The sequence below is a fragment of the Macrotis lagotis genome, chromosome 3 (assembly GCF_037893015.1).
Source record: "Macrotis lagotis isolate mMagLag1 chromosome 3, bilby.v1.9.chrom.fasta, whole genome shotgun sequence".
In the NCBI taxonomy this organism is placed as follows: domain Eukaryota; kingdom Metazoa; phylum Chordata; class Mammalia; order Peramelemorphia; family Peramelidae; genus Macrotis; species Macrotis lagotis.
The window spans coordinates 301599718-301671806 of record NC_133660.1 but is presented as its reverse complement, the minus strand read 5'-3'; the positions used below and the strand labels follow the sequence as shown (position 1 = coordinate 301671806).

General features: G+C 32.9%; 2 protein-coding genes across 2 annotated transcripts; both read left to right on the top strand.

Moving 5' to 3' along the window:
• The first annotated feature begins 31865 nt into the window (after positions 1 to 31865).
• Positions 31866 to 32795, top strand: LOC141517004 (olfactory receptor 4P4-like). Its single transcript, XM_074227946.1, has one exon. It carries the CDS (start codon positions 31869 to 31871, stop codon positions 32793 to 32795), a length of 927 nt encoding a protein of 308 aa, XP_074084047.1. The 5' UTR covers positions 31866 to 31868.
• A 25610-nt stretch (positions 32796 to 58405) lies between these two features.
• Positions 58406 to 59332, top strand: LOC141517003 (olfactory receptor 4P4-like). Its single transcript, XM_074227945.1, has one exon. The coding sequence runs from the start codon at positions 58406 to 58408 to the stop codon at positions 59330 to 59332; it is 927 nt and encodes a 308-aa protein (XP_074084046.1).
• Positions 59333 to 72089: the final 12757 nt, after the last annotated feature.

The window sequence follows — 72089 nt, the reverse complement described above, 5'->3', positions numbered from 1 at the left end:
TCCCCTGGTTTGTTCTCTTTTTATTTGTTTTTCTCTTGCTATATATTTCTATCTGTGCATTTCTTTCTCTTTTTTTTTGGCCTGCTATCAGTTTCTGTTTCTCTCTGCATCTGCATCTTTCATTTTCTAGATATGTGCTTCTCTTCTTCCTTCTCTTTCTCTTTGTTTCTATGCCTGTTTTTTTTTTTTCTGTCTATATCTATGTCTCTGTCTATTTTATCACTGACTATACTTTTCTCTCTCTGTCTCTGCCACTCTCTGGTTCTCTGTATTTTCCTATCCTATTTCTCTCCTAGAAGGATCATCAGTTAAAAAACAAAAACAAAAAACCATAAGGATCATAGCTTTAGTGCTGGAAGGAATCTTAGGAAAACAGGAGCTAGAGTCCTGCCTCCAACACTTACTAAATGTTCTTATCTGTTCAATGACAAGAAATTCGACAACATGAATTAAAGGTTTCTTCCGGCACTAAATCTATGATCTACATGATTAAACATGAACAAGGAATTTTTTTAAAGTTTTGAGAAATTGTCCACTGCCACGAGAAGATGGAGGGCAGGGAGGCTACTAGACAAATCAACTTGCAAATGAATGAATTTTGAAACCTGCCTTTCCTTGCAATTGGGAAAAATTAAATTAAATTTAAAAAATAAAATGAAATGTTCTGAGAGAGAATCATAAATCTAGAACTAGAATAAACCTCATAACCTCATGTTTTCTTTTTTAATATTCCAATCATTTTATTGCTAAAGAAACTAAGATCTAGAGCTAAGGAGAGACTTTCCCAAAGTTAAAGCAACAGTAGTCAACTTGACTGGAATATGAAATAAGAATATTTGACACCAAATCAAATGTTTATTCCAATGTATCAAATAGTTTTTCTTTCACTTGTTTAAGCAGATAAGAGGGACCTTGAGGATATGGAAGTCAGTACAGGAATCCAGGTGTTCCAGGGGAAGAAAATTTTGTACCAATCAACCCAAAACAGCAGCAAGGAGAAAGAACTTGATCCCGCAAAAAAATAATCCTTATCTAGAAGGAGGAATCTAGAGAGATGAATTACCAAATACAATGATGACAAGAGTCCAAAATTGTTGTAAATCTATAGACACTTCATCTTCACCAAAAAAAAAGAGAAAAAATATAGTAACTCTACCACTTTAAACAGAAACAAAAGGAAGAATGAATTTTGAATAAGAATTCCATTAATACTTATGACAATAATTAGCATTTATATAGTGTTTACTATGTATTATTATGCTAAAGAATATACAAATATTATGTCATTTGATCCTCATATTAACTTTAGGAGGTAGGTGTTATTAATTTCCTAAACTGATAGACAGCTGAGGTCATATGATGAAGTCACTTGACTCAGACCACACAGCTTAGTAAATACCTAAGGTCAGATTGTAAGTTAAATCTTGCTGGCTCCATGTCCAGGGTTCTGGCCGCTTAGCCACCTAGCTGGATTACCTAGAAAATAATTAGACGTGAATTAAAATAAATGAAATGAAAGCTCTGAAAAGAAGAAATATGTAAGTAACAGAATGTCTGAAAATTAGATTAGACTAGGATGGTTAAACACACACACACACACACAAACACAAACACATGCACAGTTGTTATAAAAACACAGCGAAATACTTAAGGAAAGAGAAAAGAGCTGGGGTGGAAAAGTAGAAGTAGAAAAGATGGCATGAGGAGGATTTAGTTAGATGCAAAACGAACTCTAACACTGAAAAAATGAGTATGATAGTAGACTTTACTTCCCAATTTTCCAAAAATTCTCTTATTTCTGGGCTATCTCCCTATATTAATATATAGAAGTTCTTTTTTTAAGGTTTTTTTTTTTTCCAAGGCAATGGGATTAAGTGGTTTGCCCAAGGTCATACAGCTAGGTAATTATTAAGTGTCCAAGGTCATATTTGAACTCAGGTCCTCCTGATTTCAGGGCCAGTGCTCTGTCCACTGCTCCACAGAGCAGCCCTTATCTCCCTATATTATTCCTCCCTTTTGTGACTGAGCTAATGTAGAAATGCATCCAGTGCTTTCATTTATCTTACTTTCCTTTATAGCTTGGCTTCTGATCACATCATTAAATGGCAACTTGGGGGTGGGGTGGGGGTGAGTTGATAGGTTATTGAATTTGACATCAGGAAGATCTGAATACAAATTCTGACCTAGTCATTTATAAATTGTGTGATACTTAATAAGTCACTGAATTTCTCTTGGTCTCAGTTTCCTCTCCTGAAAAATAGAGATAATAATATTTTTTTATCACAGAGATGTAAGAAACAGCTTTGCAAACTTAAAACTATTAAATCAAAAATTACAACTTGAGGCACCTCATATAAAAGCTAGCTAGCTAGCTATCATTCAAATGGAAATTCTTCTTCCAAATTTGCCATTATCTCTTAATTGACAAATAAACTTTTCTCAAATAACAACTTTATATCTCTGCAGTCTTTCATTATATTAATCATGCCTTTCTCCTTGATATTTTCTTTTCACTTTTCATGAAAATCCTCTCCCCCTATTTATTCATACCTGTCTGAACAAATATATTCTCTCTCTTTTATGGGTTATTTCTTCATGTTGTAACATGTTCCCCAAACAGCTTCCAATTCTCTCTCTTTTTTTTCTTATCTTTGTATTACTTTGCTTAGTGGCCTCATCAGACCCTGAGGATGTTATTCTATCTTTATGTATATGAATCTCAAATATTTTTTGTCCAATTCTAACCCTTTCTTAACCTCCAGTCTCATGTCAAATGTCTATTGATTATCTTAAAATGAACATTGGCAAGACATTCAACTCATGGGCCAGCTAGGTGGCTCAGTGGTTAAAGCACTGGCCCTGAAGTCAGGAGTACCTGGGATCAAATCAGGTCTCAGACACTTAATAATTACCTAGCTGTGTGGCCTTGGGCAAGTCACTTAACCCCATTTGCCTTGCAAAAACAAAACAAAACAAAAAAAGACATTCAACTCAATATGGATTCAAGTTAATTAGACAAATTTTAATTAGTCAAACTTAATTAGTCAACTTAATTAGTCAAATCTTTCTCTTTTCCTAACTTTGCTCTATCAAGGGCACAATGGATTTCCCATAACTTATGAAAATCAATATATTACTTCTTTCATCTCTGTCCATATCTAATATGTAATGAAATATTGTCACTTCTATCTTTGCAAGTTACTATGTGTGTGGGTATGTGTACACATACATATATAATATATATTTATATATATACATATATATATATATATATATATATATCATATGTTTTATCTATCTATGCATACACACCTGCTCACACACAGACACAGACACTATTCTTCTTATTAACCCTGTAATCATTCTGGTGTTGGCTCTCATTACTACTCTCATAGACTATTATAATAACCATTTGATTATTTTCCCATCTTCTAATTATCACAATCTCATTCCATTTTCCCATACTTAACTATCAAAATTATCTTTCTTATTCAAAAGTCAGAGCAAGACACCTCTTCCCCAATTCAATTTCTATAATGCCCTGTTACCTCAATGATCAAATATAAAATCCTCTGTATTTAAAGTTAATCACAATCTGCCTGTTTCCTATTTTTCCAGGCTTATTAAGTATTACTCTGGTCCACAATGTGATTCTAGTGAAATTGATCTTGCTATTCCTTACGCCAAACAATTTAATTATTATCTGCCTGTGTGAATGGACTTCCATGAGATCTCATTGTCCTTCAAGGTCTCATCAATCCAAATACATGAGTTTCAATATTCCCTATTACTCCCTGCTCCTGTTAACCTTCAATTCATTTGTTGTTAGAGCAAAGTCCCACTTAATCATGAAGTTCAAAATCAAGAAATAAACTGGGGAAATGACCAAACAACAACAAAAAAAAGAATAGATTATAAAAGTCTATTATGGTGACAGGAAAGATTGAGAAACATTTCAGAAGGAAAACAATTTGTGAAACAGCTACTAGCAAATGCAAAAACTTTAAAAATGCAAATATATGCAATTCAAATAAGAATTCCCTGAAGAGTGTTTTTGAAGGGATATATGTGTAAAAAACCAAAAACTTGGGGAAAGGAATGAGAGGCGTACAGGAAAATTACGAAAAGAGAGCTGATCAATCAAAGAAAACCACAAGCACAAATTAACATAATAACACCTTGAGAAACAAATTTGATCGCTGGTAAAAAAGCCAGGAAATTGAATGAAGAAAAGAACTCCCTCAAATGTAAATTCAGTCAAATGGTAAAAAACACTGAAGAAATTAATGACTTAGATATTAGCATTGGGTGAGCAGAATAATAACTATATGAGGCATCAAGAAACCATAAAACAAAATCAACAATGAAAAAATAGAATAAAATATGCAACATTTCATTTAAAACATTCAACCTGCAAATAATATTAATGATAGATAAAATTTAAGAATTTTAAAAAGATACTAGACATAATGGTTCAAGAAATTATAAAAGAACTGATATTTGCTTTGATCCAGATAGCTAAATAAAATTAGAAATAATCCACTGATCAATTTCTGAAAGAAATCTCCAAAGGAAAATTCCCAGAAATATTGCTCCCAAATTCCAGAGCTCCTATGTAAAGGACAAAATCTCCCAAATATCCAGGAAGGAACAATTCAAATTTCTTGAAGTCTCACTCAGAAAGTCTCAAGATTTTGTAGTTTCTATATTAAAGAAGCAGAGGTCTAGAATTATGATATTCTGGAAGGCAAAAAGATAGGATTATAATCAAGAATGATTTACCCAGAAAAACTGCATTTAATTCTTTAAAGGAAAAAACAATCACTGAACATTTAGTGAAACAGAGGAATTTCAAGCATTCATTATGAAAAGTTCAGAACAATGGAAAATTCAGCATTCAACCACAGGACCTAAGAAAACTTTAGCAACGATAAATGTGAAACATAAATCATAAGGAACTCATAGGAAACTGCCTTTTTATATAAAAAAGAAATAATGCATTTTATATTAAAATAGATATATAAGAAAGGAAATAAAACTTTATCATTAGGAGTTGAGTTAGAAGGATTCTAAATAGAAAGTGATTGAGTCAATTATGTTGGAATTACCTCAAAAAAGGAAAGCAAAAGAATAGGGAATGCACAGGGAAAAGGGAGAGGAAGAATGAGCAAAATTATCACACATAGCAGAGGTACAAGGGAGAGCTTTTATAATGTAGCAGAAAATGAATGGAGTCATGGACACTGAACTTCACTCTCCTCTGATTCTTTCCAAGAAAGTACAATACATAAAGACACTTAATTGGATAGAGCAATCTATCTTACCCAAGTAGGAGGGGAAAGAGACTAGAGAAGTAGGGGTGGGGATAAAAGAGAGAACAGGCAGTAGTCAGAAGCAAAACCTATTTTGAGGAAGGAGAAATGTTAAAGGTTAAAAAGAAAGAGGATAAATAGAAGAAAATATTTTAAAGGAAAATATAATTACAAATCATAGTTGTAAATGTAAATGAGATAAATTCAATGATAAAAAATAAACAGATTGCAGAATGGATTAAAACCCAGAACTCAATAATCTCCCCCACCCAAGGCAATAAGTAATTCCCCTATGGTCACACAACTAGGTAATTATTAAGTGAATGAGACTGGTTTTGAATTCAGGTCCTCCTACTCCAAGGCCAGTACTCTGCCCCCAAACAATCCTTTTTTTTTTTATTTTTTACAAGAAGCAGACTTGAAACAGACATACAGAGACAATTAAAATATGGTGCTATAGCAGAATCTCATATACATAGATTTAAATTTAAAAAGTCAGGGATAACAACCATGAGTTCATCCAGAATACAAGGCGGGGGGGGGGGAGTTGCTATTTGAAAGAGGTGAACAGGGGAATGATATCTTGCTAAAAGTAAAGAGTCCTTAGACAATGAAACAATAAAAATACCCACAAGTTCAAAATAACTGAGTCAAATTTGCAAAAGGTGAGGGCAGTTTTCAAGGCTCTCTATAATCAAATAAAAAAAAATCTCTAAATCACTATTGATTAGAGAAATACAAATGAAAAGAAGTTTGAGATATTACCTCACATTATAATATTGGTTTACTTGAAAGATAAGAAAAATAATCTTGGAATCAATTCAAAACCTGTAAAAAATGAGTGCAGCCCAATTCTACAGTTTGGAATTTGCTAAGTATCTCCTTCATACTTCTCCACAAAATAAAGACTAAATATATTTTCTCATGAAATGAGTTAATTTAGTCTCCTCTCTCCCCTGCCCCTCCAATTCTCAGGCATCAGAAATAATGGTTTCTAAAGGATGTACTATAAATGCCCAAATCCTCAGAATATTCAGAGAATGATTTTAATCATATTCCTAAATGAAGCAAGAATTGAATTCTAATTAGAACTTTTAGCCTCTTTTGCTTGTAATTTCCACAGATTCTCCAAGAAATTTATAGATCAAAATTTATTTCTTCCTCCACACACATTTCTGATTCCATAAAGTAATGCACCTCATAGAAAGATAGTCACAAGTATTATTCCATATTGACAATCCAGGTTGTCTTCTCTATAATATTCCATCTGGCCAGTAGTGAAATAACTATTACACAGTAGTTATATCTGATATACTTCACATGAATCATGGGAGAAAGACAGAGATGTATATTATTGACTATGATGAATCTGATACCAAAAGATGAAATTACTTCTTTATAGACAAAAAATGGCAGGAATAGAATTTTCATCTTCCTCTTTAAATCTCAGATCAAGGATCTTTAATTACAGTTAGATCATACCTGTAGATGATTAAATCTAATATTTAGTCACTGATAGGATTAACTATTATACTTTGAATAAATATGACAGTTTAATGTTAAAAGCATTAAGATCAAAATGTTAGGGAGATACATCCTAACTTGACAAGTCTACTCAAATTTTGGATACCAAGTAAAAATAATATGGTAGCTAATAAAGAATTGAGATTATGTTTTTCAGGAATTTGACATCTAAGTTTTTTTGAGAATTCAAGAAAAGAAAGTTTACAAGTTACTACACAAGGTTCACAGATTAAGTTCTTTGGAGAATCAGCAAGACAGCTTCAAAAGAAGTAAGAATAGGGTACGGGAGTTTGGGAAGTTTATTTAAATTTATTTTTCTCATGAAATGAGTTACATTAGTCTCCCCCCCCCCAATTCTCAGGCATTAGAAATAATGAATCGTAAATGAGCAATTCCTCAAAATATTAATAGAATTAACTTAATCACTTATAGATTAAATGGCTTCCTACAAGAAAGAAGGGGATAAGTAGTGAAAAAGAACAAAGGATGGGGGGGGGGATTACACTCATGCAGAAAAGGCAATTTCACCCCAGACAAGAAGCATAAGTATTGGATATGTAGAAGAGAAAGGAATAGGGATAGGAAAGCTTAGCGGATGATGCTCCCCCTCAAAGCATGCTGCTCTCCAAAAGAAAGCTAGCAGAATTTTCTAATATGTATTTTAAACTTAAATAAAAAATAAGGAAAGAAAAACAAAACATTCCCATTTACAATCTTGGAGAGAATTCAATATAAAGCAATAGTACAAGAAAACCTATGTAATAAATAGTACTGATTTTATCAAAAATATCTATCTTTTCTTTGATAACTTGTAGGTTTTCTTTTGCTCTTTGGTGTGGGATTTTAATTTAACTTTCCCACATTACTCCCTTCCCCCTAGAAAACTACAATTAATCACAGATATATAGTCACTCTAATATATATTCATATACATATATACTATACATGTACAAATATTCATTATATATAGTATGCATATAAAACTTTATATTTCTTACTCATATGCAAATATATATTTGTATGCACGTATATAAGGCATACTATGCTTCTTTCTACTTGCCATGTTTTTCAGAAGTTGAATAGCATCTTCCTTCATAAGACATTCTTTTCATTTGTTTTTCTAAGTCTACCAATTCACCATTTCCTACATCACAGCAATATTCCTACCTTATACTTTGTAGTTATTCCAAATAGTCTAAAACAATATTGATTAATATCATAAAAATATAGCATCATTTTCCCTATTTTTATCTTTTGATTAATTATGTTTCTGCTTTATCTCAGAATACCTTTTTTTACATAATTCTACTCATGAACTTTATTTTATTTTTGTGTGTCTCACTTAATGGCATACCCTGAAAGCAAAATGTTTGGAAATTCAATTTTCAAATCAGGAATCGATTTCTGTTTTATTTATTTAAATTTATATTCTGAACAATAATTACTTGCTTATTTTCTCCATTGCTATTTTCCTCTCTGTCCTTCACCCCCATTAGTATACTCCAATACTCCTCTGCTTTACTTCTACCTTTGTGCCTCTGATCACACCACTTGATGTTTCAGTTTTCTAAATTTCTCTTTAAAGTATAACAATGAAGGTACTGACCTATAGGTGTTTCTTTTATGAAGTAACTCAAAGATATAGTGTGTACTTCCCATAAAAGTAATATAATGTTCATAGAATAGCATGGTCAAAAAGTATCACATTTGATCTTTAATTTACTTTTTTAATGGGGTCAGTGGTAGTTTATTTTTTATTTTTATTTTTTTAGGTTTTTATAAGGAAAATGAGGTTAAGTGACTTGCCCAAGGCCACACAGCTAGCTAATTATTAAGGGTCTGATATTGGATTTGAACTCAGGTACTCCTGACTCTGGGGTCAGTGCTCTATCCACTGTGCCACATAGCTGCATTTTTAGTATATTTTTAAAATTTTTTTCCATTTATTTTTATATTTTCAACATTTGAAAATTCATAAATTATACACTTTTCTATAACCCTCCCTTTCCTCCCCATGGTGGGGAATATTCTGGTAAAAGTTTTACATATACATTTGTATTTAATAAATTTACATATTAGAAGCTTTTTGTAAGAGAAATTAGATTAATCAGAAAGAAAGAAAACCATAAGATAGGAAGAAAAAACAGAAGAGGAGTTTTTAAAAAATAAACATAGCATATTTTCAGATTCCCTGATTTGTTGTACCTTTGGATTTGGAAGATATGGTCCATAATTAGTTCTTCCAGCATTTTCCTTGATCTCAGAACTGCTGAGAGGAGCTTTATCCAACATAACTGAACAACTCACTGTGTTGTTGTTAATGTGTACAATGATCTTTTGATTCTGCTCTCTGTGTTCAGCAACAGTTCTTTCCATGTTTCTCTAAAATCCAACCACTCATGGTTTCTTATAGAACAATAGTACTTCATAGCCCTAAAAACTGTAACTTTTTCAGACATTCCCCAATTGTTGTGTATCCTCTAAACTTCCAATTCCTTATCTTTACAAAAAGTATTGCTAAAAAATCCTTGATTATGTGGGACTCTTCCCATTTTGTATGATTTCTTCTGAATACAAACCTAGAATTGCTATTACTGGATGAAAGGGTATGGTCACTTTTATTGATCTAATGTTCTTAGGGTATAATTCCAGATTGTTCTGGAGAATGGCTGGATCAGTTCACAACTCCACCAACATTAATACTCCAATTTTCCCACATCCTCTCCAACATTAATGATTTTCATTTTTTATCATCTTAGTCAATCTGTTAGATGTGAAATGCTATGTCATAGTTCTTTTAGTTTGCATTTATCTAATCAAAAATATTATATATGACTATATAGAGCTTTAATTTCTTCATCGTCATCCTTTGACCATTAGTCAGTTCACTTGTAATCATATAAATGTGATTGAATTCTCTAAATATTTTAGAAATGTATCTCATTTGATCTTCATCAACCTTGTGAAGTGGGTGCTATTATTATCCCCATTTTACATGTGAGGAAACTAAGTCTCAAAAAGATTTAATGACTAATTGTTCATTGTCTCAGGTAAGGTTTAAACTCAGATCTTCAAACTTATTTACTTAAGTGTCCATTTTTACATTCACTTGGCTTTCTTATATTTCACATGTTTCAAAAATAATTTCTATCCCTGGAAGGATGAACATGTGAAAAGTTTTGAATTTAACTTTGAAGACTCAATTCCTGAGACTACCTATGAAGGATCATATCTACCTAGAATGAATATGTTAGCCTACTTGTGTGGTGGAGGGGAAAGGTGGAATTGGAAGTGTGAAATAATTTCCTAGAACTTCCTTGCAAATATTCATTGCTCATTATAAGTTAGTCATTATTTCTTCTTGGCAAAGATCTGACTGACCCTGTGTCATTGTGAGTTGTACATTGTTCATTTACATTTTTCCTGGACTTTTAAATAGGATGGGTCACTTTGAAGCAAAAATTGACTGTATGACAGCTTTTATTCCGTCCTTCACAATTTTAATCCACTTAAGGAATGTTACTGGTCACAGAACACAACTTTGTTCTCTCCCAGTGTAGTAGTGGTGACATTCCCTTCTCCTTTATCTCTTGCAAACCCTCACATCTTTTGTTAGAACTTCACAGTATGTTCACTTTAACCTCTTGAATAAAGTTCAGCAAAGAATCTATTTGCATGAAGGTAAAATGGTCCCTAGTCCCCTTGTTAATCTATCTCTGCTACTGGAAAACATATATATGTTATTTTTAAAAAATAAAAATATGAAATTTATCAGTTTGCTTTTTTTAGAATGTTTGGTGGAGCTTCTCTCAGGAGTTCAGTGAACAAGGACAATCCTGAGAAACCAGTCATGGAAAATGATATCCTCATCCATATAAAAAAAAAAGAAAAAAAATTTATGAGTATGAATGTAGAGCAGGGACAGGTGGGGTGCATGACTGGTTAGTCACAATTAATAGAGGTAGCACACCCATGTCCATGTCCACTTCAGTAAGGTGAGACTGCCTCATCAGTGATTGGATGACTAAATCTAGAACAGCAATACTCAAAATCTCATAAAAATACTTGAAATACATTAGGTAGAGTAAGAAAAATGAGTATGTATAATAAAAGGGTGTGCAAACATTACACTGAAGATATACAGAGGAATAGCAATTGGCATGAGTTTCCTGTATGCATTCAATCCAGTTTGGGAGAAATTGTGCAATCCAAGATGAGACATAGCTATTCACTTCCCCACCTTATGTTTTTCCCCATGAAAGAGGCTAAAATAGAATTGGTTTTTTTGTCCATTACAATGACTGAAATCATAGAGAAACTATATACATATATATATATATATATACACACATATATATATATAAATATATATATATATATATATATATACATCAGTGAGCAAGCATTCAAAATTATTTTATTTTATCATTATTTTTATTTTATTTTTTGTGATGTCAGGCGGGGCTCTGCCTCCTCTACCTTCCTTGACTGACTGCAAGTACTTGATCAAGACTAAAGCATATTATGTTCACTTTTTAATTTGTTTTCTCATGTTTTCCCCTTAGTTCTAATTCCTCCTTCGAACATGAATAATATGGAAATATGTTAAACAGGACTGTGCATGTGCAATTTATATCAGATTACTCATTGTATTACAGAGAGGGGAGGTAGAAAAATTTCTAATATAAGTGCACAACAAAAACAATAATAATTAAAGAATGTTTAGCACCATGTAGATATGAATAACAATTTGATCTAATTGTATATATATATATTACATACATAAATATATATATATATATATCACAAAATAACTACATCAGTAAATGAAAACAAAATAAAGGAAGAGCAGAAAAAAATGTAGAAATATGTATTGAAGATTATCAATGAGGAAGGATGTGTCTTTATTTTCCTTGGGTTGATTCCAAAGGAGTTGACACTATTGACTTTACAAGACCTTTTTTAGCCAGCACCATCCCCAATTCCACTAAGTTCCGACTTTGTAAGTGTAGATGTGTAAAAGTATGTTGCAAAATATTGCAACATTTGGAGTTTAGTTTCTCTTTTCATTAACCATAACTACCATCTTTCTTTTCTGTTATCATCTAGAGGTCTTGATGTCCAGTCTTTGTAAGACTGGTAGCCTTGTAATTTTCTTTTCTAAAGCATAAATTAAATGTCTCACTGAAAACCCTGGGCTTTTCTTCCCTTTTCCAATCTTTCTTATGGTGCTGCAATTCAAGATATTTTCTTGCACAGGACAGAAAGAAAAACACTTAAAGACTTAACCCTTCTTTATTTTGAGATACATAATTAGTGACCACAAAAAATGTCAGTGTTTTATCTGTCTTATGGTTTTTCTGCATGAGTTTAATGGCATTAAATTGTCTAAAATTTTACTCTCCAGTGAATTTGTTAATGAGGTTTGATTCAGATTCTATTACCTGTTCTAGTTTTAGTTCATTCAGAATGCACATCTTCTTTAAAAGATGTCAATTTACTTCTCAGATGATGACAAAATAGCTGTTGGAAATGGTTCACAATAACACCTTTAATATGCTGGTAAAATTCTGACCACCTCTTTTTCTATCATGAGATTTGAGTAAATGTATTATGTAAAATCTTTTTGTCTAAAAGAATTATTCTACAGAGTCTCCAAACATAGATTTGAAATCAGGAAGACCTCATTTCATTTCAAATCTGTTTCAGGAAGCTTAGTAATTGTAGTACTCTTCATAAGCTATTTTTACTTACTATGTCTATTTCCTCAAGGACAAATTGGAAATAATTAATTGAAAAAAAGAGTAGCAATTCAAATGATTTGTTGAAGAATGAGGAACCTGGGATCTTTCAATATTAATGACTGCTTAAATTGATGGAGAAAAATGACAGAGTGGATAAAGGGCTGATTACATATATAGGAATATCTCCATTCAAGTCCCACATCCGACATAAATTTGTTTTGCAATGTTTGATATGTCACAAATCCTCTTAGATTTCTATTGTTGAGTTCTTGATTTGTATCTGACTCTTCATGATTTCATTTGATCCTTTGTTTTGGCAAAAATACTTGGTTTGTCATTTCTTTTCTAGGTCATTTTGCAGGTAAGGAAACTGAGGCAAATGAGATTACCTGACTTTGTCAGGGTCACAGAACAGTAAGTGTCTGAAACTGAATTTCACCTTGGTGAAATATGTTTTTCTGACTTGAGGTCTAGCACTGCATCCATTGTATTACCTAGTTTCCTCCCCAGGAAAGACATTAGGACAAGACAATAAGTGTTAGAAAAATTGCTGACCTGCCTTTCTAAAGAAAGTTTTATCTTAGGAAAGGTGCTTTAGAAATGTAAGCACAGAAACATTATCTTCACATGAAAGATATTATCCACATTTAGGGCAAACTAACACATGATATTTAGAACTACTGCTTGACGGTGCTGAAAGAATGTCTTTGCTGTCCATGTAAGAATGGAGATATATATATATATATATACATATATATATATATATATATATATATGTATATATATATATATATATATATATATATATATATAGTATAATTTCATGATTTTTAATGGCAGTTGATCCTTTCACTGAGGGATTTTTGACTAAGGCAGCACAACAATTTGAAGTATCTTTGCAAATACTAATCGTTTTCTGAGCTACATTAATACATAGTTAACAAACTGTCCAGAAAAAAGAAAGATGAGAACTCTTCCATAAGTTGACCTATGCAGAGCAATTGTGCACAATTTATGGGTCATAGGAACCTAAGTGACTTATCAAACAGCATTTTTATGTAAAATGTGAACAAAACTATTTGCACGCATCAGGATACCACACCTAACAAATATGGCTTCTGGAAAATTTGAATATGAGATACCTTTCCCATGAACATTTATATTTTGTTATACCAGTACTCACAAAATGAATTAAGGAAACTTTATAGCATATCAGATTATTGATCATAATAATATCAGTGATGAAACAATGAAGAAATTAGTGACAGTCATTATGGTCTTTAAACAAAATGATACTTTCTTTCTAGTTGTTCATGTTTTTATTTTAAAAACAACCAGAAATTTATACCTATATACAAGTACAAATAAAAAGGTGAATAAAAATATGATAGTTATATGTGGATTTGTTTAAGAGAGAGCTGTAGTACCAAGAGGAATCCAGGAAAGTTTCATGCAGAAAGTGATGCTTGTTCTGTCTTTAAGGAAGTGAAGGAGTATTTTAGGCAGATGTGAAGAGGAAAAGCATTTGAGTAAGAGTTTAGGCTAGAATTGTAAATTGCCAATAGAAGCATGGAGTTAGTCGATATATTAATATCCCAGCAATAAGAGTGAATCTCACTTCCATCAAATTTGTATCAAAAAGGGAATAGCATTCACACTCAATTGAGTATAGAAATTTATCTTACCATACAGGAAAGAAGAAGGGGAAGGGATTGGGAGAAGTGAGGTAATAGAAGGGAAGGCAGAATGGGGAAAAGTAAAGCATTTTTGAGTGGAGACAGGATGAAACGAGAGTGAAAATAGAATAAGCAGGGGGAGAAAGAGGATGGAGGGAAATAGTAATACTAACTGGAGAAAAATTTGAATTGTTTCTCTTACAAATGCCTCGTTTCTCAAACATATAGAATACTACTGAGTCAAATTTTCAAAAATAAGAATCATTACCCAAGTGATTAATGATCAAATGGTATCAACTATTTTCAGATGAAGTAATCAAAGCTATCTATAGCCATATTAAAAAAATTATCTAATTCACTAATTTTGAAGGTAGAAATGTTGGAGAAAATGTTAGAGAATGGAAATGTTAGAGAAAATGGGACATTGATACATTGTTGGTGGAGTTGTGAACTGATCTAACCATTCTGTAGAGGAATTTGGAACTATGCACAAAGTGTAAAAGAACCATAGATATCCGTTGATTAAGCAATATCACTAATAGGTCTCTATTTTCACCACCATTACTATTGTGTTAAAAAAATGCTGTCATACTCTGCAACTTCAGAAGCCAATGGTTTGTGTATTGTGTCCAAGTGTCACATTTAAATGTCTTTCAGGAAGAAATGTAAAAGGTGAAGTAGGTCCAAAGGATATGATCACAGTCATTAGTATAATGAGAGCATTATCATATAGTTAGACTGATGAAAACAATAAGAGAAGAAAAGATCCCAATGGATTTAATTCTTTTCTTCTCATATTTGAAGGAATGTCAAGTGAAAGAGGGAATCAATCAGTATTGGCTGACTCTACAAAACTAGAACATGAAAGTATATACTATTGCAACTTTTATTTCATTACAAAGAATGAAAATCCTAATTATTAGAGCTATTCATAATCAAAATGTGCATTCTCAAAATATAATGGTAGAAGTCATTTCTATGGTGCTTTCAAGTTTTCAAATGCTTTACATTCATTAACGCAAGCTATTTGATATAGTTGAGAAATGTAGACATGAAAACATTATCAGAATACTGATAATATAAATTTCCCCAAAAAGACAAAACTCAAGAAAAAATACAGTTAAAAAAAGTATGTATCAATCTGTTTTCAGATACCATCAGTCAGTTGAACTATGGAAAGGATAGTTTTCCAGATCAGTTGTTCTTCCAATGAGATGTTTCATGTTTTATTTCCCTTTGCTCCATTCTATATTTTCAGGAATTATTTTCTTCAGTGAGCTTTTGTATCTCCTTATCTATTTGTCCAATTCTGCTTTTTAGGTCATTCTTCTCTTCATTATTTTTTTTAAATGTCCTTTCACATTACATCCAGTCTGATTTAAGATGTTATTTTCTTTAGTATTTTTGTATCTCCTTCACCAAGCTGCTGACTCAAGTGTCATATTTTTTTCTGCCTCATTCTCATTTCTCTTCCCAATATTTTCTTTACTTCCCTTAATTGATTTTCAAAAATCCTTTTTGAGTTGTTTCATGACCTGAGACCAAATAATATTTCTCTTGGAGACGTTGGGTATAGAAACTTCCATTTTGTTATTTTCTTCTGAATTTTTGCTTTCATCTTCTTTGTGATGATAGTTACTTTATATGGTTAGCTTTTTTCCTTCTAGCGCTCGCTCATTATTCCAGTCTATGACTTGATTTTAAATCTTTTTTAAAGTGTTTTTTAAAGTGTGTTTCCAGGGTTGGAGGAATAATGTCCCAAGCTTTTTATTTGGGGTGGGGGCGCACATGTAACAGCTGTTTTCAGAGATTCTTTTAGGGACCTGCAAGTTTTCAATTCTTCCAAGGTCTCATGAGAGGTCATGACAACTCTCCTGGCTCCTGGCCTCTGTTCTGGTCTGAAGACAAGCACACCTTTCTTCCCTGGAGCCATGAGGAGGATCCCTGCTCTGCTGCAGCAGTAAATTCTGTTTTGCTTCATTTCCTCTTCCTGTGACTAGAACCCCCAGACTGTGACCTGGATCTGAGTATGGAGAAAGCAACAGGGTGAGCGAAGAGGCCCCTATATTCTTCTGATTCCCTTTCCACCTTTTGATTGAGAGCTCTGGAAGCAGCTGCTGTTGATTCAGTGACTCCATAGACCTGCTCCAGGTTTGCTGAGGTCAGGTTGCGCTGCTGAGTTCTGTGGTGGATCTGCTCTACCCTGCTGGGACAGGCATTTCCTGCTGACCTTCTAAGTTGTCCAGAGCAAGTTTTGGATGGAGAAGCATGGAAACTACCTCTGCTGCCACTGACCCAGTTGCCCAGTCCTGGATAGTGTGATGGATTCACTTCAGTGTACCCCCCCACCCTGCTCTGTGTTCTCTCTTACCCTGATGCAGCAAAAACTTGCCACAGATCTTCCAAATTGTCTTCATCTAGAAAATTGTTACACTCAGTCTTTTCATTAGTTCTACCACTGTAGAATCTGGTGAGAATAAACATTTAAAGGTACTTGGAGTGGTTTGGGGGAGATTTAAATTACTGCCTCCACTTGGCCATCTGGGCTCTACCCCAACAGCTATGATTTTTTTTAATCCCTTTTTTGTGCACCAAATGTTTTCTCTTCTTTAGGTGAAGATTCCACAATTTCTTTAACTATAGAAAGAATAAAATGATATTTAATAAATTCACCATTTTGATTATTCTTCATAAGGCATTTTTCATTGTCTTAGTATTTTTCCTACAAGATGATCCCTATTGCTCAACATGATGTACTTGATAAGGATGGTGAATAGGGTAATAATGATTTTTTTAATTTTTAATTCAAAATAAAAATACAACAGTTTTTAAACTGCAATTATGCAATGTTGAATTGTAGTTAGATTGTAGCGCATGAATAAGGACTCTGTGAGGTGTCCCCAAAACCCCCCAAAGCCTTGGAAGTCCATTAAATCAGTTATAGGCTGAGGAAATGAGCAAACAAAAGAAAAAGAAGAATGTAACCATAGAAAATTACTTTGGTCCCATGGAAGATCCAGAAGATAACAAAATTGAAGCTTCTGTATCCAAAAATCTCCAAGAGAAGTAGAAAATGGGCTCAAGCAATAGATGGGGTCAAAAAAGATTTTGAAAAACAATTAAGGGAGGTAGAGAAAATTGGGAGGAGAAATGAGAGAGATACAGATAAATCACAAAAACCAAATCAACAACTTGGTGAACGAAATACAAAAAATACTGAAGAAAATAGCATGTTAAAAATAAGTTTAGGTCAAATGGAAAAAGCAACACAAAAGGCAAATGAGGAGAAGAATGCCTTAAAAGGCAGAATTGGTAAGCTAGAAAAGGATATAAAAAAGCTCTCTAAAGCAAATCACTCCTTCAGATGTAGAATGGAAGTAAAGGAAGCTCATGACTTTGCAAGAACTCAGGAAGAAATAAAACTAAATCCCAAACCCCCCAAATTTGAAGAAAATGTGAAATATCTCATTAGAAAAAAAAAACAATTGACCTTGAAAACAGATCCAGAAGACATAATTTGAAAATTATTGAGTTACTTGAAAGTCAAGTCCAGGAAAATAGTCTAGACTTCATTTTTCAAGAAATGATATAGCAAAATTACACTTAGATCCTATAAGCAGAAAGTAAAATCGAAATTGAGGGAATTCACCAATTACCTCCTGAAAGACATCCCAAAAGAAAAACTTCCAGGAATATTAGAGACAAACTCCAAAACTCCCAAGTCAATGAGAAAATACTAAAAGCTGCCAGAAACACGGAATTCAACTACAGTGGTTCTATAGTCGGGATTACATAGGATCTGGCAGCATTTACATTGAGGAATTGTAGAGCTAGGAATATTATATTCTGATAGACAAAAGAGCTTGGAATGCAACCAAGAATCAACTACCCAGCAAAATTTAACATCCACTTTCAGGGGAAAAGGTAGACTTTTAAAGAAAGAGGGGACTTTCAAACTTTCCTATTGAAACCACCAGAGCTTATCAGAAAGTTTAATCTCCAAATACAGGATTCAGAGGAACCATAGAGGGGTTGGATGAGAAGGACTAATTATGAGGAACTTAATGATGATGAAGTGCTTGTATTCCTGCATGGGAAGAAGATACTGATAATTCATATGACCTTTCTTATTTGTAAGAGCAGTTAGAAGGAGCGTGTATAGACAAGGCACAGGAAGGAGCTGAATAAAATGGTATAATATAGTAAAAAGATGGAGTCAGTGGGTGATAAAGGAAAGTACTAGGAGGAAAAGAGAGGAGATGAAGAAGGGGATAAGATATTTCACATAAGAATCAAGAAAAAAATTTTATAATGAAGTGGAACAGGGAAAGGTAAGGGGGAATGAATGAGCCTTCATTCTCTTCAGAAATAGCTCAATGGGAAGCTACGTGGCACAGTGGATGAAGCACCAGCCCTGGAGTCAGGAGTACCCTGGGTTCAAATCTTGTCTCAGACACTTAATAATTACCTAGCTGTGTGGCCTTGGGCAAGCCACGTAACCCCATTTGCCTTGCAAAAACCTAAAAAAAAATGGCTCAGAGAGGCAATAACATCACTTTATAGGGTATTAGAAATCTATCTTACCTTTGAGAAAAAATTAGAGGAAAGGGCTTAGCTAAGGAGGAATGGGGGAAGGAAGGGGGGAGTAGGTGATGGAAGAGAGGGAAGATGTTGGGAGAGCATACTCAGATAAAACCCACTTCTGAACAGGGACAAGATGAAAGAAGTGAGAGAATAGAACAAATGAGAGCAGGGAGGAATAGAGTGGAGGGAACTACAGTCAATGACAGCAAATGTGGGAAAAATACTAAAGCAACTTCTCTTGGCTATGATGGGGAAGGCAACTCATCCAAGAGAGAGAGAGAGAGTCATTGGAATATGAACACAGACTGAAGTACACTTTTTTCCTGTCTCACTATTCTTGAGGTTTCTCATCTTTTTTTTTCATAGGAGGAGGTTATGATTTCTCACAAGATTATTGTAATAATATAAAATAAATGAAAAAATTGAAGGTAAAAAATCCCACTTGCAATTTAAAAAAATAATCATACTTCTGAAAGTCTTTGGAATTTTATAATGTAGAATATTTATATATGTTTGGGATGTAGCAGATTGTTAACAACATTTAGAACAAAAAAAATGCCTACAAAATAAAAAAATATCTTGGCTGCAGTGCTTTTATGTGTGCAAAACCTTTTTAATTCAATATAATCAATATCCAGTTTGATTTTTATAATGTTCTCTTTCTTTTCTTTGTTCATAAACTGCTCCCCTTTCCATATATCTGACAGGCAAACTATTTCTTGTTCACCTAATTAGCATATAATATTAATTTTTAGGTGTAAATCCTGTATCTATTTCAATCTTATCTTGGTATATAGAGTTTGAGACATTGATCTATGCCTAGTTTCTACTGTACTGTCTTCCCGTTTTCCCAACAGTTTAGTCAGAGTGAGGTTTTATCCCAGAAGTTAAACTTCTAGTTCATCAAATAGCAGATTAGTATAGTAATTATCTCACCTAATCTATTCTACTCATCCATCACTCTATTTCTTAGTATCAAATAAAGCTGATGACTGAGAATTTATAGTATAGTATAATTTTAGGTCTGATATGGCTAGATCACCTTCCTTAATTCCCTTGATATTCTTAACCTTTTGTTTTATATTAATTTAGTTACTCTCTTTTCTAGCTTCCTATTGCAGTGTTTTGGAAATTTGATTCATATGACACTAAATAATTTAATTTAGGTATAATTGTCATTTTTATTATATTAGTTTGACCTTCCATAAGCAATTAACACTTACCCAGTTATTTAGATCTGGTTTTATTTGTATGAAAAGTATTTTATAGTTGTTTTCATAAGGTTTCTGAGTCTGACTTGACAGGTAGACTCCCAAGTATTTACTGCTGTCTGAAGCTATTTTCAATGGAATTTCTCTTTCTAGCTCTTGATTGTTCTACCTCTTTAGTAATATATAGAAATGCTGAAAATTTATGTGGGTTTATTTTATGTCCTGCAACCTTGCTAAAGTTTTTAATTATTTCCAGTAGATTTTTAGATGATTTTCCAGGGTTTTCTAGGTATACCATCATATCATCTACAGAGTGAGTTTTGCGTCTTACTTTTCTAATTTCAATTTCTTATTCTTTTCTCTTATTACTAAAGCTAAAATTTCTAATACAATGTGGAAGAATATTGGTGATAACAGGTATCCTTGTTTTACCCCAGATCTTATTGGGGATGCTTCTACCTTATTTCCATTACATATAATAATTGCTGGTGATTTTAGATAGATACTATTGATCATGTTAAGGAACATTCCATTTTATTTTTATTTTATTTTGTTAGTTTTTCAAGGCAATGGGGTTTAATGGCTTGCCCCAACGCCACACAGCTAGGTAATTATTAAGTGTCTGAGGTTGGATTTGAACTCAAGTACTCCTGACTCCAGGGTCGGTGCTCTATCCACTGTGCCACCTAGCTGCCCTCTCTATTGTTTTTTAATAGGAATGAATGTTTTATTTCATCAGAAAAATTTTCAATATCTATTGTGATTATCATATAATTACTGTTAGGATTGTTATTGATATGATCAATTATGCTGATATTTTCCTAGTATTGAACCAATCCTGCATTCCTTATCTAAATCCTACTTAATCATAGTGTGTTTTTCTTTTGATAACTTGCTTTAAACACTTTGCTAATATTTTATTTAAAATTTTTACAACCATATTTATTGTAAAATTAATCTATAATTTTCTTTCTCTATGACAATGTGTCATAGAAGTAATTTGCTAGAACTCCATTACCTATATTTTCAAATAGTTTTTATAGAATTGGAGGTAATTGCTTCTTGAAAGTTTGGTAGAATTCACTTGTGAATCCTTCTGACCCTGGAGATTTTTTCTTTTGGAGTTGATTGATAACTTATTCAATTTCCTTTTCTGATAGTGCGATATTTAAGTATTTCATTTCCTTTTTGTTTAACCACAGAAGGTTATATTCTCATAAATATTCATTTCAATGAGATTTTCAAAATATTATTTTAATTTCCTCCTCATTGGTGTTGAATTCAATTTTTCATTTTTGATACCTGTAACTTAATTTTCTATTTTTAAAAATCAAATCTTGGGGGCAGCTTGGTGGCACAGTGAATAGAGCACCATCCCTGGAAGTAGGAGTACCTGAGTGAAAATCCTGTCTCAGATATTTAATAATGCCCCAGCTGTGTGACCTTGGGTAAGTCACTTAATCCTACTGGATATCTATTTTATTGATTTTGTCATAAAACCAACTCTTGGTTTCACTTATTAATTCAATAATCTTCTTGCTTTGGACTTTTTAAAATTCATCTTTAATTTTCAGAATTCCTAATTAGATATGTAATTGTTTTTTCCATACCTTTACTAACTGCATGCTCAGTTCATTGATATCCTCTTTCTTTATTTTATTCATGTAAGCATTTAAAAATATAATATTTTCCCTAATATCTTCTTTGTCTGTCTCTCATATGTTTTAGTATGTTGACACATTATTGTCATTTCCTTGAATGAAATTTTTAATTCATTCTATGATTTTTCCTTTGATTCACTCATTACTTAAAATTAGGTTATTTAGTTTCCAATTAGCTTTAGGTCTGTCTCTTCTAACTTTTTTTGTATGTGATTTTTAATGAATCATGATCTAAAAAGGATGCATTCATTATTTCTGCCTTTATTTGATTATGAGGTTTAGGGTTTTTTTTTTCCCTTAATACAAGATGAGTTTTTTGTGAGGGTTCATTGTACTACAGATATAATGGATATATTCCTTTATATCACTATTCAGATTTCTCCCAGGGTCTATCATATCAAAATCTTTTAATATTCTATTTCCCTCCTTAACATCCTTCTTGTTTCTTTTATGATTAGTTGTATCTATTTCTGAAAGAGGGCATTTGAGATCCCCCACCAGCTAGTTTTTCTATGTCTTCTTGCAACTACTTTAGCTTCTCTTCTAAGACGTTGGATGCTATATCACTTGGTACATAGATGTAATTACTTTATTGTCTATAGTGCCATTTAGGAAGATGTAGTTTCCTTATTTATCTCTTTTAATGAGTTCAAATTTTGCAGCTGCTTTGTCTGAGAAAAGGACTGCTACTGCTGTCTTTTTACTTCAGCTGAAGCTTAGTCTATTTTGTTCCACCCTTTTACCTTTACTCTGTCTGTATCTCTCTACTTTCTTGTAAGCAACAAATTGTAGGATTTTGGTTTTTAATCCTCTCTGCTATCCACTTCTGCTTTAGGGGACAATTCATCCCATTCAGAGTTATAATCCCTAACTCTTTATTACCCTCCATGCTATTTCCCCCATTTATAATTTTCTTCTGCTTTTATTGTATCCCTCCTTGCCAGTGTTTTCCTTCTGAATTCTGACTACTTCAATATGTTCCTCATTCTATCCATTGCCTTCCTTTTTTTTCCTTTTCTTTTCCTCTTCTTCCTTTCCTACCTAGCATTATTCCCTCTTTCCCATTTCCATTTGCCTTCCTATTACTTGAAAAGTAAGATAAATGTCTAAACTCAACTGAGTGTGTCTGTTAATCCCTCTTTGAGTCAAACCTGATGAGATTCACGAATAGCTTGTCCACTACGTTTTTTCCCCCTCAAATGCAATAAGTGCTTTGCACCTCATCATGTGATGTAATATACCTCATTCTATTTTCCTCTTTCTCCCATCTCTTTACAATCCCCTTCCCTTTTTTAATATCCTTTTAAAAAAATCATTCCATCAAAACCATGGATATTTACCAAGATTATTCATACCTTTAATCTAAGGTTATTTCCTCTAATAGTTATAATTTTCAAGAATTATTACAATATTCCTTTCAGATAGAGATATAACCAGTTTAATCTTATTGGATAGCAGTAGATTTCTTTTCCTGCTGTAAACCATTTCATGTATCTCTTGAATCACCTGTTTGAAGATCCAATTTTCTGCTCAGTTCTGGTCTTTTCATATGGAAACTTTGAAAGTCATCTATTTTGCTAAAGACCATCTTTTCCTCTGAAAAAGAATTCTCAGTTTTGCAGAAAAGTTGATTCCTGGTTACAATCCAAGCTGTCCTATTTCTGGTCCTGTGAGCTTTTAATCTTGTTGCAGCCAGGACTTGTGTAATCCTGACTGAGACTCCTTGTGATTTGAACTGCTTCTTTCTGTTCATTTTCAGGATTATTTTTTCTTAATTGATAATTGAATGAGTTTTGCCACAATATTCCTTGATGTTTTCATTTTGGGATCCCTCTCAGGAAGTGACTGATGGATTCTTTTGATGACTACTTACCTCATCTGATTCCAGATAGGGTAGATCTCCTTAACTATATCTAAAAGAATGCTATTCAGGTTCTTTTTTTTTAATCTCCCAACATACGTTGCTCCTCCCCAAAAAGTTCTAATTATTTTATAACTCTCTTGTACACACTCCTATCAAAGTATACTCCTATCAGTTATCTTAATAGAAGTGGAATGCTCAAGAGTCATAAGCATCCTTGCATTACAATAAAATTGTATTCATACTCTCTTTTCAAGTATAATCTCTCCCACTGCCTCCTCCACAAAATTATACCCCCCTCAACTGAGAATTCTGAAATTTGGATATAATATTACTTGGAGATTTTATTTTAGGACGTCTTTCTGGGGCATGATTGATGGATTCTTTCAAGATTATTTTATCTTCTTGTTCTAGGATATTACGGAAGTTTTTCATGATAATTTCATGAACTATGTTGTCCAAACTCTTTTTGTGATTGTGGCTATCAGATAGATCAGTAATTCATAAATTACCTCTCCTGGATTTATTTTCTAGGTTATTCATTTTTCTTACGAGGCATATTCCAATTCTATTTTATTTCAACCTTTTGGTTTTGTTTGGTGGGATCTTAATGTTCTTCGAGTCATTCATTTCCATTTATTCAATTGTAATTTTCAGTATTTTATTGTCTTCAGTTAACTATTTTGGTTCCTTTTCCAGTTATTTAATTTTACTTTTAGATAAGTTGTTTTCCTTTTCCAGTAGGTCAATTTTATTTTCTAGTTGGTCAATTTTATTTTAAAATTATTGTTTTCCTCTATCAATTTTCCATAACTCTCCTGCGAGACTCAATTTTTCTCCATTTTCCTTCATTCTCTCTTCTTTGTTTCATTTTGTTTTTGTTTTTGCAAGGCAGTGGGGTTAACTGGCTTGCCCAAGGCCACACAACTAGGTAATTATTAATTGTTTGAGGCCCTATTTGAACTCAGGTACTCCGGACTACAGGGTCAGTACTCTATCCACTAGACCACCTAGCCGACCCTCTTCTTTGGTTTTTAAAATACTTTTTCAGCACTTGCAAGAGGTCTTTCTAGATTAGAGTCCAATTCAAAAACCCCTTTTAGGTTTCACAGATAAGTATTTGGTCAGTGATTTTCTTTTCTGAGATAGTGTCTTTCTAAGATAGTAGCTGTCATTGGTTAGCACTTGTTCTATGGTATATGGTATATAAACCATAAATATTTTTCCTGAGGGCTGGGTGCCTGATAACTGGCTTTTTGTTATGGCATTTCCAGTATTTGAAGTTTACTCCCCATACTAGTAAAGCCCAAAACTGTGCCAGTATTCCAGGGCATGGTCCTTTTCTCTCAGAGCTGGAGTTGGGACTAACACTGCTGTTCTACTCTGGGATAGAGGCTTCACTAAAAATTCTTTTGGGAAAAATTTGGGAAGGTTCCTAGTTTGATTTAACCATATTAATTCTGCCTCAGTTTTTTGGTAAAGTTATTAGAGTCTTTTGCTATTTGCTTCTTCAAATCATTTCATAGATGAAGCAAATAAGACAAACATGGTCAAATTTCTTGTCCAGGGTCACATAACTAATAAGTATCTGAGACCGCATTTGACCTCAAAACCCTGTGACTCTATCCACTGCAGTACGTAGTTACCCTCTAATTCAGAGATCAGAAAGTTATGTCCGAAGGAACAAATCCAGCTCACTAGATTTTAGATGATGTCCACAGTTTGCTAGATCTCTATGAATATATTTTTCACACAGTTATCAATTTATTTTTATTAAAGTAAAAGTCTAAAGGGATCACATAAAAACCCCATACCTTTTGGCACTCCTCAGTATATCTAGGATGGTGGTCCTCAATCACCTGGTCTACCTGATTGTGAGTAATTGTGATGCAGAATATTTGTTAGACTTTTTTAAAAAAAGAAGCATCCCCAAACATTTGGATCTTCTAATTTATAATATTCCATCTTTCTTCACAGACACTCATCCTCCTCTATGTTTCTGTCTCTAGATATGTTCTTTTCTCTCTGTCTGTTGCTCTATTTATCTGTCTAGCTCTGTTTCTGTGAGTGTTTTCTGTGCATGTTTATCTCTCTCTCTGTCTCTCTATTTTCTGACTCTCTGCATCCTTCTCCCTGTCTTACCCTGTCTCTGTCCCTTCCCTTGTCTCTCTGCGTCTGTCTCCCTCGCTTTGCTCTCCTCCCAAATTCTTACAAATTACCACTCAGTTTGCCCATCTCTGGCTAATAAATATCTGCATTTAATCTGAGTACTTAATGAAGCAAATATCTCTTTTTTTTCTCTTTTTTTCTTTTTTCTGGCTCTATCTTTATCTCTCTCTCTCTCTCTCTCTCTCTCTCTCTCCCCACTTCCTTCTTACAAACCAAAGCCAGTTTTATATATTTACAGATACACTCTATTACAATCTTACTGGATGAACTGGAAGGTTGCGAAAATTTTGAATTAATTACCTGTTTCTAAATACAGTGAATTTTCCACTCTACAACAGGACACCAGGAGATGACTGATAACCTGCCCCAGAGGGAATAAAGTTGTACTAGGGCTGTTTAAGTGAAAAGAAACAGCATTCTAAACTCCCTCTGGGAGCAGCATTTCTTCAGATTCTTCTTAAAAATACTTGCACTCACATGTTAGAATCTAATCAGATTTCCCTTTAATCTTTTTCAAGCATGTTTTAGAGAATCAAATGTAATATTTATTTTACTTTGCATTGCATAAATAATCCCTCGTTCCAGCACTATTATAAAAACGATGCATGTCAAACTCTGGCCACCATTATTTGTTCTCATTTTCTCAGAAATAGTACAAATTGAGGCTTTAATTCTTTCATTTCTGTGGACAGCAAAGAGTTTCTCATCGTGATTTATACCCCTTTTGATTTATAAAACATTTCTGGTTTATTTATACCTGCATTTGATCTGAGTTTTTAATTAAGCAAGCAAGTGAATGGTGTGGAAAATTATATTTTAGTATTATAGAACTGATCACCAATCGTTACTCTGGGGCATTGTCTTAAGCTTTCCATGTTAGGGTACAGGTATAACAATTAAATTTTAGACTAATTAGCCATTAGCTACTTTTTATTTATTTAGCAGTTACTGGTGAGAAAATATGATGTGATTTGACCAGTCATTTATAGTTGCTCAACTGAGGAAGGCTATAATGATATAATGATGGGTTCAATTGAGCTTGAATTATCAAGGAAGGCTGTGAATAAGGGACTTATTTATCCATCAAGCTGAAATCCCTTGGATTCATCATTCAACAACAGTAAGTTTCCTAATACTTTACCTGCTTCATTATCTGGAAGAAAAAATGAGTTGTGTCTTTGTGTGTTTGTGTGTGTGTGTGTGTGTGTGTGTGTGTGTGTGTGTGTTTCTATGTGTGTGTGGTGAAATAATGAGTACTGAAATAAATAATTCATTTGACTGACTTTGATGAAGGAGAAAGCCTTATACCCACTTTGGTATAAAAAGGTAGAATTCAGATAGGGTAAGACTTAATAAAAAGCATGAAAATCTAAATGTGTCATAGGTTTACAAAACTTTTGGTGGGTTACCTTTTCCTGAAGGTTTGCAGAAAAAGGCACATTCTAATATTAATACTTTAGCAACATCAAGCAACACTGTAAATGTGTGTATGTGTGTGTGTTTGTAATTATATTCAACAATTTATTATGAAGATCATGCATTTTATCTCCATCTGTCTATTGTTCTATCTAATATATAATATCTAATGTCTAAATATCCATTTTTCTACAAATTCCAATCAGACAACATGTGAATTTTAGGGCATCGAGAGCAGCCATTTTAAGTTGCAAGATAGTATATTGATCTAGAGAGAATAGAACATCGGGAGAGAGAGAAAAAGAGAGGAAGATGATAGGACACTGGTGGGAGATGAGAAGTAGAGTTGTTGAAAGGAAGGGGGAAAAGAGAGGAAACAGGAGAGAAGAAGAAAACAGACAAATTGAAGAGACGAAAGAAGAGTCTTTAGAAATTTATAATAGCTATAAATGTCATAATAAACAGAATTTTTTTTTTAACTAACAGAGTGAAGGTCTCAGCTACAATCCATAATTCTGCTAAGTTTGGAAAGAAGGTCTGTGATTTATGATTCATATATGATGACATTTTCTCATTCTTCTCATTTATTATTAATCATTATTCCATCTATATCTGTAGATATTGTTGATAATCTAATGAGCTGAATGATAACAAATGAGGACAAAATTGATACTCCTACTGGATCTCACAGATGTTATAATGATTTATGTATTGACATAACATAGGTCGAAAATGGAAACAGAAAACTTATCCTTTGAAAATTGTTCATCAATTATTGAAATGTTAATTATATTTTTGCTTCTTTAATTATTATTTCCAACTTTTTAATTTGTTTCCTATGTGCCTCACACAATTTTAATCCTTTAAATTCTCTCAAGCTCTGATGGAAATTGATTTTTAAAAGATGATATTTTGTAAATACTAATGAATAATTTAGCCTGATAGGCACAACTAGAAACAGAGTAATTCCAAAGATAGATTACCAATCAATAGCATTTAATAAACAGCAAATGTACTTGTAAACAATGAAATGTATTCTAACTAATGTTGGTGTTATAATCATCATCATCATCAATATCTCTATTTTATAGTTCAGGATATAGAGGTTGAGATAAGTTGGTGCATCTGCCAACAGTCACTCAGATAGTTCTTATTTCCAACTATAATATTCCTTCCCAAAATGACAATTGCTTCTATTCATAGAAATTCTTTTATCTCATTTATTTGTTTGTTTTGTTTTTCAATTTTATTTGAAACATGAAGATTAAAGAGCAGAGAGATTTTAGAATTCATCTCATCCAGACCTTCTAAGTTGGTAGGTGAAGAAATCAGAGATAAAGGAGTACTAATTTTTAGAGGTCCAAAAGTCGAGAAGTGACAGTTATGACTCTGGAAACACCAGGATTGAAAGTTTATTTGAGTACTGAAGTTGTGTTGTCCCAAAAGAATTTGAAATCAAGAGAATTTTCAACTTTTGTTTGAAGTCTTTTTATTGCTTTAACTCTTCAATCTAGTGGCTATTAAACTTAAACACAATATAAGAAAATTCTAAATAGTATCTTACTCAGTTTTCTATTTCATTTTTATTTTGCCTGAACTGATTTTCCCTATCCTCTCTCCTTGAAGCATGTATTGTTATTGTGCTTATGAATCTGTGTGTGTGTGTGGGGGGGTGATTTTTCTTTTGTGTGCACATGTATGTATTCTATAGGCATGACCAACAAGAACTGTGTCACTTATCTCTATGTGAAGAGGAGCATTATACAATAGGGAAAAAGGCAGAAAATGAAATTTTAAAAATTTATCAGAATAGTTTCTAAGATCATAGAAAATATAGACTATAATAAAGTTGAAAGGTGATCAGACTGCGAATAAGAGTAATATGTTACTAATGAATATTCTACCATTTACTGTGAGTATGAGTTTTGGCAAATCTTAATATTTAAAGGAGTGTTGGAATATATGGCCTCTGATTTTCCTGCCAACACTAATTATATAGCCCTGTTATTCTCCAATTAGGATTGGCAAATTCTTTTCAATGGGAATTTCCTAAACCAAAATTATACCACTGATCTAAATAATTTTTAAATCAAATTTTTACTTTACAAATAAAGAAAGTAGGAGTTAATGGATGATTACTACCAATCATATAACTTATGAGAATTGGAATTGGTCACTAAGCTCTGTTCTTGACTAATCTACACACTGCAGAGTTTTTCTCACTATATAATGCTGTCCCCAACCCTAGTTTTCAAAGTTCTAAATTCACTTTCAGATATAATACTCTCCAATGCTGTATTCTCTTTTGGTTTTAGACTGGAATTTGATAACATCTAGAAGAGATCAACTAACATGGTGAAGTGGCTTGAAATCATGGCAAGTTAGAGTTATTTGAAGGAACCAGATAGGTTTAAATTAGAGAAGAGAACTTTTAATTGGAACACAATAGCTCTAGTCAAGTGTTTGAATACCAAAAAGAGGAGAGATTCAAATTTCTATTTAGTGTCAAGGGTAAAATGAAGAACAAGCAAACAGAACTGTAAAGAGAAAACTCAAGTTTAATATGGAAAGTAAAGGGTCTAATATTGGATTGAGTAATTTGTGTATGAAGTGGTTTAACCTTTTTTAGTGGTCTTAAGACAAAAATTGGAAGATTAACTATCAGGGTGATTGTTCAGCAGAGGTTTCTAATGCTTGGCCAATGGATAGTCTCTCTTTCCAATAATTCACTTAAGTATGGTCCAAGTCAGTTTACAATGTACTTGGGAAATATTTAAGAAAAACAAGTAAAAATAGAGTAAAACATCTCTAATACTTTATTTTAAACTAATTCAGTGTAGAGCCCATATGGGTCTTTGTCAATGATTAGTGACTCTCATTTCAGTTTCATTTTGACTCCAATGCTATGGGATATAGTCTGCTTGGGATAAGTTTGACCTAGCTAGCTGGTGCAGCGAATAAAGGAAGACCTGAGTTCAAATATGATTTGACACTTACTAACTATGTGATTTCAGGAAAGACACTTACTTTGTCTCAGTTTCCTCATCAGGAAAAAAAAAATGAGTTGGAGAAATAAATAGTAAACCACACTGATGTTTGTCAAGAAATCCCCAAATGGGTTAATGAAGAGTTAAACCCAACTGTCACAACTGAACAATCGCAACTGAACAGCAGCAACAAAATTATATTCTCTGAGATCCTTTCCAACACTAAAGTAATATTTTTTCCTTCTCTCAACTAAGGTGGCTCAAATATGAGTACCATAAAAACCTAAAAGTAGATCTGTATTTCATTGCTGAAAGTACCTTAAATTCTATCACTTTGTCCTTATGCCATATGAACTGCAAGGTTGTATTCCATTACAGTAGCTAGTTATAATTTTCAAATATTCCTAGTATGAGTATAGAATTTTCTCTATTTTTTCCCTTATTTTCCAGTTTAATTTTTACACTTGAAATATGGGGAGAATTTTCAGAGTATGGAATAACAATGCGCCAAAAGAGATATTACAATTTCAGGCATACCTATACTAGTTAGAATGTGCTTTTTTCCTTTGTTTACATTAAGTTAATGTCATTTAAATAAACATCCACAAAGTCCATATCAAATACTTATCCAATGAAATAATTATCCCACTTTGATTCTTGCTGAAAAGTAGAAGAGATGGGAAAACCAAACATTTGCATAGTAGAAACATTACAGCATGAAAGGAATAGTACTCTCAATTAATAAAATAAATGATGAATTAGTATCAAAATTTATGAAATATTATTTTTGAATATTTAGTAAATATTAAAAAGTAATTTCCCAAAATTGAGCTAGATTTGATATTCTAAGATTATTTGAGTAATACCTAAAAAAAGCATCTCTTCCAAAATATCTTCACATGGTACAGCTAGGTAGTGGATAGAATACTAGACCTGTAGTCAGGAGGACCTGAGTTCAAATGTGGCTTCATACACTTAATAACTACCTAGCTGTGTGATGTTAGACAAGTCACTTAACCCCAATGCCTTGCAAAAATCCAGCCAAAAATTAAAAAATAAGCCTATTAAAAAATGTCTGCATATGAATATCCACTATTCATCTGAAAGATCTTGATGAGGGAGAAATAACTACATCACAAAGCAACTAATTTTACTCTTAGAAAGATATAATTTTAAGAAAAGACAATTCATATCCTTGAGTAAAAGCACTTTATATCTATTGATAAACATATGTACATTATATTTACATATACACACAAATATTGAAAAATACATATATGTGCACATGCATCCATTCACAAGGGTACATGTTTATATAGGAACACAGGAAAATCTATAACATACATATGTGTGTTTACTTTACACATATAAATTAAATGTGTATGTGCATATGTATTTGGATGTATTATATATATATATATATATAGTGTGTGTGATTACTCTGACATGATAGCCTGTAAAATATTTTAAGACAATTAATATAACATGCCTAAGTTTTCTTCTTCAAGGAAAGCACACACTATTATATCTATCCATTGTTATCCCATGACATCAACATTTATTATCAACTTAGTACCACACATCTGGACATTCCTAATATATTATTTTTACAAATTAATGACATAAATTTTATATCAATATGCATATACTAAAATAATATTTCTTTCAATTTCAGATATAGATCTTTATCCTGAATATAAAGACCCAAAACAAAGTGGGAGCTATGGGCAACATCACAGAATTCATACTCTTTGGACTTTCCTATGAGCAAAATGTACAGATATTTTGTTTTATCTTCTTCTTATTGTGTTACATTAGTCTTCTCATAGGAAATTTTGTAATTATCATCTCTATCCATTTTAGTCATCTTTTCCACCAACCCATGTACTATTTCCTTAGTCAGTTGTCTGCTATGGACATCTACTATACTTCCAGTGTTACACCAAAACTAATTGTGAATCTGTTAACTGGGAGAAAAACCATTTCATATGATTATTGTATGGTCCAAGTCTTCACTATGCATTTCTTCGGCAGTATTGAGGTATTTATCCTGACCACAATGGCCTTGGATCGCTATGTTGCCATCTGTAAACCTCTCCACTACATGGTCATCATGAACAGAAAGAACTGCAACTTCCTTGTTCTGGCTGCTTGGGTTGGTGGGGCTGCCCATTCCTTTCCTCAGTTGTCCATGACACTCAAGTTACCCTTCTGTGGTCCCAATGAGATTGATCACTATTTCTGTGACATCTTCCCCTTGCTGAAAATTGCGTGCACAGATACTTATGTCACTGGTATTCTGGTTGTAATCAATTCAGGGATAATTTCCACGATAATATTTATTATCTTATTTTTTTCTTATGCCATTATATTATGGACCCTACGGACACATTCAGCTGAAGGGCGGCGGAAAGCTCTCTCCACCTGTGGGTCTCATTTCACAGTTGTGGTCTTATTTTTTGTACCTGCCATATTTTCTTACCTTCGCCCTCCCACCACATACCCAGAGGATAAAGTGTTTGCTCTGTTTTATACTATCATTGCTCCAATGTTCAACCCTTTAATCTATACTCTGAGAAATACCGAGATGAAAAATGCCATGAGGAAGGTCTGGTGTCAAAAGTTTTGTGGAAAAGGAAATCTTAATTAGGTGCCTTGATTTAATCTCAGGATGTTTCATTGAAGGGAAAAAAAGAGATTAGATAGTCAAAAATAATTTTAAGATTAAAGGCTTCTATGAAAAGTCTCACTTGCGCAAAAATGAATATTGGAATTCAGACAGCATCCTGAGCACGACTGTGGTGATAATAAAAAGCAAATACATTATCCAATGGGTGACATTAAGTGTGAAAGTCAAGATTTTCTGTTTTCCGTATTTTTTCTCCCAAGTCATAAGTTTTTAAGTTTTTATTATATCTCAATTTTCTTGTTAGTAATACAAGCTTTAGTAAATCACTTTCTTTTTGATATGCTATTTTTATTTCCATTAAAATTAAATATTAATTTAGGAATGCACATATTTGAAGGATATGTGCATTTAATATATGCATTTACATAAATATATCTTACATAGGGGTGAAATTGTCTGAAATCATTCTTTCTTCTCTTCCAATTGGTTTCCTGAGTGTGTTAATAATGAAGAGACTTTTATTTTTACCCAAGTAAAAGTTATTTTTTTTCCAAATTGGGACATGTAGGTGAGTATGTGCATTAATACGTTCCAAAATTTATGATGAACTTTTTACTGCCTTCTGCTTGTTTGTTAGTAGCCATTCCATATTAAATCTTTGGTTTAATAATGTGATAGTGTCTTACATATTCCTCTTTTGTTTCCCCTGTGGACACTGAATATTCTAGGCTTAATATGTGGTACTTTATTTTCAAATACCAGACATTCAGAAATGCCTTGATGTTTTCTAGGAATTAATGGTAAATTGTCAGTAGAGAAGCCACATCTTGAAAGTTGTCTTTCTGAATTTGTCTGTTCACATAAGGAGAACAGATGAGGATAGCCAGGTGGAATAACAATGATAGAATTGTTATCAGGAAGATCTGTCTCCAATACTAGCTAGCTTTGTGAAGCTTTACAACTCTCAACCTTTTTTACCTCAGTTTCCTTATCTTTAAAATGATCTAGAGAAGGAAATGGCAAACCATTCCATTAACTTTGCAAGAACTCAAGTGGGCTAACAAAAATTCATACATATTTGAAAAATGACTGAACAACAAAAGATAGATGAACTTTCTGAATAAGTGATTCAAACAGAAACTTTGAGGAAAGTTTATTTTGAATGATGTTAAGAGTTAACAATATCTTTCAGACTTCTCAGCCATGTTCACTAAGGTCTAAGGAAATCATTTGATGCTGTAGAAAGAGCAGTGAACCTATTATTAGCAGTGAATCTATTAGGATCCAGGCTTTGATTCTGAATACTACTATGGTTTTTATTTCTCTTGGTCTCATGTACTACACATGATAAATTATAGGCTTGAACTACAAAATCTCATGTGCACATTCCTCTTTTCGATCTAGGATCTTATGCAGGGGTTTTAATTTTTTTTTATTTCCATCATGGACTTTACAGATAGTCTATGAAAATCCTATGAATTAAAAATAAATTTTACAAGGCATGCAATATAATATAGATTTATTATTCATATTGAAATAATTATCAAAATATTTAAGTAATGACAGAATTTGTTTTTTAAATGTATTTGCAAATATATTGGAATAAAATCAATTTAATGGTAAATTTTATTTTATTTTTTTTAGGTTTTTTTTTTTTGCAAGGCAAATGGGGTTAAGTGGCTTGCCCAAGACCACACAGCTAGGTAATTATTAAGTGTCTGAGACCGGATTTGAACCCAGGTACTCCTGACTCCAAGGCTGGTGCTTGATCCACTATGCCACCTATCTGCCCCTAAATTTTATTTTTTAAAAGCATGAAAGGTTGACTATCTAGGAATAGTATACAAAACTGTGGATGAACTTTGATCAAGAAACATGAATATCATGTCAGTTATTTTAGCAGAATTTCTGTTTCATTTATGTAAATAGCAAAATACAAATTCATAAATTTATTACATATGTATAAATATCTCTATTTATAGATATATCCACACATATATGTGTGTGTGTGTGCGTGCGTGTGTGTATGTGTGTATATATGGGTTGAGGGAAAGACTGAGTAAAAAGAGACACAGAGAAACATAGAAACAAAGACCAAGACAGATACAGTGACCCAGTGACGGAAACAAAGAGACCAAGAGAAATTGAGAGAGAAACAGAGACAAAGAGAGACAAAAAGATATTCAAAGCTTTCATACTTTACTTTTTAAGGGATGGTGTAGTTTCTATATAGAAATAGTATAATTTTATCAATGCTTTTCAAATTGAACTTCAATTATAGCCTGGTTATTGTTTCTTCAATCTGATTCCAAGGTCAATGAGGGGTTTTTTTGGCCAAAATAGTTTCTATTTTTAAAAAAATTTGCAAATTGCTGAGTCATCTCTGGTGAAAGCCAAAAAAAAATAAATAAATAAGAAGAAATTTTTAAAAAATCTGAAATTTTTTTGTTTTGCATATAATTTTCTTTTGTAAAAGCTAAGAAAGGATTTTTTATTCCCTATCCAACTTGGAAAATATATACTTTAACATGTGAAATTTTGTTTTTGTTCCATATTAGTATATAGCAAAAATATGGTTTTTTTCAATTAACATTTTAATAGTTAATTCTGGGCCTTGAATTGAATTTTTAATTCATGTAGTTTAAAAACTGAGGGTAAAAAATCCTTTTTTAAAAGTAGTTGAGGTCAGGTTTCTTTTTATTTCAGAAAATTCTCATTATACTTTGAACAACTTCAAGTTGCCAACTTAAAAGACAATAAAGTTCTATGTAGTAGGAAGTACACAAGCACACACACACAGACACACAAACACATACATACACACATACATTATCATCATTAAGAGCTGCGAGTTTTGTTTTAATAAAACCTGTTATTCAGGAATTTGCATACCAAAAATAGAAGTTGTTTAAATCCTGCAGTGTTTTAATAGGTTAAATGACTTGGTCTCCTAAAGACTCATAGCTCATGATATAAATCAGAAGTCCTCTCCTCTTTATGTCTAAGGAAGTTTTAAATTCTGGGGTATTCAGTGTTTTGTGCCTTCGTGGAAATATTCTCATATTTCACATTGAAGGTTTCTCATAATTAATTTTGAATGTATGATATTTTCTTTTTCTATGTTTTTGGAAGGCAATGAGTTTAAATTTCATTACACAACTAGGTAATTATTATGGGTCTGAAGCTGAATTTGAACTTAGGTCCTGGTGACTCCAGGGCTGATACTCTTTCCACTGGACCACCTTCTGGAGTGTGCTATTTTCATAGACTATAATTCAAATGTGCACTCCATGACTCTGGTTCTTTAGATTGCAAGCTCAAATTGTGACCAGGGACTGTCATTTTTCACTTTTGCTATCCCCTGTGCAATGTCTGCAAATATTGTTTATTTGTGGATTATTATTGATTTATATCATTTGTAGCAATGAACAAAAGATGGAATCTAAAATTAAAAAGAATAAGAACTTCTACACTCAAAGTATTTCCAGAAGTTCCAATTTTAATAGACAATCTATCTTGAAGAAGTTAATTTTTAAGCAGAATTTTATAAAATAAGGCTTTATATTGTTGAAATTTTAGTTTTTGATACTTTCTATTTTTTCATTTTCAAACTAATTATCCAATTGTTTATCTGTTTTTTCATAAAATCTGCTACAAGATTTATTTATGAATTAGTTTTTATAATTTTAATTGGAGGGGTTAATATAAACAGATGAGTCAAATGTGATAAAAGTAAGTTTCTTTGGTCTGATAAATTGACATGTTATTTAGAAGCTATTTGGAAGATCAATAAGACAGATGTTACCAATTTTGTTATAAATAATGAAAAACAGAATGAAGAACTTCGTATTAATGTTAAGAAATAGGGAATGTAAAGCAGTTTTATACATGAAATAAGCTGATTTCTCAGCCTTCTTACATCTATAATGAGTATGATCATGTTTCCTAGTAATGAAAAAATATTAATATAGTTTATCAAAAAATAAAATTAATATGCAGTTGCACTACAAAAATTGAATCATTTTTAATTGAGATCATTTTTTATCTGTAATATTTTTATGTTGAGAGTAGTCATGAATTTGGTTGCATTGTAGCCCCACTTACCCCAGTGATTCATATTTATTTCTTTATCTCTCTCATAGTATTTTGGTTGTTACTGCTCAAAACTGAATGTGTTGAAAGAAAAATCATATTCTTGAGGAAAAAATAAAATATAAGAAATAGCAAAATTACATAGTACATTGGACAATGTTTTAAATAAAAGTAATAGTCTTTTTTCTTTGTTCTGACTCCACATTTCTTTCTCTGGATACAGATACTATTCTACATCACAGATACCCTAAAATTTTCCCTGATTTTTGCACTGATGGAATGAGCAAATCTCTTAAGGTTGATCATCACTCCCATGTTGCTGTTGCGATGTTCAATCTTCTTCTGGTTTTGCTCATCTCATTCAACATCAATCCATGCAAGTTGTTCCAGGCTTCTCTGAATTCCCATTTCTCATGGTTTTTAATAGAACAATAGTGTTCCATAATATACATATACCGCTATGTAATCAGCCATTCCCCAATTGATGGACATTCAATTGATTTCCAATTCTTTGCTACCACAGAGATTCTATGAATATTTCTATACAAGTGATGTTTTTAGCCTTTTTCATGATCTCTTCAGGATATACACCCAGTGGTGGTATTGCTGGATCAAAGGGTATGGTCATTTTTAGTGCCCTTTGGGCATAATTCCAAATTGTTCTTGAGAAAGTTTGGATGAGTTCACAGCTCCACCAACAATGTATTAAGTGTCCCAGATTTCCTACATCCCTTCCAACATTGATCATTGTCCTTTCTGGTCATATTGAACAGTCTGAGAGGTGTGAGGTGGTACCTCAGAGATGCTCTGATTTGCATTTCTTTAATCAGAAATGATTTAGAGCAATTTTTCATATGACTATGGATTGCTTTGATTTCCTCATCTATAAATTGCCTTTGCATATCTTTTAACCATTTGTCTATTGGGGAATGGCTTGTTTTCTTTTTAAATTTGACTCAGTTGTCCATATATTTTATAAATGAGTCATTTGTCAGAAATAACAGCTGTAAAATTATTTTCCAATTTATTACATTTCTTTTGTTCTTGGTTACAGCTTGTACAAAAACTTTTAAATTTAATATACTCAAAATTATCATTTGTTTTTAATGATGTTCTCCATCACCACCTTAGTCATGAACTGTTTCCCTTTCTATAGATCTGATGAGTAAACTATTCCTTGATCTTTTGGTTTGTTTATAATATTGTGTTTTATATCTAAATCCTGTACTCATTTTGATCTTATCTTGGTATAGGCTGTGAGGTGTTGGTCTAATCTAAATTTCTGCCATACTAACTTCTAGTTTTCCCAACAGTTTTTATCAAAAAAGAGAGTTCTTATCACAGAAGCTGAGGTCTTTTTGGTTTATCAAACAGCAGATTATTATAATTGTTTCCTGCTTTCTCTTTTGCACCCAGTCTATTCCAATGATTCACCATGGTATTTCTTGGCCATACCAGACAGTTTTGATGACTGATGATATAGTTTTAGATCTGGTAAGGCTAAGCCATTTTGCACTTATTCTCATTAAATCCCTGAATACTTCTGACTTTTTGTTTCTCCATATGAATTTAATAACTATTTAACTCGGTAAAGTAATTTTTGGAAGTTTTATAAGATGCTAAATAAATAGTTTAAATTAAGTAGAATTGTCATTTTATTACATTAGCTCAGCCTATCCAAGAGCAGTTGATTTTTGCCTAATTGTTTAAATCTGATTTTATTTGTGTGAGATGTGCTTTAGAGTAGTTTTCATAATGATTTTTGTGTCAGTCTTGGTAGATAGACTCTCACTTATTTCATAGTGTCTGAAGTTATTTTAATGGGATTTCTCTTTCCATCTCTAGCTGTTGTATCTTATGAGTAGTATATAGAAATGCTGAAGATTTGTGTGGGTTTATTTTATATACTTATTACTTTGCTAAAGTTGCTGATTGTTTTTGGTAGTTTTTGAGACAGTTTTCTAGGGTTCTCTAGGTGTACCATCAAATTATCATCAAAGAGTGAGAGTTTTGTCTCTTCCTTATTGATTCGGATTCCTTCACTTCCTTTTTCTTCTGTTATTACCAAGGCTAACATTTCTAATTCAATAAGAGTGATAATGGAAATCCTTGTTTCACCCCAGGCTTATTGGAATTGCTTCTAGCTTATCCCCATTAAATATAATGTATGTTGATTGCTTTAGATAGTTATTGCTTGTCATTTCAAGAAACACTCAATTTATTCTTATGCTCTCTAGTGTATTTAATAAGAATGGTGTGCTATATTTTGTCGTAAGTTATTTCAGAATCAATTAAAATAATCATGACTTCTTTTAGGTATGTTATTGATGATCACTTATGTTCACAGTTTTCTTAGTATTGAACCAACCCTACATTCCTCATCTAAATCCTGCTTCATCATAGTATATTTTCCTAGTGACAACTTGATGTAATCACTCTGCTATTTTTCTATTTAAATTTTTGGCAGCCATGTATTCTTTAGGGAAATTGGTCTATAATTTTCTTTTTTCTTTTTTTTTGACTCTTTCTGGTTTAGGTGTCAGTAATATTAATGGCATAGAAAGAATTTGGCAGATATCTTTCATCTGCTTCTGTTTTATGGGAGAATTCATCCCATTAACATTCATAGTTATAATGAATAATTCTTTATTACCCTCTCTGCTATCTTCCCTCCAATTGTATTTTTGCCTCCTTTCATCTTATGCCTCCTTTCTAGTGTTTTGATTCTGAAAATTACATTCCTCAATGTGTCCCCCCTTCTTTCCATCACCCTCCCTTTTCTTTCCCCTTTTGCTTTTCCTCTGCTTTCCTCCTACCTCCGTCTTTCCCTTCTTCCCTCATCTCCCCCATTTGTCCCCCCCATTTATTCTAAAATAAGATAAATTTCTAAACCCAACTGTGACTGGTCATACCTCTTGGAGTCAAATTCAATAAGAATAAGGTTCAGGCAATTCTCACCTCCTCCCTTCTTTGCCTTATTGCACCACAATTACAATAGGTTCTTTGCAACTCTTCATATAATGTAATTTATCCCCATTCTACATTCCTTTTCCGCCCCTCTCTTTACAATTCCCTTCTGTTTTGTAATGTCCTATTTTTCTTAAATCATTCCATTAAAGTCATGGACATACTATGAATATCCATACCTTCATCCTTGTGATTTACAATCTCAAAAGTTACTTGAATCTTCCTCACAGGCAGGGATATAACCTGTTTAATCTTATTCGTTAGCAATATTTTCCCCCATTTATCTTTTCATGTAGATCATGCATCTGTTGTTTGAAGATCATATATTATGGAATATATGATCTTCAGCTCTGGTCTTTTAATCAGGAAAGCTTGGATGTTACCAATTTCATTAAATTTCCATCTTTTCTCCTGAAAGACATGGATCACTTTTGCTTGATAGTTGATTTTTGGCTATAACCCAAGTTCTTTTGCTCTCTGGAATATTATATTCCTGGCCATTTGATTCTCTAAAGTTGATGCAGTCAGGACCCGTGTAATCCTGATTATTACTCCTTGATATTTGAATTACTTCTTTCGTCCTGTTTGAAGGATTTTCTCCTTGATTTGATAATTTGGGAGTTTGATCAAAACGTTCCTTAGTGTTTTCATTTTGGGATCCCTTTCAGGAGATGATTGACAGATTTTTTTCGATGACCATTTTCCCCTCTGTTTCCAGGGTATGAGGATAGTTCTCTTTAACGATATTCTGAAGAATGTTTCCAGAGTCATTTTCTTTTTATTTCTTTTTTTTTTATCAAGGTTTTTAGACAATTCTATGATTCTTAATTTGTCCCTCCTGAATTTATTTTCTAGATCAGTTGTTTATCTGATGAGGAATTTTACATATTGTCTATTTTTTTTCACTTTTTTAAAAATTTTGCATAACAGATTATTGGTGTTTCATGAAGTCATTTGATTCCAATAGATCTGATCTATTTTTTCTCAGATTTATTTTCTTCATTTAGTTTGTGCAACTCCTTTTCCATTTGATAAATTCTATTTTAAAGGGGTTCGTTTTTTTCCCCCATTTACCTAGTTTTGCTTTTGAGGGAATTATTTTCTTTTTTTGCAATTGTCTTAACATATATTTATTTTTTGATTTTTGCAAGGCTGTGAGATTAAGCAACTTGACCCAAGGTCAACCAGATAAGTAATCATTAAGTGTCTGAGAATGGATTGGAAGTCATATCCCCCTGATTCCAGGGCCAGTGCTCTATCCCACTCTACCTAGCTGTCCCTTCCCAATTATAATTTTGTTTTTGTTTTTTAAAAGGCAATAAGTTTAAGTGGCTTGCCCAAGGCCACACAGCTAGGTAATTATTAAGTTTCTGAGGCCAGATTTGAACTCAGGTACTGCTGACTCCAGGACCAGTGCTCTAGCCACTGTACCACCTAGTCGCCCTCCAATTGTATTTTTAAAGGATTTGTTTTCTTCTGTCATTTTTCCTTACAGGATATTAAATTTTTCTTGCATTAATTTTTCCAATTTTTCATTTATTTTTAACTCCTTCCTGATCTATTCTTAGAAGTCTTTCTGGGTTAGAGACCAATTTATATTCTGCTCTGAAATTTCACACATGGCAACCCTTCTATCTTCCTTTTCTGAGCTAGTATCCTTATCTCCAATATACAATTCAATAGACCCTATTTTGAACTGTCCTTTCTTCATTTTTGTATTGGTTATCATTTCCTAGGGTCTTGTGTTAGAGGATGGGCAAGTTCTCAGACCTTTAGCATTGAGAATTCTCAAAGTTTTACTTAGTGGAGTTAGGAACACAGTTATTCAATAAATGAACCAGTAAGTTCTAACCAGTAATTTTAGACAGAAGCTTTCTCCAAATTGTATGTGTAAGAGATGTCCTCCATCCACTCCCTATGTCTAGGGTTGGATTGTGAATATTTTCCCATCAGTACTAGAAATACCCGAGTGGTCAGCACTGGATGGTCAGCACTTGAAAAGTCCATGATTCAAATATCAGCTTTTGGGAAAGGTGTAATCACTTGAGGCTATTTCTGTTATTGTTTTGTAGAACACCAGACCCTTCACACAGAAACACCAAGGGCTACTCTGATAACTCAGTGCTGGCTGTCCAGACTAACCACAAGGGCTATCTGCATGGATGTCCTGGACTTTGCTGACATTCTCCCATGTAGTGTTCACTACTGAGGGGAAGGGGGTGGGAAGGGAGGGAGAATGGAAATTTTGTAACTTAATAATATATATGTCCATATGGATGAAAATAAATAAACTAAACTTTAAAAATAAATTAATTAATCCATCTTATTTTATGTGGCCTTAAAGATAAGCCTTAGAAATGAAATTTTGAGTGGAGTAACATTGCCATCTGGTGAGAATTGCTGGTATTTTCTAAAAAAACCTGTTGCATTTTCTATTCAGTAAATATAAATGAAATTTAGCAGGACAAAAGTTTCTGTGGAATGGTTAAAATTATTATGATACTAAGTCCATTGAATCAAAATTAATCCACTGCATCAGGGTGACAGTGGATTTCTGCACATGAATAAAATTTTTTTCTCCCTCCTCAAAACTCATTTCATCTACTTCATGTTTTACTGGGAAAAAATGAGACTATCTCTTTGGAGTTCATATTTTCTCACTTTCCTCGAGTCATATCACACAGATGCCTTCTGTGATGATCCTCTTGATCATCACTTTATTTTTTTAAATATTTAATTCATTTGTTTTTCTAACTACAAGCAATCGAAGTTTTTACCACTCATTTTATAGAAAGATTGTGAGTTTTGTGTTTTTTTACCTACCTATCTTCCCTCCTACCTCCCCGGACAGAAAGCAATCTGATATAGGCTCTATATTTTTAACCATGCTAAACATATATCCATATTGATCATGTTGTGAAAGAAGAATGAAATCCAAATGGAGAGAAGAAAACATTAGAGAGAGAAAATGGTACAATATATAAGATAACAATTAAAATGGAAGGTAACATGTTTTGATCTTCATTTAAACTCCACAGTTCCCTCTATGGTCAAAGAACCTGAACCTTTTAAAATTGTCTTTGATTATTGTAATTATAAAATGAACAAATCCACCAGGGTTGATCATCCCCCAGTGTTGCTGTTAATATCTGTAATGCTTTTCTACTTCTATTCATTTCACTTTGCATCAATTCAAGCAAGTATTTTCAAGCCATTCTTAAATGCCACCCATCATGATTTCTCATAGAAAAATAGTGTTCCATCATATACATAAACCACAATTTGTACAGCCATTTCCCAATTGATTGGCAGACCCCAATTTCCAATTGCTTGCCACTACAAAAAAAAAAGCTGCTACAAATATTTTTATACATGTGTAACTTTTTTCCTTTGTAGTGACTTCTTCAGTATACAGACTGAGTGGTGGTTTTGCTGGATCAAATGGTATGTATAGTTTTATTGCCCTTTGAGCATTATTCGAGAATGCTCTCCAGAAATGTTGGATCAGTTCACAATTCCACCACCAGTATATGAGTGGCCCAGTTTTGCCACATCCCCTCCAACATTGATCATTTTCCTTTCTAGTTAAATTGGTGAATCTAAGAGATATAAGGTGGTACCTCAGAGATGGCATAATTTGAAATTCTCTAATCAATTATTATTTAGAGCAATGTTTCCATATGACTGTAGATAGCATTGATTTTTTCATCAGAAAAATTGTCTTTCCATATTCTTTGAACATTTATCAATTGGGCAGTGCTTTTTTCAATTAAATGTAACTCAGTTCTCTATTTATTTTGGAAATGAATCAATTGTTAGAAACACTAGTTGCAAAAATTGTTTCCCAATTTACTATTTTCCTTTTAATCTTGTTTGCAAAAGATAGCCACATAAAGGCAGGAATTCCCAGAAAAAACATTTACCAAAAAAACTCCAAAAGCGATCAAATTATGACTCTAGACAAAATTTAAAAGGGCAGAACCCACAGAAAGAATGAATGATACAATTTCCTAGTTCAAGACAACTTTCAAGTTCTTCAGAGAAAATCTATTCCACCAGGAACTGGGCCACAGCAGTTACCTGGGCAGAGGGGGAGGTTTCCAGACCTTTTGACCCAGGGATCATCAATTCTGCCACATCAGAGTGAGTGTGGAGTGGAGGTCTGGCCTCAGAGCAGCCCTGCAGTGAAAACCTGCGGTGGAAGTCAGCAGAGTCACCCAGCATGTCCAGAGCTATCAGCCCATAAATGGTAAGGGAGTTGAGGAGAGACTGCAGAGGTCTCTCTGCTCTCCCTGGGGCAGGCTTCATCTGTTTGCCCACACTCAGATCCAGGTTGCAGTTTAGGTTTCCACAACACCATCATAGCTGAGCAGGGACACTACTCAAAGCTCCAGAGCAGAGGGGAGGACTTGAACACAGGCAAGAACGCAGTCAGAGCCTTTCATAAGACCTTGGAGGAATTAAGGACCCTGTGGGGTGTCCCCAAACACCCCCCAAAAAGCCTTGGAAATATGTTAAATCAGTCATAGGCTGAGGAAATGAGCAAACCACAGAAAAAGAAGAATTTTATCATAGAAAATTACTTTCATCCCATGGAAGATTCAGAAGATGACAAAATTGAAGCTTCTGTATCCAAAATCCCCAATTGAAGTAGAAAATGGGCTCAGGCAATAGATGGGGTCAAAAAAAGATTTTGAAAAAGAATTAAGGGAGGTAGAGAAAAATTGGGAGGAAAAATGAGAGCGATACAGATAAATCAAGAAAAGCAAATCACCAACTTGGTGAAATAAATACAAAAAATACTGAAGAAAATAACATGTTAAAAATCAGGTTAGGTCAAATAGAAAAAGCAACACAAAAGCAAATGAGTAGAAAAATGGCTTAAAAAAGCAGAATTAGTAAGCTGGAAAAGGATATATAAAAAAGCTCTCTGAAGAAAATAACTCCTTCAAATGTAGAATTGAACTAAAGACAGCTGATGACTGTGCAAGAATTCAGGAAGAAATAAAACTAAACACCAAAACCTCAAAATTAGAAGAAAATGTGAAATAATTCATTAGAAAAACAATTGACCTTGAACACAGATCCAGGAAACATAACTTAAAAATTATTGAGTTACTTGAAATTCAAGACCAGGAAAATACTCTAGACTTCGTTATTCAATAAATGATATAGTGAAATTGTCCTTAGATCCTATAAGCAGAATGTAAAATAGAAATTGAGGGAATTCACCAATTGCCTCCTGAAAGAGATCCCCCCCCAAAAAAACTTCCAGGAGTATTATAGACAAACTCCAAAACTCCCAAGTCAATGAGAAAATATTAAAAGCTGCCAGAAACAAGCAATTCACCTACCATAGATCTATAGTCAGGATTACACAGGATCTGGCAGCGTCTACATTGAGGACTTGAAGGACATAGAATATGATATTCTGAAAGGTAAAAGAGCTTGGAATAGAATGAAGAATCAGATACCCAGCAAAATTGAACATCCTCTTCCAGGGGAAAAGATAGACTTTCAAAGAATGAAGGGACTTTCAAACCTTCCTATTGAAACAACCAGAGCTGAACAGAAAGTTTGATCTCCAAATCCAGGATTTGGAGGAACCATAGAGGTGGTGGACAAGAAGGACTAATTATGAGGATCTTAATGATGATGAAGTGCTTGTATTCCTTTATGGGAAGAAGATACTGATAATTCATATGAACTTTCTCATTTATAAAAGCAGTTAGAATGAGAATGTATAGACAAGGCATAGGAAAGAGCTGAATATAATGGTATAATATAGTAAAAAGAGTCAGTGGGTGGTAAAGTACTAGGAGGGAGAGAGAGGAGATGCAGACGGGGCTAAGATATTTTACACAAGAATCAACAAAAACCTTTTACAATGAAGTGGAACGGGGGAAAGTAAGGGGGGGGGAATGAGTGAGCCTTCATTCTCTTCAGAAATGGCTCAGAGAGGAAATAACATATACACTTAATAGGGTATAGAAATCTATCTTAACCTAGAGAAAAATTAGAGGAAAGGGATGAAATAAGGGGCAATGGGGGATGGGGGTAGGAAGAGGGGAGTAGGTGATAGAAGAGAGGGAAGATACTCAGAGGATACTCAGAAAAAAGACACTTCTGAACAGGGACAAGATAAAAGGAGAGGGAAAAATAAAATAAATGAGAGTGGGGAGGAATAGAGTAGAGGGAATTACAGTCAGTGATAGCAGCTGTGGGAAAAAACATTGAAACAACTTCTCTGGTGGCTATGATGGGGAAGGCAACTCATCCCAGAGAAATAGACCCATTGGAATATGAACACAGACTGAAGTACACTTTTTTTCTCTCTCACTCTTCTTAAGGTTTCTCATCTTTTTTGGGGGGAGGATGTTTATGATTACTCTCACAACAAGTTTATTGTACTATTATAAAAGAAATAAGCAAAAAATTGAAGGTAAAAATATCCCACTTACAATTTAAAAAAAGTAATCATACTTCTGAAAGTCTTTGAAATCTTATGTAGAATATATATGTATATATATATGCATATATATATATATATGTTGGGGGCACAGCAGATCATTAATAACATTTCAAACATTCCTTAAATAAAAAAAAATCTTGGTTGCAGTGGTTTTATGTGTGAAAACATTTTTAAATTATTATAATCAATATCCAGGTTGATTTTTATAATATTCTCTTTCTTTCCTTGGTCATAAACTGCTCACCTTTCCATATATGTGACAGGCAAACTATTTCTTGTACTCCTAATTAGCATATAATATTAATTTTTAGGTGTCAATGCTGTATCTGTTTCAATCTTATCTTGGTATATAGTGAGTGAGATATTGATCTATGCCTAGTCTCTACGGTACTGTCTTCCTGTTTTCCCAGCAGTTTTCTCAAAGGGTGATATTTTAACTTTGGGTTTATCAAATAGCAGATTACATTAGTAATTAACCCACCGAATCTATTCTACTCATCCACCACTCTATTTCTTAGTATCAAATAAAACTGATGACTGATAAATTATAGTATAATTTTAGATTTGATATGGCTAGACCACCTTCCTTAATTCCCTTGATATTTTTAACCTTTTGTTCTATATGAATTTAGTTACTATGTTTTCTAACTTCCTAATGCAATGTTTTGGAAATTTGATTCATATGACACTAAATAATTTAATTTAGGTATAATTGTCATTTTTATTATATTACTTTGACCTTTCATGAACAATTAACAATTACCCAGTTATTTAGATCTGATTTTATTTGTATGAAAGGTATTTTATAGTTGTTTTCATAAGGTTTCTGAGTCTGACTTGACAGGTAGACTCCCAAGTATTTAATGCTGTCTGAAGCTATTTTAAATGATTTTCCAGGGTTTTCTAGGTATACCATCATATCATCTACAAAGAGTGAGTTTTGCTTCTTCATTTTTCCAATTTCAATTTCAACTATATTTATTATGAAATTAGTCTATAATTTTCTTTATGACAATGTGTCATAGAAGTAATTTGGTAGAACCCCGTTACCCATATTTTCAAATAGTTTGTACAGAATTGGAGGTAATTGCTCCTTGAATGTTTGGTAGAATTCATGTGTGAATCCTTCTGACCCTGGAGATATTTCTTTTGGAGCTGATTGATGACTTGTTCAATTTCCTTTTCTGAGAATGTGATATTTAAGTATTTAATTTCCTTTTTGTTTAATCAGGGCAGCTTATATTTTTATAAATATTCATTTCACTTAGATTGTCAAAGTTATTGACATATAATTGGGTAAAAAAGGTTTCTAAATATTATTTTAATTTCCTATTCATTGATGTTGAATTCATTTTTGCATTTTTGATACCGATAAATTAGTTTTATTTTTTTTAAAATCAAATCTAGGGAGCAGCTTTGTGGTACAGTGGGTAGAGCACCATCCCTGGAACCAGGAATACCTGAGTGAAAATCCTGCCTCAGACACTTAATAATTACCCAACTGTGTGACCTTGGGCAAGTCATTTAATCCTGTTGCCTTAAATTTAAAAAAAATCAACTCAAGCTCAGATTTATCTATTTTATTGATTTTGTCATAAAACAAACTCGTGGTTTCAGTTATTAATTCAATAATTTTCTTGCTTTGGGTTTTTTTAACTTCATCTTTAATTTTCAGAATTCCTAATTATATATGTAATTGTTCTTTCCATACCTTTATTAATTGCATACTCAATTCATTGATATCCTCTTTATTTAGTTTACTCATGTAAGCATTTAGAGATATAATATTTCTCTAATACCTTCTTTGGCTGTCTCTCATATGTTTTAGTATGTTGAAACATTACTGTCACTTCCTTGAATGAAATTCTTAATTCATTCTATGAATTTTCCTTTGATTCACTCATTATTTAAAATTAGATTATTAGTTTCCAAATAGTTTTATGTCTTTTCTCTCCATAACCCTGTTTGTAAGTGATTTTTATTGCATCATTATCTAAAAGAATGCATTCGTTATTTCTGCCTTACCTTATTTGATTATGAGGTTTGGATTTTTTCCCCTAATACAAGATCAGTTTTTTTGTGAGGGTGCCTTGTACTGCAGAAATAAAGGCTATATACCTTTCTATCACTATTGAGGTTTCTCCCAAGGTCTATCATATCAAAGTCTTTTAATATTCTATTCCCCTCCGTAACTTCCTTCTTGTTTCTTTTATGATTAGATGTATCTATTTCTGAGAGAGGGGGTTTGAGACTCCTCACCAGGTAGTTTTTCTTTCTATGTCTTCTTGTAACTACTTTAGCTTCTCTTCTAAGACTTTGGATGCTATATCACTTGGTAGATAGATGTAATTACTTCATTGTCTATGGTACCATTTAGGAAGATGTAGTTTCCTTATTTATCTCTTCTAATGAGTTCAAATTTTGCAGCTGCTTTGTCTGAGAAAAGGACTGCTACTCCTGTCTTTTTACTTCAGCTCTAACCTTTTACCTTTACTCTGTCTGTATCTCTCTGTAAGCAACATATTGTAGGATTTTGGTTTTTAATCCACTCTGCTATCCACTTCCATCTTATGGGACAATTCATCCCAGTCAGAGTTAAAACCCCTAACTCTTTATTACCCTCCATGCTATTTTCCCCCCATTTATAATTTCCCTCTTTTTTTATTGTATCCCTCCTTCCCAGTGTTTTCCTCCTGAATTCTACTTCAACATGTTCCCTATTCTATCCATTGCCTTTCTTTTCTATTTTTTTCTTTTTCTTTTCCTCTTTTTCCTTTCCTACCTGGTATTGTTCCCTCTTTCCCATCCGCATTTGCCTTCCTAATACTTGAAAGTAAGATAAATTTCTGAACTCAACTATTCCCTCCCCCCCATTTGCCTTCCTAATTTCCTAATACTTGTAAAAAAAAGATAAATTACTAAACACAACTGAGTGTGTCTGTTAATCCCTCATTGAGGCAAACCTGATGAGATTCAGGAACATCTTGCCCACTACCTTTTTCCCCCCTCAGTTGTAATAGGTGCTTTGCACCTCATCATGTGATGTAATTTACCCCATTCTATTTTCCTCCTCCTCCCATCTCTTTACAATACCCTTCCCTTTTTTAATGTCCTTTTTTTAAAAAAAAATCATTCCATCCACATTATGGATATATATATACCAAGAATATTCATACATTTAATCTAAGGTTATTTCCTCTAATAGTTATAATTTTCAAGAATTATTGCAATATTCCTTTCAGGTAGAGATATACCCAGTTTAATCTTATTGGATAGCAGTACATTTCTTTTCCTGCTGTAAACCTTTTCATGTATCTCTTGAATCACCTGTTTGAAGATCAAATTTTCTTCTCAGTTCTGGTCTTTTCATATGGAAACTTTGAAAGTCATCTATTTTGTTAAAGACCATCTTTTCCTGCTAAAGAGAATTCTCAGGTTTGCTGAATAGTTGATTCCTGGTTATAATCCATGCTCTCCTATTTCTGGTTCTGTGACCCTTTTTTTTTTTTTCTTGTTGCAGCCAGGCTTGGTATTTGAACTGCTTCTTTCTGTTCATTTTCAGGATTTTTTTTTTCTTAATTAATAATTGAGGAGTTTTTCCACAATACTCCTTGATGTTTTCATTTTGGGATCCCTTTCAGGAAGTGATTGATGGATTCCTTTAATGACTACTTCCCTCATCTGATTCTAGATACGAGGGTAGATCTCAAGTATACCTAAAAGAATCCTATGTGGGTTCTTTTTTTTTTTAATCTCCCAACATAAACTGTTCCTCCCTGACAAATTCTAATCATTTTACAGCTCTCTTGTACACATTCCTTCTATCAAGGTATACTCCTATCAATTATCTTAATAGAAGTGGAATGCTCAAGAGTTATAAGCATCTTTGCATCACAATAAATTTGTACTCATACTCTCTTTTCAAGTATAAACTCTTGCACTGCCTCCTCCATAAAAATATAACCCCTCAATGGGGAATTCTGAAATTTGGGTACAATATTCCTTGGAGTTTTTATTTTGGGACCACTTTCTGTGGGGTGATTGATGGATTCTTTCAAGATTATTTTATCTTCTTATTCTATGTTATTACGGCAGTTTTTCATGATAATTTCATGAAATATGTTGTGCAAACTCTTTTGTGATTGTGGCTATCAGATAGATGAGTAATTCATTAGTTACTTCTCCTGGATTTATTTTCTAGGTTAGTCATTTTACTTATGAGGCATATTCCATTTCTATTTTGTTTCAAACTTTTGGTTTTGTTTGGTGGGATCTTAATGCTCTTAGTGTCATTCATTTCCATTTATTCAATTCTAATTTTCAGGATTTTATTATCTTCAGTTAACTATTTTGGTTCCCATTCCAGTTATTTAACTTTACTTTTAGATAAGTTGTTTTCCTTTTCCAGTAGGTCAATTTTATTTTCTAGTTGGTCAATTTTATTTTTAAAGTTTTTGGTTTCCTCAATCAATTTTTCATAACTCTCCTGCGAGACTCAATTTTTCTCCATTTTCCTTCATTCTCTCTTCTTTGTTTTGCTTTGGTTTTTTGCAAGGCAATGGGGTTAACTGGCTTGCCCAAGGCCACACAGCTAAGTAATTATTAAAGTGTCTGAGGCCAGATTTGAACTCAGGTACTCCGGACACCAGGGTCAGTGCTCTATCCACTCCACCACCTAGCAGTCCCTCTTCTTTGCTTTTTAAAATACTTTTTCAACACTTGCAAGAGATCTTTCTAGATTAGAGTCCAATTCATAAACCCCTTTTAGGTTTCACAGATAAGTATTTTGTCAGTGATTTTCTTTTCTGAGACAGTGTTTTTCTAAGATAGTAGCTGTCAGTGGTTAGCCCTTGTTCTATGGTATATGCTATATCAACCATAAACATTTTAGTTGAGAGCTGGCGGCCTGATCCCTCGCTTTTTGTTATGTCATTTCCAGTATTTGAAGTTTACTCCCCACACTAGGACAGCTCAAAACTGCACCAGTATTCCAGGGCATGATCCTTTTCTCTCAGAGCTGGAGTTGGGACTCACACTGCTGATCTAATCTGGGATAGAGGCTTCACTCAAAGTTCTTTTGGGAAAAGTTTGGGAAGGTTCCTAGTTTGATTTAACCATATTAATTATGCCTCAGCTTTTTTTGGTAAATTTATTGGAGTGGTTTGCTATTTGCTTCTTCAAATCATTTCATAGACGAGGCAATTAAGACAAACATGGTCAAATTTCTATTCCAGGGTCACAGAACTAATAAGTATCTGAGACCACATTTGAATTCAAAACTCTCTGCCTTTATCCACTGCACTACCTAGTTACCCACTAATTCAGAGATCAGAAAGTTATGTGCTAAGGAACAATTCCAACTTACTAGATTTTAGATGTTGTCCACAGTTTGCTAGATCTCTATGAATATATTTTTCACACACAGTTCTCAATTTATTTTTATTAAAGTAAAAGTCTAAAAGGCTCACAAAAAACCCCACAAATTTTGGCACTCTTCAGTGTATCTAGGATGGTGGTCCTCAATCACCTGGTCTACCTGATTGTGAGTAATTGTGATGCAGAATATTTGTTAGATTTTTTTTAAAAAGAAGCATCCCCAAACAATTGGATCTTCTAATTTATAATATTGTATCTTTCTTCACAGACATTCATCCTCCTCTATGCCTCTGTCTCTAGATACATTCTTTTCTCTCTGTCTCTCTATTGTCTGAAGCTCGGTATCTTTCTCTCTGTCTCACCCTGCCTCTGTCTCTTCCCTTGTCTCTGTGCCTCTGTCTCCTTCTCTTTGCTCCCCTCCGCAATTCTTACAAATTACTACTAAGTTTGTCCATCTCTGGCTAATAAATATCTGCATTTAATCTGAGTACTTAATGAAGCAAATATCTCTTTCTTTCTCTTTTTCTCTCTTTTTTTCTGGCTCTATCTTTATCTATCTTTCTCTCTCTCTGTGTCTGTCTCTCTCTCTTTCTCTCTCTCTCTCTCTCTCTCTCTCTCTCTCTCTCTCTCTTTCTCTCTCTCTCTCTCTCCTTTCCTTCTTACAAACCAAAGCCAGTTTTATACATTTACAGATACACACTCTATTACGATCTTACTGGAAGATCTGGTAGCAAACTACAGCAGGAAGGATGTGAAAATTTTGAATTAATTACCTGTTTTTTTTTCTAAATACAGTGAGTTTTCCACTCTACCACAGGACACCAGGAGATGGCTGATAACCTGCCTCAGAGGGAATAAAGTTCTGCTAGGACTGTTTAAGTGAAAAGAAACAGCATTCTAAACTTCCTCTGGGAGCAGCATTTCTTCACACTCCCTTATAAATACTTCTACTTACTTGTTAGAATCTAATCAGATGTCCCTTTAATCTTTTTCAAACATGTTTTAGAGAATCAAATGTAATATTTATTTTACTTTGCATTGCATAAATATTCTCCCTTTGTTCCTGAGTTCCAGCACAATTATAAAAACGATGTGTGTCAAACTCCAACCACCATTCCAGGGCTGAGAAAATTATTTGTTCTCATTTTCTCAGAAATAGTAGAAATTGAGGCTTTGATTCTTCCATTTCTGTGGACCGCAAAGAGTAACTCTTTGTGATTTATAACCCTTTGGATTTAATAAACCATTTATGGTTAATTTATACATGCATTTGATCTGAGTTTTTAATTAAGCAAGCATTTTGAAGGGCATGGAAATTTATATTTTAGTATCACAAAACTGATTATCAATCATTACTCTGGGTCAATGTCTTAAGCTTTGCATGTTAGGGTACAGATATAACAATTAAATTTTAGAGTAATTAGGTATTAGCTACTTTTTATTATATTTAGCAGTTACTGGTCAGAAAATGTGATTTGATTTGACCAGTCATCATTTATAATTGCTCCACTGAGGAAGGTTATAATGATGGGTTCAGTTCAGCTTGAATTATCAAGGAAGGCTGTGAATAATGGACTTATTGAACCGTCAAGCTAAAATCGCTTGGATTCATCATTCAAGAACAGTAAGTTTCTTAGTACTTTACCTGCTTCATTTTCTGGAAGAAAAACACATGTCTTTTATGTGTCAGTGTCTTTGTTTGTTTGTATGTTTTGTGTGTGTGTGTGTGTGTGTGTGTGTGTGTGTGTGTGTGTGTGGTGAAATAATGAGTACTGACATAAATCATTTATGTGACTGACTTTGATGAAGGAAAAAGCCTTATACCCACTTTGGTATAAAAGTCATCAATAGAATCAAAACTGTTTAAAGAGGCAGAATTCAGATAGGGAAAAACTTAATAAAAAAGCGTGAAAATCTAAATGTGTCATAGGTTTATAAAAGTTTTGGTTGGTTATCTTTTCCTGAAGGTTTCCCAGAAAAAAGCACATTCTAATATTAATACTTTAGCAACATCAAGCAACATTGTAAATTTGTGTATGTGTGTGTGTGTTTGTAATTATATTCAACAATTTATTATGAAGATCATGCATTTTATTGTTCTATCTAATATATAATATCCAATGTCTAAATATCCAATTTTCTACACATTCCAATCAGGCAGCATGTGAATTTTAGGGCATCAAGAGCAACCATTTTAAGTTGCAAGATAGCATATTGTATAGAGAGAATAGAGCATCTGGAGAGAGAGAGAGAGAGAAAGGAAGATGATAGGATACTGGTCACAGTTGAGAAGTAGAGTTGTTGAAAGGAAATGGGGGAAAGAGGAAACAGGAGAGAAGAGGAAAAGAGACAAAGTGAAAAGAAGAAAGAAGAGTCTTAGTTAGAAATTTATAATAGCTATAAATGTCATAATAAACAGAAAAATATTTTTTTTCAAATAACAGAGTGAAGATCTCATCTACAATCCATAATTCTACTAATTTTGGAAAGAAGGTCGGTGATTTTTGATGTATATATTATGACATTTTCTCAATCTTCTCATTTATTAATATTATTCCATCTATATCTGTAGATATTGTTGATAATTTAATTATCTGAATGATAATAAATGAGGACAAAATTGATACTCCTACTGGATCTCACAGATGTTATAATGATTTATGTATTGCCATAACATAGGCCGAAAATGGAAACAGAAAATTTATCCTTTGAAGATTATTCATCAATTATTGAAATGTTAATTCTATATTTTTGCTTCTTTAATTATTATTTCCAACTTTTTGATGTGCTTCCAGTGTGCCTCACACAATTTTAATCCTTTAAATTCTCTTAAACTCTGAGAGAAATGATTTTTAAAAGATGATATTTTATAAATTCTAATGAATAATTTAGCCTGATAGGCACAACTAGAAACAGAGTAATTCCAGAGGTAGGTTACCAATCAATAGCATTTACTAAGCAGCAAATGTATTTGTAAACCATGAAATGTGTATTCTAACTAATGTTGGTGTTATAATCATCATCATTATCAATATCTCTATTTTATAGTTCAGGATATAGAGGTTGAGATAACTGATGCATTTGCCAACAGTCACTCAGATAGTTCTTATTTCCAACTATAATATTCCTTCCCAAAATGACAATTGCTTCTACTCATAGAAATTCTTTTATCTTATTCATTTGTTTGTTTTGTTTTACAATTTTATTTAAAACATGAAGATTAAAGAGCAGAGGGATCTTAGACTTCATCTCATCCAGACCTTCCAAGTTTGTAGGTGAGGAAATCAGAGATAAAGAGGGAGTACTAATTTTTAGAGGTCCAAAAGTCCAGAAGTGACAGTAATGACTCTGGAAACACCAGGATTGAAAGTTTATTTTAGAGTACTGAAGTTGTGTTGTCCCAAAAGAATTTGAAATCAAAGAATTTCCAACTTTTCTTTGAAGTCTATTTATTGCTTTAAGTCTTCTATCTAGTGACTATTAACCTTAATTCCAATATAAGAAAATTCTAAATTGCATCTTATTTAGTTTTCTATTTAATTTTGATTTTGCCTGAACTGATTTACTCTATCTTCTCTCCTTGAAGCATGTATTGTTTTTGTGCATATGAATTTGTGTATATGTGTGTGTGTGTGGGGGTGTGATTTGTCTCTTGTGTGCACATGAATGTATTCTATAGGCATGACCAACAAGAACTGTGACACTTATCTCTATGTGAAGAGGTTTATTTTGAAATTAAAAGTTTTAAAAATGAATGTTAATAACTGTTTTCTTAAACAACAGTGGGAAAGGCAGAAAATAAAATTAAAAAATAAATTTATCACACTAGTTTCTAAGATCATAGATCATAGAAAAGATAGACTATAGTAAACTTGAAAGATCATCAGACTGGGAATAAGAATAGTATGTTACTAATGAAGATTCTACCATTTACTGTGAGTGAGTTTTGGCAAATCTTAATATTTAAAAGACTGTTGGAATATATGGCCTCTAATTTTCCTGCCAACACTAATTATATAGCCCTATTATTCTCCAATTAGGATCAGCAAATTCTTTTCAATGGGAGTATCCTAAACCAAAATTATACCACTGATCTAAATAATTTTAAATCAATTTTATATTTTACAAATAAAGAAAGTAGGAGTCAATGGATGATTAGTACCAATCATATAATTTATGAGAATTGTAATTGGTCACTAAGCTCTCTTCTGCACTAATCTAGACACTGCATAGCCTTTCCCACTATATAATGCTGTCCCCAAGCATAGTTTTCAAAGATCTAATTTCACTTTCAGATATAATACTCTCCAATGTTGTATTCTCTTTTGGTTTTAGAATTGAATTTGATAACATTTAGAATAGATCAAATAACATGGTGAAGTGACTTGAAATCATGGCAAATGAGAGTTGTTTGAAGGAACCAAATAGGTTTAAATTAGAGAAGAGAACTTTTAAGTGGAACATAATAGCTCTATTCAAGTATTTGAATAAACACCAAATAGAGGAGAGATTCAACTTTTCTGTTTAGTGTCAAGGGTAAAATGAAGAACAATCAAATAGAACTTTAAAGAGTAAAATTTAAGTTTAATATGGACAGAAAAAGGTCTAAGATTGGATTGAGTAATTTGTGTAAGAAGTGGTTTACCGCTTTTTAGTGGTCTTAAGACAATAATTGGAAGATTAACTATCAGGGTGATTGTTCAGCTGAGGTTTCTAATGTTTGGCCAATGGATAGTCTCTCTCTCCAAGAATTCACTTGTGTATGGTCCAAACCAGGTTACAATGTAATTAGGAAATATTTAACAAAATAAATAAATATACAGTGAAACATCAGTAATAATTTATTTTCAACTAATTCAGTGTATAGCCCATATGGGTCTTTGTCAATGATTGGTGCCTCTCATTTCAGTTTCAGTTTGACTCCAATGCTGTGGGATATAGTCTGCTTGGGATAAAGTTGACCTAGCTATCTGGTGCAGTGAATAAAGGAAGACCTGAGTTCAAATATGATTTGACACCTATTAACTATGTGATTTCAGGAAAGACACTTAGTTTGTCTCAGTTTCCTCATCAGGAAAAAAAAATGAGTTGGAGAAATAAATAGTAAACCACTCTGATGTTTGTCAAGAAAACCCCAAATGGGGTCATAAAGAGTTAGACCCAACTTTAACAACTGAACAATAGCACCTGAACAGTAGCAATGACATTATATTCTCTGTGATCCTTTCCAAAACTGAAGTAATATTTTTATTTCTCTCAACTAAGGTGGCTCAAATATGAGTACCATAAAACCTAGAAGTAGATCTCTATTTCATTTCTGGACGTAGCCTAAATCCTATCACTTTGTCCTTATGCCATAAAAACTGCAAGGTCATATTCCATTACAGTAGCTAGTTCCAGTTTTCAAATATGCCTAGTATGAGTATAGAATTTTCTGTATATTTTTGTTCTTTTGTAGTTTAATTTTTCCACTTGAAAGATGGGGAGAATTTTCAGGGTACAGAATAACAATATCAAAAGCGATATTACAATTTCAGGCATGTCTGTAATAGTAAGAATGTGCTTTTTAAATTTTGTTTTCATTTAGTTAATTTCATTTAATTAAACATCCACAATGTCCTTATAAAATGCTTATCGGATGAAATAATGATCCCACTTTGATTCTTGCTAAAAAATAGAAGAGCTGGGAAAAGCAAATATTTGCACAATAAAATCATTACAGCATGAAAGGAACAGTACTTTCAATTAATATTAATAAATAATAAATTAGCATCAAAATTTATCAAATACTATTTTTAATCTTTAGTAAATATTAAGAAACAATTTAACAAAATTGAGCTAGATTTGATATTCTAAGATTATTTGAATAATGCCTAAAACAGAATCTCTTCAAAAACATCTTCACATGGGACAGCTAGGTGGTGCAGTGGATGGAGCACTAGACCTGGATTCAGGAGGACCTGAGTTCAAATTTGAATTCAGACACTTAATAATTACCTAGCTGTGTAACCTGGGGCAAGTCACAGCCCCACTGCCTTGCAAAAATCCCCCCCCAATTAAAAATAAAGCTATTAAATAACATCTGCATATGAATATCCACTATTCATCTGAAAGAGCTTGATGAGGGAGAAATAACTACATCACAAAGCAACTAATTTTACTTTTACACAGATATAATTTTAAGAAAAAAATAATTCATATTCTTGAGTTCAAGGACCTTATATATATATTAACAAACATAAGTGAATTATGTTTATATATATGCACAAATATACAAAAATACATGCATGTGCATATGCATACATTCACAAGGGTGCATGTTTATATATGAACACATGAAAATACATCATGTATACATGTATGTATACTTTACACATATAAATTAAATATGTATGAGTGTATGTATTTGGGTGAATATGTGTGTATAATATGTTTGATTACTCTCACATGAAAGTCTGTAAAATATTTGAAGACAATTAATACGAAATGCCTAAGTTTTCTTCTCCAGGGAAAGCTCACACTATTATAACTATTCATCTCTATCACATGAATTCAGCATTTATTATCAACTTAGTATGACACCTCTGAACATTCGTGATGTATTATTTTTATAAATAAATGGTAGAAACTTTATAAAAAATGCATGTACTAAAATAATCTTCCTTCTAATTTCAGATATAGATCTTTATCCTGAATGTAAAGAACCAAAAACAAAGTGCGAGCAATGGGCAACATAACAGAATTCATACTCTTTGGACTTTCCTATGAGCAAAATGTACAGATATTTTGTTTTATCTTCTTCTTATTGTGTTACATTAGTCTTCTCATAGGAAATTTTGTAATTTTCATCTCTATCCATTTTAGTCATCTTTTCTACCAACCAATGTACTATTTCCTTATTCACTTGTCTGCTATGGACATCTACTATACTTCCAGTGTTACACCAAAATTAATTGTGAATCTGTTAACTGGGAGAAAAACCATTTCATATAATTATTGTATGTTCCAAGTCTTCAGTATGCATTTCTTCGGCAGTATTGAAATATTTATTCTGACCACAATGGCCTTGGATCGCTATGTTGCCATCTGTAAACCTCTCCACTACATGGTCATCATGAACAGAAAGAACTGCAACCTTCTTGTTTTGGCTGCTTGGGTTGGTGGGGCTGCCCATTCCTTTCCTCAGTTGTCCATGACTCTTAATCTACCTTTCTGTGGTCCCAATGAGATTGATCACTATTTTTGTGACATCTTCCCCTTATTGAAAATTGCGTGCACAGATACTTATGTCACTGGTATTCTTGTTGTAATCAATTCAGGGATACTTTCCATGATAATCTTTTTTATCTTATTTACTTCTTATGCCATTATATTATGGACCCTACGGACACATTCAGCTGAAGGGCGGCGGAAAGCTCTCTCCACCTGTGGGTCTCATTTCACAGTTGTGGTCTTGTTTTTTGTACCTGCCATATTTTCTTACCTTCGACCTCCCACCACATACCCAGAGGATAAAGTGTTTGCTCTATTTTATACCATCATTGCTCCAATGTTTAACCCTTTAATCTATACTCTGAGAAATACTGAGATGAAAAATGCCATGAGGAAGGTGTGGTTTCAAAAGTTTTGGGGAAAAGGAAATCTTAATTAGGTGCATTGATTTATACCAGGATGTTTCATTGAAGGGAAAAAAAGAGATTGGATAGTCAAATATAATTTTAGGATTCAAAGATTCTATGAAAGGTTTCACTTGTGCAAAAATGTATATTGGAATTCAGACAGCATGCTGAGCATGACTGTGGTGATAATAAAAGAGAAATACATTATCCAATGGGTGACGTTAAGTGTGAATGTGAAGATTTTGTGTTGTCCATATTTTTTCTCCCAAGTCATATGCTTTTAATTAGCTATTACATCTCAATTTTCTTGGTAGTAATACAAGGTTTAGTAAATCACTTTCTTTTTGATATGCTATTTTATTTCCATTAAAATTTAATATTAATTTAGGAATACACATATTTGAAGTATATGTGCATTCAATATATGCATTTATGTAAATATATCTTATATAGGGGTGAAATTGTCTGAAATGATTCTTTTGTCTCTTCCAATTGGTTTCCTGAGTGTGCTAATCATGAAGAGACTTTTAGTTTTACCTAATTAAAAGTTAATTTTATCCAAATTAGGACATGTAGATGAATATGTGCATTAATATGTTCTAAAATTTAACATGAACTCTTTACTACCTTCTCCTTGTTTGTTAGTAGCCATTCCATATTAAATCTTTGGTTTAATAATCTGATTGTGTCTGACATATTCCTGTTTTGTTTCCCCTGTGGACACTGAATATTCTAGGCTTAATATGTGATACTTGATTTTTGAATACCAGACATTCAGAAATGCCTTGATATTTTCCAGGAATTAATTATAAATTGTCACTAGAGAAGCCACATCTTGAAAGTTGTCTTTCTGAATTTGTCTGTTCACATAAGGAGAACAGATGAGGCTAGCCAGGTGGAATAACAATGATAGAATTGTTATCAGGAAGATCTGTCTCCAATACTAGCTAGCTTTGTGAAGCTTTACAACTCTCTCAACCTTTTTTACCTCAGTTTCCTTATCTTTAAAATGATCTAAAGAAGGAAATGGCAAACCATTCCATTAACTTTGCAAGAACTCAAGTGGACTAACAAAAATTCATACATATTTGAAAAATGTCTAAACAACAAAAGATAGATGAACTTTCTGAATAAATGATTGAAACATAGAAACTTTGAGAAAAGTTTATTTTGAAAGATGTTAAGAGTTAATAATATCTTTCAGAATTCTCAGCCATGTTCACCAAGGTCTAAGTAAATCATTTGATGTTATAGAAAGAGAAGTGAACTTGAAGTCACATAATCTATTAGGATCCAGGCTCTGATTCTGACTACTACTATGTTTTTTATTTCTCTTGTTCTCATGTACTACACCTGATAAATTATAGGATTCAACTAGAAAATCTCATAGGCACATTCCTCTTTTCAATCTAGCATCCTAATGCAGGAGTTTTTAACTTTTTATTTCCATCATGGACTTTAACAATAGTCTATGAAAAGCCTATGCATTGAAAATAACTTTTACAATGTATGCAATAAAATATAGATTTAATAATCATATTGAAATGATAATCAAAATATTTAAGTGATGACAGAATTTGTTTTTTAAATGTATTTGCAAATATATTTGAATAGAATTAAATTAATGGTAAATTTTATTTTTTAAAAGCATGTCAGGGAAAAGGTTCTTGTTGACTATCTAGCAATAGTATGCAACATTGTGGATCATCTTTGATCAAGAAACATCAATATCATGTCAGTAATTTTAGAAGAATTTCTGCTTTATTTATGTAAACAGTAAAATACAAATTCATAAATTTATTACATATGTGTAAATATCTCTCTTTTATACATATATCCATGTATATGTGTGTATGTATGTATGTATGTATGTATGTATGTATGTATATATGGATTTAGGGAAAGACTGAGTAAGAGACAGAGAGACACAGAGACAAAGACCAAGACAGATACAGTGACCCAGTGACAGAAACGAAGAGACAAAGAGAAATTGAGACTGAAACAAAGACAAAGAAAAAGACAAAGAGAGACAAAGAGATATTCAAAGCTTTCATACTTTTTAAGGGATGGTTTAGTTTCTATATAGAAATAATATAATTTTATCAATGCTTTTCAAATTGAACTTCAATTATAGCCTGGTTATTGTTTCTTCCATCTGGTTCCAAGGTGAATGAGGTTTTTTTTTTTTTGGTCAAAATAGTTTTTTTTTTTTAAATTGCAAATTGCTGAGTCATCTCTGGTGCCAGCCAAAAATAAATAAATAAAACGAAATTTAAAAAATCTGAAAATTTTTTGTTTTGCACAAATTTTCTTTTGTAAAAGTTAACAAAGGATTTTCTATTCCCTATCCAACTTGGAAAAATATATCCTTCAAAATATGAAATTTTGTTTTTGTTTCATATTAGTATTTAGCAAAAATATGTATTTGTTCCTTAACATTTTAAAAGTTAAATTCTGGGCCTTGAATCGAAATTTTAATTCATGTGGTTTAAAAACTGAGGAAAAAATCCTTTTTTAAAAATAGTTGAGGTCACTTTTCTTTTTCTTTCAGAAAATTCTCTTTGAACAATTTCAAGTTGTCAAAAGACAATAAAGTTCTATGTAGTAGGAAGCACACAAGCACACACACACACACACACATACACACATAGACAAACACATATATTATCATCATTAATAGTTGCCAAGTTTTGTTTTAATAAAACCTGTAATTCAGGAATTTGCATACCAAAAATAGAAGTTGTTTAAATCCTGCAGTGTTTTAATAGGTTAAATGACTTGGTCTCCTAAAAACTCATAGCTCATAATAGAAATCATAAGTCCTCTCCTCTTTATGTCTATGGAAGTTTTAAATTCTGGAATATTCAGTATTTTTTGCCTTCTTGGAAATATTCTCATATTTCACATTTAAGGTTTCTCATAATTAATTTAGAATGTATGATATTTTCTTTTCTATGTTTTTGGAAAGCAATGAGTTTAAGTAACTTGCCCAAGGTCACACAACTAGGTAATTATTATGGGTCTGCTGCTGAATTTGAACTTAGATCCTGGTGACTCCAGGGCTGATACTCTTTCCACTGGACAACCTTGTGGGGAGTGTGCTATTTTAATAGACTATAATTCAAATATACACTCCATAGCTCTGGTTCTTTAGATTGCAAGCTCAAGTTGTGAGCAGGGACTGTCATTTTTCACTTTTGCTATCCCCTGTGCAATGTCGGCAAATAGAGGATTCATAATTATTGTTTATTTCTGGATTATAATTGATTTATGCCATTTGTAACAATGAACAAAAGATGGAATCTAAAATTTAAAAAAAATATAAGAACTTCTACACTCAAAGTATTTCCAGAAGTTCCGATTTTAATAGACAATCTGTCTTGAAGAAGTTAATTTTTAATCAGAATTCTATAAAATAAGCTGTTATATTGTTGATATTTTAGTTTTTGATACTTTTTATTTTTTTCTTTTCAATCTAATTATCCAATGGTTAATCGGTTTTTTCATAAAATCTGCTACAAGTTTTATTCATGAATTTTTTTTATAATTTTAATTTGAGGGGTTATTATAAAAAGATGAGTCAAATGTGATAAAAATAAGTTTCTTTGGTCTGATAAATTGGCATGTTATTTAGAAGCTATTTGGAAGATCAGTAAGAGAGATGTTACTGATTTTATTACTAATATTGACAAACAGAATGAAGAACTTTTTATTAATATTAAGAAATAGCGAATGTAAAGCAGAATTTTAGATGAGATAAGCTGATTTCTCAGCCTTCTTACATCTATAATGTGAGTAAGATCATGTTTCCTAGTAATGAAAAAAACATTAATATAGTTTGTCAAAAATAAAATTAATATATAGTTGGAATACAAAAATTGAATCATTTTTAATTTGGATCTTTTTTTTAACTGAAATCATTTTATGTTAATTGTAGTAATGAATTTGGTTGCATTGTAGCCCCACTTACCCCAGTGATTCATATTTATTTCTTGATTTCTCTCATAGTGTTTTGGTTGTTTTCCTATTTTCCTTTTTTTTTAAATATTTAATATAAATAATTAATTTGTTTTATATACAATTTTGGTTTCTTCCTATTTTCTTTTTGTAATGCTTTGAATTTAACAATTTATCACCCAACCTCCCCTCCTTCCCCCCAGCCCACCAAAGAAGGCAGTCTGATTATCTTTACATTGTTTCTATGCTATAAACTGCTCAGAATTGAATGTGTTGAGAGAAAAATCATATTCTTGAGGAAAAAATAAAATATAAGAAATAGCAAAATTACATAGTATATTAGAAAATGTTTTAAATGAAAGTAATAGTCTTTGGTCTTTGTTCTGACTCCACAGTTCCTTCTCTGGATACAAATACATCACAGATACCCTAAAATTTTCCCTGATTTTTGCACTGATGGAATGAGCAAATCTCTTAAGATTGATCATCACTCTCATGTTGCTTTTGCGATGTTCAATCTTCTTCTAGTTCTGTACATCTCATTCAACATCAAAACATGGAAGTCTTTCCAGGCTATTCTGAATTCCCATTTCTCTTGGTTTTTAATAGAACAATAGTGTTACATAATATACATATACCGCAATTTATTCAGCCATTCCCCAATTGATGGACATTCAATTGATTTCCAATTCTTTGCTGCCACAAACAGAGATTCTATGAATATTTCTGTACAAGTGATGTTTTTAGCCTTTTTCATGATCTCTTCAGGATATACAACCAGTGCTGGTATTGCTGGATCAAAGGGTATGGTAATTTTTAGTGCCCTTTGGGCATAATTCCAAATTGTGCTTGAGAAAGTTTGGATGAGTTCACAGCTCCACCAACAATGTATTGTGTCCCAGATTTCCTACATCCCTTCCAACATTGATCATTGTCCTTTCTGGTCATATTGAACAGTCTGAGAGATGTGAGGTGGTACCTCAGAGATGCTTTAATTTACATTTCTTTAATCAGTAATGATTTAGAACAATTTTTCATATGACTATGGATTGCTTTGATTTCCTCATCCATAAATTGCCTTTGCATATCCTTTAACCATTTTTCTATTGGGGAATGGCTTGTTTTCTTTTTAAATTTGACTCAGTTGTCCATATATTTTATAAATGAGTCATTTGTCAGAAATAACAGCTGTAAAATTGTTTTCCAATTTATTATATTTCTTTTGTTCTTGGTTACAATGATAATGCTTGTACAAAAACTTTTTAATTTAATATAGTCAAAATTATCATTTGTTTTTAATGATGTTCTCCATCACCACCTTAGTCATAAACTGTTTTCCTTTGTATAGATCTGGTGAGTAAACTATTCCTTGATCTCTTGGTTGCTTTATAATATTTTCTTATATATCTAAATCCTGTACTCATTTTGATCTTATCTTCATATAGGGTGTGAGGTGTTGGTCTAATCTAAATTTCTGTGAAACTAACTTCTAGTTTTCCCAACAGTTTTAATCAAAAAGAGAGTTCTTATCACAGAAGCTGGGATCTTTGGGTTTATCAAACAGCAGATTACTATAATTGTTTCCTTCTTTCTCTTTTGCACCCAGTCCATTCCAGTGATTCACCATGCTATTTCTTGGCCACACCAGCCAGTTTTGATGACTGATGCTTTATAATATAGTTTTAGATCTGGTAAAGCTAAACCATTTTGCACTTATTCTCATTAAATCCCTGGATATTTCTGACTTTTTGTTTCTCCATATGAATTTAACAGCAATTTACTTAACTCAGTAAAGTAATTTTTGGAAGTTTGATAAGACAATAAGCAAAGAGTTTAATTTAAGTAGAATTGTCATTTTTGTTACATTAGCTCAGCCTATCCATGAGCAGTTGATTTTTGCCCAATTATTTAAATCTGATTTCATTTGTGTGAGAAGTGCTTTACAATAGTTTTCGTAATGATTTTTGCGTCAGTCTTGTCAGATAAACTCTCACTTATTTTATGGTGTCTGAAGTTATTTAATGGGATTTCTCTTTCCATCTTTTGGTCTCTGGAATATCATATTCCTGGTCATTTGATTCTGTAAAGTTGATTCAGTCAGGACCTGTGTAATACTGATTAATACTCCTTGTTATTTGAATTGCTTCTTTCTGTCTGCTTGAAGGATTTTCTTCTTGATTTGATAATTTGGGAGCTTGATCACAACGTTCCTTAGTGTTTTCATTTTGGGCTCCCTTTCAGGACATGATTGACAGATTCTTTCAATGACCATTTTCTCCTCTGTTTCCAGGGTATGAGGATAGTTCTCTTTAACTATCTTCTGAAGAACCTATCCATAGTTTCTTTCTTTTTATTTCTTTTTTTTGATCAAGGTTTTAGGCAATTCTATGATTCTTAATTTGTCCCTCCTGAATCTATTTTCTAGATCAGTTGTTTATCTGATGAGCAATTTTACATATTTTCTATTTTTTCACTTTTTAAAAATTTTACATAACAGATTATTGGTGTTTCATGAAGTCATTAGATTCCAATAGATCTGATCTATTTTTCTCAGATTTATTTTCTCCATTTAGCTTTTGCATCTCCTTTTCCACTTGCTAAATTCTATTTTTAAAGGGGTTCATTTCACCCCATTTACCTAGTTTTGCTTTTGAGGTAATTATTTTCTTTTTGCAGTTGTCTTAACATATATTTATTTTTTGATTTTTGCAAGGCTGTGAGATGAAGCACCTTGACCCAAGGTCAACCAGTTAAGTAAGCGTTAAGTGTCTGAGAATGGATTGGATATCATATACCCCTGATTCCAAGCCCCGTGCTCTATCCACTCTACCTAACTGTTCCTTTCCAATTATAATTTTTTTGTTTTTTGAAAGGCAATAGGTTTAAGTGGCTTGTCCAAGGCCACACAGCTGGGTAAATATTAAGTGTCTGAAGCCAGATTTGAACTCAGGTACTGCTGACTCCAGGAAGAGTGCTCTATCCACTGAACCACCTAGTTGCCCTCCAATTGTAATTTTAAAGGATTTGTTTTCTTCTGTCATTTTTCCTTACAGGATGTGAATTTTTTCTTGCATTACTTTTTCCAATTTTTTCATTTATTTTTAACTGCTTCCTGATCTGTTCTTAGAAGTCTTTCTGGGTTAGAGACCAATTTATATTCTACTCTGAAACTTCTCACATGGCAACCCTTCTATCTTCCTTTTCTGAGCTAGTATCCTTATCTCCAATATACCATTCAATAGACCCTATTATGAATTGTCCTTTCTTCATTTTTGTATTGGTTATCATTTCCTAGCATCTTGTGTTAGAGGATGGGCAAGTTCTCAGACCTTTAGTATTGATAATTCTCAAAGTTTTGCTTAGTGGAGTTAGGAACACAGTTATTCAATGAATGAACCAGTAAGTTCTAACCAGTATGTTTAGACAGAAGCTCTCTCCAGATTGTTTGTGTTGGACTTGTCCTCCATCCACTCACTATGTGTATGGTTGGATTGTGAATATTTTTTCCATCATTACTAGAAATACCAGAGGTTTTCTCTGGATGGTCAGCATTTGAAAAGTTCATAATTCAAATATCAGCTTTTTGGAAAGGTGTGATCACTTGAGGGTATTTCTGTGTTTGTTTTGTAAAACATTAGACCCTCCCACAGAAACACCAAGGGCTACTCTGATAACTCAGTGCTGGCTGTCCAGACCAACCACAGTGCTATCCCCATGGGTGTCCTGGACTTTGCTGACATTCTCCCAGTCCACTTGCCACACAGAACACAAAATCTTTCTGTTCCACTGCCAGGGGTCCCAGATTAGCCCCCTGCCTGACTCTGCCACCAGTCAAATGGATCTCTGCCCTCTGCCTTGAGCACACTCATATTTCCGTTGTGACAGACCTTGCTGGAACATGCTTGATTGTGATTTTGCCAGTTTTGTCATTCTGAAATCTTTTAAAAGGCTTGATTCATGTTAGGTCTAAGGGAATTCCAGGATCATTTAAAACAGTGTCTGGCTTTTCTCTGCCATTTTGGACAGAAATCTAATCTTCTCTTTATTACATGAAGACATGGTCCTTTCTACCTAGTTAATCCCTTCCCCATACCCTTCTATTTGTCCACATTATACCAGTCCCAAATGTCTTCTCCCTAAAATAGTCCCTTTATCATTTAAAATCTTAATGATCCTTAATACATATTTTTACTAGTTAATTCTAGATTAAATATAAACAAATATATCTTTGCTTCTAGCTTACCTCAAATGAAAAAAAAAACTCTCTTGGTAAATATGTCCTCAGTAACTATCATAATATACATTTCTTCCTTCCCATCATTAAATTCCTTGAGAAAACTATCTATATATTCAACCCCCACTTTCTTTTCTGTTAATTACTTCTTTTTTCCCTACAGGCTGGCTTCTGATCCTATCATTCCGTTGAAATTATGCTCTCCAAAGTTTTCCCTTAAACACCAAATCTAATGACTTTTTTCTCAATACTTATCTTCACATCTCCAGAGACATTGTACTTGTTAATAGATCTCTTCTGATTCTCTCTCCTCTCTATGGTTTTCGGTGCTTCCCCACACCCTTTTCTTTTCTTATTGTGATATACCTCTCTTTTTATTCTTCTGATAACTGACTGAAGTTTCTCAGTCTCCATTGTTGAATATATTCAAATAATTCTCATTTATCTTGAGTGTCTTCCCTGTGCTATGTTATAGAAACTTTCATTTTTCTTCTTCTTTTTCCTTATTTCATTTTTATCCCCCCCCAGTTACATGCAAAAGCATGTTTCAATATTTACTTCCAAACACTTGAGTTCCAAATGCATGCCTTCCTCCCACCTTACTCCCCCTACTGTGAAAGTAAGCTACTTAGTGTAAGTTGAAAATGTGTAGCAATGAAAAATGTTACTAAAATAATCATGTAAATGTGAGTATAATTCCCCCTGTAAGAAAGAGAAACTTCAAGAAAAATAAAATGAGAAAACAAAAGCATATTTCAGTCTGTATTAAGATACAATTGACTCTGCCTTTGGAATGAATAGCATTCTTTATCAAAAGTCTATCAGAGAAATTACTTCAATATTTTTCCCTCAATTGATAATTCTCATTGGATTTTTCTCTGTGCTACCCTCATTTATTCTATTTTATCTCTCCTTTCATCCTCCCTCTTCAGAGGTGTCTTGCATCTGAATAACCTCTCCCACTCTTCTATTACCTACATCCCACCTCCCCTCTCCCTGCCCCATTTTCCTCATACCTTTCTTCTCCTATTTTCCTCTACTTTAAGATAGATGTCTATACTCAATTGCCTGTATATTATTCCTTCTCTGAACCATTTATGATGAGAACAATACTCACATATTTCCCTATACCTCTACCCACTTTCATTCCACTGTAAAAGCTTTTTCTTGCTTCTTTTATAAGAAATAACTTATCCCATTCTACGTTGCTTTCCCCTTTCTGCCAGAACATTACATTCTCCTCCATTAAGTTCATCTTTTTAATACATTGCACCTTCAAATTTGAATCCCTTCTCTGCCTTGTCCATATAGCCTCCTTCTAGCTGCCCTAATAAATGACAAGGTGTGTATGAGTTACTTGTATCATCTTCCCATGCAGGAATACAAGCAGTTAAAACATTATTAAGTTCCTTATGATTTATCCTTTCTATCCACCCATTCTGGGCTTCACCTGAGTCATCTAGTTGAAGATCAGACTTTCTGTTCAGCTCTGCTCATTTCATCTTTTTAAGTCCCCTATTTCATTGGCTGTCCATCTTTTCCCCTGAAAGAGTATGTAGAGTTTTGCTGAGTAGTTGATTCTCAGTGGTCATTCAAGCTCTTTGGCCTTGTAGAATATCATATTCCAAGCCCTTTGAGCCCTTAAGGTAGAAGCTACTCATCTTGTGCAATCCTGACTGTAACTCCACTACATTTAAATTGTTTATTTCTTGTTCATTGCAATATTTTCTCATTGACTTGTGAGTTTTGAAATTTGTCTGTATTATTCCTGATGGTTTTCATTTTAGAGTCTCTTTCTGGTGGGTATTGGTGGATTCTTTCAATTTTTTTTTTTTTTTACCCATGGGTTCAAAGATATTGGGGATGTTTTCATGGAGAGTTTCTTGAAACATGATGTCTAGGTGCTCTTTTGGTCATGGAAGAAATACTTTTCAAGTTTTTGAGGGATTTTGCACCTGTTTTTCAGGGACACCCTCTAAGAATCTTAATTCCTCCAATGTCTTATGAGAGGCTCTGACTAATCTACTAGTCATTGCTTTGGTCTATGTATGACCACAAGCACTTCCCTCTGCCATGGCACTGGGAGGAGGTTCTCTTTTCTGTAAGCCATAAGCTTTATGTGCTTCTGCAACTTTTCCAGAGCCTGGGACCCCAGACTGCAATCTGAATCTGAGAATAGGGATAGCAGAGAGGCTTCTGCAGTCTCCTTTGACCCCTTGTTGCTGAGAGCTCTGGAACCAACTTGCTGTAGTTCTCTTCCTGTTCATCTGGGGCCAAATCTGCACTGAGAACAATACTGAACCAAGCTTCACTCACACTCTGGTGTCACAGTTTTCCTGCTGACTTTCCCAATTGTCTTTGGTAATCCCTGGACTGAGAGTTCTAAAACCCAACACCATTGCCAAGAAGCCAGTTACCTGCAAGCATCTACGTGCCCAGCACCTAGAAGGATAATTGAAACCAGCTTCTCTGGTGCAGCCCTGGCTGAATTGGGGCCCCTATTTTACGTTAGTGCCATAGACACTTCCCATGGATCAAAAGGGTCTTGGGCTGGAAGATTGATTCACTAAGTATTTTTGTGGGTTCTGCCACTGTAGAATTTTGTTAGAGTCCTAATTTAAAGATATTTGAAATAGTTTGGGGGTAGAGCTCGGGCAAGTCCCTGCCTTTACTCCATAATCCTCACTTTTTGATAATCTGATTCTCAGAATTTTGTGCCTAGACCCTCAAACTCTCCCTTGTAAATAATCTCTTTGTGACTTTGAGGGCACCATCTTCCTTTCAGGCATTCATGTTGCAATATAGAGGCTTCCTGATATCTTTAATTTTCATTATCCAAAGTATTGTCAAATTCTGTTGTTTTTACCTTACTAAACCAAAATTATAGGTCCCCTTATTTCCCTTGAAATTACTAGCATTCTGGTGCAGGTTGTCATCACTCCATTCTTGGATTGTTGTAATAACCTGATGGTAAGTTTATGACCTTGAGTCGGAGTCGTCTCTCCCTTTAATTCATCATTCAATCAATTATCAAAGACAATGTATAGGCCTATTCATACTAATCTACCTCTTCCCTATTCCATAATCTGAAGTGATTTCTTTAATTCTTCAGGGATTAAATATAAAATTAGGCTTGCAAAATCTTTTTTGACTTGAATTTTTCCATAATTTAATTTGGGAGTGGCTAAATTATATAAATCCTATCTAAAAGGGGATTTTTTTCTTTCATTTTAAAACTAGAGTAAGAATTTTGATATAACTTTCATTTAATGATTAATGCATAAATTTTCAGGGTGCTTTGATAAGATATTGATAAAAGGATTAATGTTGACCTTTCTCTCATGGGAATTACAAAATAAAAGTGGCACAATGAATTAAGTATTTGGTCTCCAGTCAAGAAGAATGAAGTTGGAATCTGGCTTAGATTACTTAATAAACTAGTTAAAGGTCATTGATCATTTAAGTTCTTGTTCATGTTTCCATTGTAAAATGGAGGATACAATAGCATTGACCTTCTAAGGTTACTGTGTGAAAATATGAGATATCATTTGTAAAGCATGCAGCACAGAGCTTTTACTTTTAATAAATGATTTTCCCTTCTCTTTTTCTAAAGTTTTAATATGATATATAAAACTCAATACTATAACACAAAATATGATGATGTCCATACATAAATGAGCAGTAAAGAAAGATTATATATCCTTGAAAGACAAGATTAGACATTTCAATTGGATAATGATAGAGTATTGGAAGAGTTAGATTGATTGTGATTAAGTGATTAAATAGAGAAAAATTACTTGGTATGAGTTCACTCTTGAACTTGTATCTCATATAAAATAATGTCTATAATGTTTGAGATGTTTTCTTGCCTCAGTTCTATTTAAATCCATTTTCTGGAATGTTCTGTTGGGTTCCTGATTATACCCATTTTCCATTGTCCACAGATCTTTCTATCACTCCCACAGTGATGAAAATATGATTGACTGTGATTTTTTTTTAATTTAGTCTGGTATATATTATATATTTGAAGAAAAGATTGTGTTGGGATGATTGTAAATGTATAGTACTTATCTGATTAATCCTTGACAAGAGGAGATAGGGAGTTAAAAAGTGTAGAAGTCAAAATCTTTTAAAAAATGAATGTTGTAGGGGCGGCTAGGTGGCTTAGTGGATAAAGCACCCTTGGAGTCAGGAGTAACTGGGTTCAAATCCGGTCTCAGACACTTAATAATTACCTAGCTGTGTGGCCTTGGGCAAGCCACTTAACCCCATTGCCTTGTAAAAAAAAACCTAAAAAAAATGAATGTTGTAAACTATATTTACACACAATTGGAAAATAATAAAAATTCTAAAAATAGCTGACATATAGGGGGAAAATGGGCATGTTCTTGCCTTATTTATCTTTTTTATGCCTTGTCAAAAGTTGGTATGGAATTTTAAAAATAATTGGTATTTAATATTGAATATGAAAGATTCCTTATGATCAAATGGCTTGGTTATAATGAGGAATTACATTTTGTTTTATAATGCTGAATTTTAAATTAATTCTACTGAATTAAAATGAGGTCATCCAAAGTTTATATGTATATGTAGAATAT

Bases quoted from the DNA above. Each gene is read 5' to 3' on its own strand.
- LOC141517004 (XM_074227946.1), top strand. From the start codon at position 31,869: ATGGGCAACATCACAGAATTCATACTCTTTGGACTTTCCTATGAGCAA.
- LOC141517003 (XM_074227945.1), top strand. From the start codon at position 58,406: ATGGGCAACATAACAGAATTCATACTCTTTGGACTTTCCTATGAGCAA.